General features: G+C 43.7%; 1 protein-coding gene across 2 annotated transcripts; it reads right to left on the bottom strand.

The window, feature by feature from the left end:
- Positions 1-29,451: 29,451 nt before the first annotated feature.
- LEO1 (LEO1 component of Paf1/RNA polymerase II complex) lies at positions 29,452-68,480 on the bottom strand. 2 transcript variants are annotated; one of them, XM_077472655.1, is made up of 12 exons: positions 68,335-68,480; positions 63,715-64,581; positions 60,909-61,013; positions 58,429-58,523; positions 57,475-57,620; positions 55,121-55,205; positions 51,536-51,630; positions 51,186-51,320; positions 49,380-49,515; positions 37,793-37,976; positions 33,542-33,642; positions 29,452-30,286 (listed from the first exon to the last, which is right to left on the bottom strand). In XM_077472655.1, the coding sequence occupies exons 1-12, from the start codon at positions 68,396-68,398 to the stop codon at positions 30,179-30,181; spliced, it is 2,121 nt and encodes a 706-aa protein (XP_077328781.1). In that variant the 5' UTR covers positions 68,399-68,480; the 3' UTR covers positions 29,452-30,178. The 2 variants fall into 2 exon arrangements, with proteins under 2 accessions (XP_077328781.1, XP_077328782.1); XM_077472656.1 differs by having other exon boundaries at positions 29,452-30,282.
- Between the last annotated feature and the right edge of the window lie 3,609 nt (positions 68,481-72,089).

Raw genomic sequence — 72,089 nt, 5'->3', positions numbered from 1 at the left:
TTCTTTATGGGTATACAGATTTTCCCACAGGGACAGTGACAATGAATAATATTTCAGGTATCCCAGATCATTTCAAATACATATCCATGCCTCATTTAAAGTCCCACAATCCACTTTCATTTTTCTTTTATCATTATAGGGATGGAGGCATGCTTATGTTGCATTGGGGTCCAAACAGGTCACGCGCTTTTTAGTATACATATACCAGGGTGGAAGACACCCATTCCCTTGTGACCTGCTATGGAAATACAAAAACCCAATATATCCAAATGATTGTATACCCTCAGTTTTTAGATTTCTGAGTTAATTTATATTTTTGGCATCTACCCCCACTAGTTTGTATCATCATTAGGATCTATATTAATATTTCTCTTTTCATTAATGGGTCATTATATGAAAGTCTCTTTTTATTAATGTTCTGATATTTCAGCTAATCAGCTTCCTCTTTTCATGCCCTTTGGCTCGTCCAGCCCACTGGATGGGTGGTCCTGTTTATTTTGGTCTTTCTCTCCTGGGGTTGCGAGGCATCCAGCTCCCTCTCCCCTGCCCATCCCTGTTAGATGATGGGGGCAGAGTGGGACCTTGATGCTTCGGCGTCATGCCAGCACGCTGCGTGCTCGGCATCTTGCTTGATGCCGGTTTGTGTGGCAGTGCTTTTTCCATCTAGCTAGGCTATATGGACGGGATGGACTACAGCTGTGGTCTCTGCACCACGGGTGGGTGTCCACTCTGTCCAATCGCATGACGTTGGCGGTGACACGCCCCATATCTGTGGATACAAAGGCAGGGTCAGGCCAGCAGCTCACTTCACACATTCCATCAGGAGGAGAGGTTCTATGGGCTCTGATCTACACTCTAGGTAATTAGGAGGTCCTATTTATGGATTAATCTAGACACATGCTTGCATAACACTTAGACCTTTTTGTATATATAGGCTATTTAACCCTTTTTTCTATCTCTTACTACTTAGTTTATTTCATTATATATACACTCACCTATTTGTAATGTTTATCACCTAGTCACTTCTTGATAGGTGTTTAAGCCTAGGTGGACAGTGTTGTTTTTTGCAATTCCTCTTACTTCACACACATTTTATAACACATTTTTTTTTTTCCTCCCTTTAAAACGTCATTATTCATCATAGCTTTTATCATCCTATTTTTATTTTATTTCACTATATTTATTTTTTCATTCATTTTATTTATTTATTTACTCTTTTAGATTGTGATCTGTGGCCCATATGTGCATACCTCATACTCTGGCATTGTGGTGTGGCTGTTCGCTTCTCCCGTTGGCCGCTGTTTCCCACTGCCCCTTCTCCATTCCTCCAGGTTCCTTGGAGAGCTATGGCTTAGGGTGAGGGGGATGTGTCCCCGCCTCAACCCCGGGGGAGACTGTTCATTCAGTGCCACCATCCTATTCCCTTTTTGGGTCTGCTGGGTGACTTATCTGAACGTGGCCAAAGGTAATGCATTCACATTCAACACCTGCTCTCTTTTAGAAAGCAATAATTTTTCATTTGAGACTGTGACCGACCAATTTACTCATTTATTTCATCTCTCTATTTAGCGATTTTTTGATGCATCCCACTCCTGATGATTGCCTGAAATCGCCATGAAACGCGTAGAGTCCATACTCAGGGATGCCAAGCCAAGTTTGCTACAATCATGAATTTCTTTTATTAATTTATTGTTATATTTATTAGGATAACCATGTTCACCTGTTCTGTATGTCCATTCAATTTTTTAATTGTGATTGCTTGTACCAATTATGTCTATCCATTATATACATTAAATATGTCAATATGATTATTACTACAATTAATTATGCTTCTTGTTGCATGATCCATGTATTATATATTATGATACATTATATATACCTACTATTCAGTATTTGTATTTAATTTATTGGATTGATTAGCAATTCTTTATGGGTATACAGATTTTCCCGCAGGGACAGTGACAATGAATAATATTTCAGGTATCCCAGAACATTTCAAATACATATCCATGCCTCATTTAAAGTCCCACAATCCACTTTCATTTTTCTTTTATCATTATAGGGATGGAGGCATGCTTATGTTGCATTGGGGTCCAAACAGGTCACGCGCTTTTTAGTATAAATTTAAATAATGTTACAGATACAACTGGCCCATTGAAGGCAACCATAATGCCCGATTAAATTGAGTTTGACACCCCTGTTCTTAAGTCTTTTGAACCAAATTAATTATGTTTCTCAACAGAGTTCCTTTTTGTTCATTGTAGATTCCAAGGAAAAAAAAGGAAACTGAATCAACAAGCTGAATACCCCTGACATTTGTGTATTGAATATTATTAATTTCTCAATTTTTTTCCTTTCAGATGTTTTTTGTTAAAAGAATGGCCTGTGTTAACTCCCTGCTGTTTTTGAGAGTATCATTTGTGGGGTCATACAGTTAAGAGGATTATCGGGTCATAACTTCAGCACATGAAGAGGCGCATTAAGTACTAAATCCTTAAGAGTACACATTAACTTTCAGCTGTTACTGAAGAAGTGAACAAAATTGACTCATAAACCACCCCGAGAGAGGGATCACTCTAGAAATATTTTATATGATAGAATAAATTACTAAAACAGCTATTTTAATTAACACTTCTAAATTTTACACTGGGTCAAGATAGTGTTACATTTTATTGAAATGATGCCAGTGAATGCTTCAAATGCCACTTTGCAAATGTTGCACCATGGAATTGACTCTGTCTGCTTATAAAAGCTTGGATTAAAATGTACCTTTTGACATGTTATGTTTCTATAGTCTGAGAACAGCACAGAGGGAAATCATTTCCCGTTCTGGATACCTAGTGTACACAAGTTGGGAGTTTAAAAACTAGCAATTAAGCAATTAACCAATTACTACAGTACAACCAATAAAGAGCTCCTTCTGCATCCCACGCTGTTTTATAACCAACACAATTGCTTTGAAGGATTTTATTTGGGTGGGGAAAATGTGCTGCTTTTAGACTAAAGGTACAGATTACGGAACATTTTGAAAGGATAATTTTACTATATTCTTACATTCTACCGTAGTACGTAGTACATAATGACATGATATGACAAGGGAGATAAACTAATGTCAAGGACTCTAAGTATCACTAAACTACAGTATCAATTGTAGAGGTCTTCAAAGCAAGAATTTCAGTATGACCAAATTGCTACTTGTTAAATGTCATCTAAAGATACAAAGGCAACGTCTGCACTGAAATGGTTGCTTTGTTTGCCTTAGCAACTTTTCTACTACCTGCCAAATGCAGAAAAAGATTGTGAGCCTTATGAAAACACTTAAGTCGGCCATACATGGATGGAAATCCTGCTGGTTCAGCAGGGACCGGCAAAAATGTGATTTATGTATGTGTAGCGCCCTCCTACGTAGGTGCCAGTGTTTTAGATATATTTAGTTTGTGACTTCCCTGTAGCAGGGGAGCAGTGATCATTTGCTTTTGCCTGTTCTGGGTTCATCTGGTGCAGGCTTAATTACTTTCCCCTGCATACCACTGAATTCTGGGATATAGTGGGTAGAAGAGTTTGACCCATCTCTTTTAAATATTGTTCATCTAGAATACTCAATATAAATCTCTTGACAATCATTGAGTTCTTGAGCCAGTTAAATAATTACTGCAACTGTGTAAAATCCAAAGCAAATGTTGACAACAGTTAAAGCGGAGTTCCACCCATAAATGGAACTTCCGCTGATCTGGTCCCCCCCCCCTGGTGTCACATTTGGCACTTTTCCGGGGGGGGGGGGGAGAGCAGATACTCGCCTAATCCAGCTATTTGCCCCCACTTCAGTATCCACGGCGATCTATGCAATGTCCGGCCCCTCCTTCCCCCCTCCCGCTGTCTTCTGGGAGATACAGAGGTCCCGGAAGACAGCAGGGACCATTCAGATTGTGCAGCACAACATGTGCAGTAGGGAACCTGGCTGTGAAGGCTTCACTTCCTGATTCCCTTACTGAAGATGCCAGTACTTCCACCCGGAGCCAAGGGACAGGTCGGCTTCGGGTGAGGACATTGTGGGTGCCTTGGACAGGTAAGTGTCCTTATTTTAAAAGTCAGCAGCTGCAATATTTGTAACTGCTGACTTAAACAAAAAAAATTCACACGGAACTCCGCTTTAAAATGAGTATCGTCTGATAGTGGTTGATCACATGATATATGAAATTGTGGCTTTAGCAAGTTTCATTAGAATTCATAAGCTGAAATGGGTAAGACATCTATAAATAGGAAAAGTACAGTTGCAATGGCAGGTATAAAAGGCAGAGAGACCACCAGCACATAATCGTTCCGTGGGAATAAAAAGAAAAAAAACACATAACAACGGATTTGACTAAAAAAGCAGTAACAGAGAACTGGAAATATTGAAATATTGTTCTTAGGATTCCTTATTCGTCCAATACCACACCCTGCAAAGTTTAGGTCAGACACAGGATAGGAAAACCACTATTCTGCCTGCTGGGTAACTGAAAAGCAAAAAAAAAAAATACATTGTGGGCACATAGGAGGACATTTTATTGATTGTACTGTTTAACTGATTTGCTGCTGGTTTCTAAATACCTATTTTGTACTTAAAACTGACAATTTTGAGCTTAAAGGAATCATTTGCACAGCTCCACCGATTAACCTGAAACAAAGAATAAATCGATTACCTTTTAGATTTGTAATAAAAGTGAGATGGATACTTTTTCTTTTGAGAAAAAGCAACTGTTACCTCCAGATCAAAAATGTATTTTAACCACAGACAGTTCCCTAACTAATTTAACTAACTTTGAAAAATATTTCATCTATACCCTCATGCTAGGGGCATAATCTCGACCTTATATGTTCAATTGTTAGCTAAACCTGAAACAGTAAAACCAGCTTATGTCCAGAAATGGGAGTTGGACTTAGAACAAACACTGGAAACCACACAATGGAATCAAGTCTGGTTAACAACCAAAACAGCCTCTCCAAATATATTAGCGGTAGAGGCGAATTATAAAGTACTAATAAGATGGTACCTTGTACCGGCTAGAATAGCGATATATGTGCATAACTACTCATCAGATTGTTACCGTTGGTGCGCTGAGTTAGGAACACATCCCTTAATGGCACTCATCAATCGAAAGCCAGACTTTCTAACACACCCAATTTAAATTAATTGTTAATTTATTAATCGCAGCAAAACAAACACTTGCAAGAGCCTGGAAATCCCCTTCATTGATTGTGGATGTGGTAGTGAATAGGATAAACAACACTATGATGCAAGCCAAAATGGCAGCTCTTGAAGCTGACATGCTTATCAAATTTGAAAAAGTATGGCATCCATGGATAAAAAATTATTTACCATCAAATTTTAACAAAGAAGTTCTATTACCATGGTAGCTGACCTGATGGGTAATTGATTACAGTATATGGATTCTGAGTGATATGGCGGCCCTCGACTCGACCCCGCGGACCTCTCTTCTTCCCTTCCTAGTTTCTTCTCTTCCTATCTTTTCTTTCTTCTCTATCTATTCCTATTATGATTTTGAAGCTCTTTCCTACTTAAGGAGCTAATTCATCTAATAAACCATACCATTAATATGCGTTATTGTTATAGTAGTAATTATAGTTGAATATATAATTTACATTGTATTGAATATATAACTCTGAGCTTCATTACTTCTGTTGTATATTATGTACTTAACTTATTGTCAAATATTCTATTGTATGTTCAATAAAATCTTTTTGACAAGGAGAAAAAGCAACTGTGCTTTATTATGCTGAAAAGCTGAATTATACAAGTTTACACAGGACTGGAATATGGGCTACAAATCTGTTTGGTATGGAAAAGAATTATAAATGCAAAGATAAACGTATTGCAGATATATATATATATATATATATATATATATATATATATATATATATATATATATATATATATAAAAATAAATAAAATAGAGACGCAAAGGTAAACGTAAAAAAATAAATAAAAAAATCTATATTTGTGTTTATCGATAACACTTGCCTGTTTTTGCTGCACATGGGAACCCATATTATTCCACTTCCATACTAGTAAATATCACCCATTTTGTATCATATAACCCAGTGTTTCTCAACTTTTTTCAGTCAAGGCACCCAGACTGTGATGGTGGCTCCCAGCACTTCCTGGTTTGCTTGGGTCCACTGGGCGGGCAAAGATAACATCACAACATCAAGGAGCATGCATGGGACAGCCTTCCAGGGATCTACAGTCAGCAGGATCAAACTGGAACCAGAGAGTGGTGCTTGTAGCTAGATGAGCACTGTCCTTGCAGTTGTGAATTGCTTACTTATTATGCTACACTTATTTTTTTATGCTACACTTATATGCAAGACACTGTGTGTTCCAATGCTAGCCATTGTACACCATTGTACCCCACAGTTGTCAATACAACATTCTCCACCTCTGGATATCTGCCACATAAAACTTCAAGGACCACCTCTTACATAGTGAACATTCTAATGTTGTGTCTTATTTCTTAATTCCTTTGATCAAAGATTGCCCAACAACACTTTTTTAAACGTCTGTCAAGTCATGATTTAAAGCCTAATTCCAGCCAATTGTTTTATTTTTAGTTTTGGACAGAGTAGGGAAAGAGATATAATTTCAGTCTATGACCCTACTGTGTGGATGTTCTTTAACCTAATGTGCCTGTGACATCTGTACAAAAATAGGGGTGCGATTTTCACTAGGATAAGGAGGCAAAGACAGCAATGAAAACATAACCATTCCTCATTCTATTAATAATGTAATTGCTTTTGTATGTGTCTCCAAAAAAATACAGAAGTTCTAACTTTTCCCCACTTCATCCAAAAATAAACAACAAGTTTTATATGCAATTGGCCTTTAGGTCATTAACATACAGTATATGGCTTTTAGTCCATATAGGCCAGACATAAAAGAATGCATTGGAGCCATACAGACAATTCACAAACGCTACAGCGAGCAGTTTGAAGAAAAGGAAATGGTACCGAAGCCTACTATCGGAAAAGATGAACTGCATGCTTAAAATCTTCCAACAAAGTGATCATAAAGTGTTACTAAACCCAGGACCCCGCATTCACTATACCTGGTCTCCCACAGTACACAGGACATGGCTAGGGATGAGGCGAACACCCCCCGGTTCGGTTCGCACCAGAACTTTCGAACGGACCCCAAATTCGAACGAACTTTAGAACCCCATTGAAGTCTATGGGACTCGAACGTTCAAAATTAAAAGTGCTAATTTTAACGGCTAATATACAAGATACTGTCCTAAAAAGAGTTTGGGGACCTGGCTCCTGTCTCAGGGGACATGGGTCAATGCCTAAAATGTTTTTTAAAATGGCCGTTTTGGCGGGAGCACTGATTTTAATGATGATTAAAATGAAAAAAAAGTGAAATATTCCTTTAAATATGGTGCCTGGGGGGTGTCTGTAGTATGCCTGTGAAGTGCCAGGTGTTTCCCGTGTTTAGAACAGTCCCTGCACAAAATGACATTAAACAGAAATAACATCATTGAAAACTGCTTTCGGTTTTAATGTTATATCTGGTTCCTGCAATATGGTTGAAAATCATTGAGAAAAATGGCATGGGTAGCCCTCCCTGCCCATTACCAGCCCCTTTGGGTCTTGTACGCATATTAAGGGGAACCCCGTACCCATATTAAAAAAAAGGAAATGCGTGTGGCCCCCAGGCCCTATATACTCAGAACAGCAGTATACAGGCGGTGCAAACAAGACAGGGACTGTGTGGGTTTGTTGTGTTAAGTTGAATCTGTTTGTAATGTAGTGTAGCTCCAGTCAAAAAAACTATTTTTAAGCTTTTTGGAAAACATAGGGAAGGGTTATCACCCCTGTATAATTTGTTTTGTCGTACATCTTTTTTCATCTCACTTGCTGTTGTCTCCTTCCGTTTGCAAGTAGGAGATGTTTGTAAGTTGGATGTTTGAAAGTAGGGGCCTGCCCTATATGCTCTGCAGAAATGGCAGAACAAGGTGTTGGTTTTGCCAGAACATTGTAAGCCCTCAAAGTGACTCTTGCTGGGAGCTGGAGCGCCCTGCTGTGAACGATTATATCAAGAATTGTAATTACATGCCATTGTTGAACAGTGGTAGAAAAATTGACCTTTGGTGGTTGTGGTGCTGGTGCCACAACACTATAAGTCCTCACAGTACTCTGGGTGGGCACAGAAATGGGCCCTCCTGTGAAATATTATATCAAGAATTGTAATTACATGTACCTGTTAAACAGGGGTAGAAAAATTGGGCCTTATGCACTGGTGCTGGTGCCACGACACTGCAACCTCTCCCATATACTCTAGTTTTATTGCAGGAATTAGCCCTGCTGCAAAGCATTGCATCAAAAATTGTACTTAAACGCCCCTGTTAAACAGGGGCAGAAAAATTGGGCCTTAGGCACTGGTGCTGGTGCCACCACACTGCAACCTCTCCCATATACTTTAGTTACAATTTGTGATGCAATGCTTTGCAGCAGGGCTAATTCCTGCAATAAAACTAAACGCCCCTGTTAAACAGGGGCAGAAAAATTGGGCTGATGGCATCACCCAGAACCAGAAATGTTCTTCCAACATATCAGCGGAGGAGGAAGAGGATAGACAATCAACATAACAGGACAGTCACTCAGCATCAGCATAGGCAGTCTTGAAGGGATGTGATATTTCAAAAAAAATTATTCGGTTACATCAGCTTCAGGTGCTTGGTAGCTGTGGGTGATCCAAGACTGATTCATCTTGATGAAGGTCAGTCGATCAACTGATTCTGTGGACAGGCGCACCCTGTGATCGGTAACAAAGCCACCAGCAGCACTGAAGGTACGTTCCGAAAGAACGCTGGATGCAGGACAGGCCAGTAGCTCAATTGCTTACTGTGCAAGCTCTGGCCAGTGATCCATCCTCAAGACCCAGTAAGCCAGAGGATTTTCGGTGGGAAAGGTGTCCAAGTCTGACCTTGCCCCTAGGTATTCCTGCACCATGTAAATCAGATGCTGGCGATGGTTGCTGGAACCGATCATACCTTGGGGCTGCGGACTAAAACATTGTCTGAAAGCATCAGTCAGATGGCCACCTTCTCCACCGCTCCTTCTGACCGATGCCTCAGCAACACGTTGTCCAGGACCAGGAGTTTGTAACCTCCCAGTCTCTGGGAACGCGTTGCACTGACCTTTCTGCAAGGCCTCCCGGAGATGTCTCATCCTCTGCTCCCTCTGCGATGGCAAGATAAGGTCGGCAACCTTACCCTTGTACCGTGGATCAAGGAGAGTGGCCAGCCAGTAATGGTCCCTTTCCTTGATCCGAAGAATACGAGGATCCTTCCGCAGGCTTTGCAGGATCAGGGAGGCCATGCAGCGTAGGTTAGCTGAGGCATTCGGTCCGGAGTCCTCTGGGTCACTAAGGACAACATGATCCGCAGCTACCTCCTCCCAGCCACGTACAAGTCCACGTGTTTCTTGGGACTGTAAATCATCCCTACAAGACTGCTGCTGCTGATGCTGAGTGCCAGCCTCCACCTCCATGCTGACACAATCATCCTCCTCCTCCTCCTCCTCCTCCTCCTCCTCCTCTTCCTCCTCCTCATCCTCTTCCTGTGTGATGGGTGGCACAGCAGGAACACTGTCTGGATAAAGGGGGCCTTGAGAGGCAAGGAAGTCCTCCTCTTCCTGCCTCTGTTCTGCCTCAAGTGCCCTGTCCATTATTCCACGCAGCGTATGCTCCAAGAGGTGGACAAGAGGTACAGTGTCACTGATGCATGCACTGTCACTGCTCACCATCCTTGTGGCCTCCTCAAACGGTGACAGGACAGTGCATGCATCCCTAATCATGCCCCACTGGCGTGGTGAGAAAAAACTGAGCTCCCCTGACCCTGTCCTGGTGCCGTAGTCACACAGGTACTCATTGATGGCCCTCTGCTGCGTGTGCAGCCGCTGCAGCATGGCCAACGTTGAGTTCCACCTGGTGGGCATGTCACATATAAGGCGGTTCTTGGGCAGGTTCAACTCCTTTTGGAGCTCAGCCAGCCGAGCACAGGCATTAAATGATCGGCGGAAATGCACACAGACTTTCCTGGCCTGCTTCAGGACATCCTGTAAGCCGGGGTACCTGCCCAAGAACCGCTGCACCACCAGGTTAAGGACATGAGCTACACAGGGCACATGGGTCAGTTGTCCCTGTCGGAGGGCGGAGAGGAGGTTGGTGCCATTGTCGCAAACCACCATTCCTGGCTTAAGCTGGCGTGGCGTCAACCACCGCTCGGCCTGCCCCTGCAGAGCTGACAAAACATCCGCCCCAGTGTGGCTCCTGTCCCCCAAACAAACCAGCGCAAGCACGGCATGGCATCGTTTTGCCTGCGTACTTGCGTAGCCCCTGGAACGCCTACGGAGCACCGCTGGTTCTGAGGACAGAGCACTGGAAGAGGCCATGGAGGAAGAAGAAGAGGAGGGGGTGGAGGGGAGAGGTGTGTCACAACCAATAGTAGCATTTTGGAGGCGTGGTGGCGGAACACCCTCCAACACTACTGCACCTTGTCCTGCATCCTTCCCAGCTGCCAGAAGAGTGACCCAATGGGCCGTGAAAGACAGGTAACGTCCCTGTCCATGCCTGCTGGACCATAAATCAGCGGTAATATGCACCTTACCGCTGACCGCCCTGTCCAGCGAGGCAAGGACATTGCCTTCCATATGCCGGTAGACAGCCGGAATCGCCTTCCGTGAGAAAAAGTGGCGTTTGGGGACCTGCCACTGAGGAACCGCACATTGTACAAACTCACGGAAGAGGGCCGAGTCTACCAACTGAAAAGGCAGCAGTTGAAGTGCTAGCAATTTAGCCAAGCTAGCATTCAACCGCTGGGCATGTGGATGGCTGGGAGTGAACTTCTCTCGCCGGTCCAGCAGCTGGGGCAGGGACATTTGCCTGCTATAATCGGACGTGGGTGTACTGCTAGCAGAGTTCCCGGAAGCACTTGGCTGTGACACACCTAATTCTACACCATCATTCCTCTCAGAGCACGTTTCAGAGAGGACTGAAGGTCTAGTGGGGTTGGAGATGCCAGCTGATGAGGAGCAAGGAGAGGTCCGCTTTGTTCTTTGGTGTGGGTCTTTGAGGTATGCTTGCCAACGAGCTGCATGGCAGGTCAACATATGTCTGGTCAAGCATGTGGTGCCCAAGCGGCTGATGTTTTGGCCACGCGAGATACGCTTGAGACATACGTTGCAAATAGCAGCGGTGCGATCTGACGCACTCGTCTCAAAAAAGGCCCACACCAAAGAACTTTTAGAATAACGCGCAGAGGCAGCGCCCTGCACAGGCGGAGCTCTGCGGTGTGATTCAGTCAGTGTGCTGCCCCTAAGCTGGCCCCCGGAGGACATCCTGCCTCGTTGGACATGTGCCTCCTCCTCCTCCTCTCTCCTACCAGGCACCCACGTGGAGTCAGGGCCCTCATCATCCCCTCCCTCTTCATCGCTGTAGCAAACCTGGCAATATGCTGCAGCTTGTGAAACATGACTGCCAGATTGCTGTCCTTCTTGAGCATCCCCTCTCTCTGCATTCACGCTACTGCCTTCCTCTAGCTGAGTGTCATCATCAGAGGCTACAAAACACTGGGCATCCTCCTGGAGCATGTACCCAACACTGTGCTCAAAGAGTTCAGGAGACTCCTCAGGAGGACGTGGTGGGTCTAGGGAAGGAGTCACTGATGATGACATTGAGACGAGGGAAGACGATGCGTTGGCAGCTGCTTTACTAGTACCCTGAGACTGGGTGAGAGAGGATGAGGAGGATGAAGAGGGCTTGGTCATCCACTCTACCAAGTCATTGGCATGTTGCGGTTCAACATGTCCAGCTGCCAAAAAGAAGGACAAGCGTGTCCCATGGCCACGTGCTGATGACAATGCACCGCGTCCACAACCAGCACTGTTGTCTCTAGACACAGAGCCTGCTTGCCCTCTTTTATCGGCTCGTGCCTGTCTGCCTCTCCTTGCTGGCCTTCCAGACATGGTAATGGCCTGAAGGGAGTTGGGTAAAACAGCAGTGTAATGGAGTCACACAACACCCACTAAGCCCTGCAGATGGCTCTATTAGAGAACAGCAATAAACGGTAGATACAGGTGTATATTGTGCTGGAGTCACACAACACCCACTAACTCCTGCAGATGCCTTTATTATAGAACACCAGAGATAAAGGGGTATACTGTAATTGAGTCACACAACACCCACTAAGCCCTGCAGATGGCTCTATTAGAGAACAGCAATAAAGGGTAGATACAGGTGTATATTGTGCTGGAGGCACAAAAAACCCACTAACTCCTGCAGATGCCTTTATTATAGAACACCAGAGATAAAGGGGTATATACAGATGTATACTATGCTCTGCTGGAGGCACACACAACTTCCAATAACTCCTGCAGATGGCAAGTGGGCTCAAATAGAGAAGAGCTATGTAGGTGGATATAGCGGTGTGTACTGGGTACAGAGCACGCAGACAGCACGCACAAGCTTCTAACACTACTGACTGCAAGCTCTATTATAAAAGATAGATCACTAGCTATATAGGTGAGGTGAATATAGCGGTGTATACTGCGGTCAGGGCAAGCAGACAACAACCACTACAGAAGAGCAAGATCGAAAATCGGCCAATAACGATCGGTGTGTGTACTGTGTTGAAGGTACACAGAACACCCACTAACTGCTTCAGACGCCAACACACTACACAAGGCCGCCGCGCTGGTGGCCTTATATAGTGTAGGGCGTGTACTACACAGCCTGAGCTATGATTGGCCACAGGCATCCTGCCTGTGGCCAATCATGGCTCTCCTCGCTGCTGGCGCTGTGATTCGCAAAGCATGCGGGGTCACAGTGCATGCTTGGCCAATCATGAGCCAGCAATGCACTGCGATGACGCAGTGCATTGTGGGCCGTGAGCGCCACACGAATTTGGCGCGAACGGCCCATAACGTTCGGAATTCGCCGAACGGGCGAACAGCCAATGTTCGAGTCGAACACGAAGCTCATCCCTAGACATGGCACTGCAGAATTTTTGTCAAATATAAACTGCTAAATACCTTTTCTCATCAGCAGTATATAGCAGTGTGGTTAAAGCTTGTATGAGTAGTTTTTATTCTCCGCCTGATTGTTCTATGAGGCTGTAGGGCCCCTGAAACACAGCTTACCTGTAAAATCCTTTTCTTTGAAGTAGTACATCACGGGACACAGAGCCATAGTAGTTACTATGTGGGTTATAGGCCACCTTCAGGTGATGGACACTGGCACACCCTAAGACAAAAAGTGCACTTCCTATATAACCCCTCCCACTACTGGGAGTACCACAGTTTTGTGGCAAAGCAATACAGTGATGTACTTCAAAGAAAAGGGTAAGCTGTTTTACATTTTCTATTTTATTATTGTACCTCACGGGACACAGAGCCATAGTAGTTACTATGTGGGATGTCCCATAGCAATGCGAACAGAAGGGAGGGAGACATATTGGGCAGCACAGTGGTTAGCACTCTCACCTAGCAGTAAAAAGGGTTGCTGGTTCGAATCCCAACCATGACACTATCTGCCTGGAGTTTGTATGTTCTTTGTGTGCCTGCGTGGGTTTCCTCCGGTTACTAGTTTTCTCCCACACTCCAAAGACATGCAGGTAGGTAGGTTAATTGGCTTCTGTCCAAAAATTGGCCCAAATATATATGTGGGGACCTTAGATTGTGGGCTCCTTGAGGGTAGGGACCAATGTGAGTGTGCAGTGTACAGGGATAGGGACAATTGTAGACACTCACTCAGGATGGACTGGTGTCTTTATTCAACCTTACCAACAAAAGTAGGGCACTAAGAGACTAGAGGACTTATACTGCAGCCTGCAGTATCCTGAGCACAAAGGCGATATTCTCATGACCTTTTACATCTACTTGATAGAATCTGGTAAACGTATGGACTGAAGAACAAGTTGCAGCCTTGCAGATCTGAGCCATGGCGGCTTGGTAATGCACTGCTCAGTCAGGAAGTGCTAACAGCCCTGGTGGAGTGTGCTTTAATATGAAAAGGTAGAATTTTCCTTTTTAAACCATAAGCTTGAACAATCACTTGATGAATCCATGGAGGCAGAATAATATCCTGGTTTAAATGAAAACCTGACACTATCTTTGGTGGGAAATTAGGATGGAGGCCGTAATACAACCTTATCCTTATGAATAATTAAATATGGCTCTTTACAAGAAAGAACAGCCAACTCTGATACTCTTCTTGCAGAAGATATGGCAACCAAAAAAACAAATTTCCTTGTCAAAAAGACCAATGGTATATCTCGTATCGGCTCAAAAGGCTGTTTCTGTAACGCCAACAGGACTAAATTCAAGTCCCAAGGGTTCAGGACCTAACTGGAGGATTAATCCGCGTTACCCCCTGAATAAAACTACAAACCAGAGAGTGTGAAGCAAGTGGTCATTGAAAAAACACAGATAAGGCCGACACCTGGCCTTTGATAGTACTCAAGGCCAGCTTAGTTTCTAATCCCATCTGCAGAAAATCAAGGATCCTACATATGACATATTTCCTGGTGTGACAACCCCTGGATTCACACCAGGAGACATATGCCTTCCAGACTCTATAGTATATGAATCTGGAGGCCAAACCATTAAATTTAGTGTTTGTAAGGTAGGATGGAATACCGGACCTTGCGAGAGAAGGTCTGGCCATGTTGGTAAGGTCCATGGGTCCCCTACCGACATATTTACGATCTCTGCATACCAAGATCTCTGGGGCCACAAGAATCACCTCCTTCCCTTCCTGCTTGATCCTGCGAAGAAGGTGTGGAAGCAGCAGAACAGGAGGGAATGCATAGATTGGTGAAAACTGATCCCATGGAAAAACCAAGGCATCTGTTCCACATGCCATCAAATCCCTTGTCCTAGACACAAAGTTGTTGAACTTTTTGTTGAACCTGGACACAAACAGATCCACATCCGGATTTCCCCATTTTTGACATAATGACAGAAAGATGTCGGGATGAAGAGACCATTCCCCCGGGAACAACTGTTGGTGATTCAAGTTGTCCGCCTGCCAATTCTCTATTCCTGGACTGAAGACTGCCAATAGACAAGGAATGTTGTCTTCTGCCCAAGATAGGATATGATTCACATCTCTCTAGGCCGCACAACCTCTCGTGCCCCCTTGGTGGTTGATATAGGCCACTGTTGTGGCATTGTTGGATTGGATTCCGATAGGAGAATTCCATAATCTGAGCATCCAGGCCTTCAGGGCCAGGCGTGCTCCCCAGATCTCTAGAATATTGATTGGCAAGGTAATTTCTGATTTCCGATTTCAACCATTTTCCGTGAACAGACGCTTCTTCCAGGACTGCTCCCCAGCCCAGCAGGCTGGCATCTGTTGTTACTGCCTTCCAGGTAACTGGTAGAAAGGATTTTCCTTTATGAAGATTCTTGGATATAAACCACCAACTGAGGCTTTGAGGCACTTTGGGAGATAAATGCATTGGGAAGTCCAGAGCTTGGACCTTCTTGTTCCAAGTTGACAGGATACCGTTTTGCAGCCGTCTCAAATACAACTGCGCATAAGTAACGGCATTGAATGAAGCCACCATCCTTCCCAACAATCTCATGCAAGTTGAATAGAAAGATTCTTCTTTGCTTTGACCAACTGAATCAGTTCCCTTATGGATTTGATCCTTGAGCCCTTAATCTGGCTAAAGGAGGAGCCAGGACCTTTGTAAACACTTGAGGTGCAGTAGCTAGACCGAAAGGCAGAGCTACAAACTGAAAATTAAGATTTTCTATCTCGAAGTGTAGATGTTTCTGGTGAGTGGAAAAATGGGCACATGGAGATAAGCATCCTTGACGTCGATTGACGCTAGCAGCTCTCCACCTTGTAGAATGGAGACAGATTTACTCCATGCGAAAAGAGTGAATATTCAAAAACAGGTTTAAATCTTTGAGATCTAAAATGGGTCTGACATTCCCATTTGGTTTTGGCACTGTGAAAAGGTTTGACTAAAACCCAAATATTCGCTCTTCCAAGGGGACCACCGATATCACTCTTTGAGACAAGAGATGATCCAAAGCTAAAAAGAGAGACTCATTTTTTACTTGATCTCTGGAAACTTTTGATCTGAGAAAAAAAGGAGATGGCAACTCTCGGAACTCTAGTTTGTAACCAAGAGATATTGAGGAAGCCACCCATCTGTCTCGACATTGTTCCAGCCAGATCCTTGAAATCTGCAGAAGTCTTCCTCCCACTCAAGCGAACAGGGGCGCCCCTTCATAAGGAGGTTTTAGTATTTTGTTTTGTGGGTTTCCTCCCCCAGAGCCTCTTTTCACCCTGGGACTGACCCTGAGGTTTACCTCTTGAACCTGATGGTGGAGTCCGTCATGACTGCCTGGAGACTGATGCTCCTGGCACTGGAGAAGAAGCTTGTTTAAAAGAAGAACGGGTAACTTCTTCTTAATTGGTAAAAGGGAACTTTTTCCATTAGAATTTCTTTGGATGTACTCATCCAGATTGTCCCCAAATAACCGTTCACCGTGAAATGGAAAACTGGGCAAGAGATTTTTGCATGGCTCTTCAGCTAGCCAATTTTTCAACCATAAAATTCTACGCACATGTACCAGCCCTGGCATAAGCCGTGAGGCCTGGAGAATAGAATCTCTCATAGCGTCTATTGAAAAACATAACGCCTCTGATATCCCAGCCAAATCTTGGGCCTGCTGATCAAGAATAACCTTGAGTACCTCTATAAACCGGTCCTTTAAGGACTGAGATACCCCGATCACTGCCAGCACAGGCTGAACCCGCCCCTAAAATATTGTTTTTTAAAAAGGAATTACAACTTTTTATCTGTTGGATCCTTCAGTATTTGAGGATTGTCTACTGGACAAGTCAGGTTTTTGTTCACTGAGGATATAGCAGCGACAACTGCTGGAATCCCACATTTCTTATTAAACTCTTCCTCCATAGGATAAAGTGTTGAAAACTTTTTTGGAGGAAATTTTTTTTTATCTGGGTGCTCCCACTCCGAATACATAAGCTTTTTTAGTAATGAATGAATAGAAAATGCATGAATAGTTTGGGGAGGCTTTAGCGAACCCAAACCAGAAGTGGGCTCATCAGCTGATTCTGCCTTCTCTCTTTTAAAAATCGACTGACCCCCCTCCCCTCTTTTAAAAATGAGTTTTGTCGTGCGAGCCTCTGATCCTATGGGATCATATAGTGAGGGGGGAAAAAATGGTGATGAGGGAGCCTGGAAGGCGCCGAGTAGGGCCGGGTGCCATTCATTTTTTTTTCTCTCTCCTGCGCTTCTTTGAAGAGGGGGAGAAAATGGCACAGGTGGGGGGCGTCTGGTGGGGAGGAAAAACCCCCCCAGACTTACCAGAGGTCTGCTGCCTTTACGAACAAGCATGAGAAGGTATGTGCTCTATACAGTCCCCAGCGGTGACACAGGCATGACAACATTCACTAATTAAAGGAGAAATTCTTAGAAAAACTCCACTTACCTTTCCCGCCGTCGGGTCTGTGGGTTTTCCCACAGAAAACCCTATCTTCACTCTTCATGGTGGGTTCCGTTAACAAACCTTCGGGAGCTGGGGACCCTCAGGGGAACCCACAATCCTGGGCCTGTAATAGCACCTCTGCCAGTAAAACTTTATGGCCTTAATACCAAAAGTACTGGATTCCGGGGGGTCCAGCTCTCTAAAAAGAGAAGCGTTTACAGACAAATTCTCGTTCCTTCGGACACAAGGCCTGGGGTACCATTCAATTCGGCCAAAAGACACTTTGAATGGGTCCAGCTTCATGGCTAGCTCCAGCAAGGATTGCTCTAGTTGAGCTCAGCACAGCACATCTTTACTCGTGACCAACACTTCAGACACTGGTGAAAAAACTGGGGTATTCCCAGTAGGGGTTATATAGGGAGTGGACTTTTTGTCTTAGGGCATACCAGTGTCCATCACCTGAAGGTGGCCTATAACCCACATGGTAACTACTATGGCTCGGTGTTCCGTGATGTACGATAAAAAAAAAGAAAAAACTCTAGCACCACACACCAAACTGAGCATGCGCAGCTTGCTCCAAAGACTCTGTTCTATCAAGAGATGGATTGGGCACTGTGGAAGAAGGGGAGCATCAGAAAAGCAGCATCAAACAGCCTTTTTAAATAATGCCAGAGTGACTTCCGGGTCTCACGGCTCAGTCGCCATGATTGGCCGTCACTCTGGCACATGCGCATGGGAGCCGTCCGTGATGGCATGTTCGCCTTCACTTGCGGCGTGCCCGGTGGCCTTTTTTTTTTGTAAAATATCTCCTTAAACGTATAGGTCAAGGGGATATTTCTTGGACCTACAGGTAAGCCTTAATCTAGGCTTACCTGTAGGTCAAAGTGGTCTGTAAGGGTTTACAACCACTTTAAGGTTCTCCTTACCCCTGTCCACTTTGGTGCATTGGGTTAGCATAGGCATATTAACGTGTATTGTGTTAAGGCAGCCTATGGATTTAAATGAGCTGCCAAACCATCAGAACACACAAAAATACATGCCCCTACATGTGTTTGGATGCAGCACGTCACAAGTAATGGTAGTGCATTATCGTACATTACAGTGTGGTGGGTTAAAAAGTGTAAGACCCCAATGCACCAACACATATAAGGTGCTTTACCCAATACCCCGCACATTAGTTGTCATTGTAATGCACAAGAAAAATATTTTTTATAACTTGTAAACTTTTTTATTTTATTTATACAAACTATATTTACATGCACTGCTGACCCCCAGTGAATAATATCTATTACATGGTGTTACATGAAAGGTTTGTAGTGTTTTGATACTTGGCCACTATAACATCATTCCCTTGGTATGTGGAATATGTTGCTAATAATCCTTTCACTTATCACACATTTAAGGAAGAATGTTTAGCGGAGTTTGCACCAACAGGCAAAATATTTCTTAGTAAACTGTTTTATATAATTACAAAAAAAAATGTTTATCTTATTTTAGAAAAAAAAAAAAAAAACTTGTGTCTCCACACTACACTGTATGCAGAGCTGGGCTTATTACTAGCAAAGCCCAGCATAGGTCTAAAGTCACTGCACTGCAATATACAAGCCATCCCTGGAATACCAAACTTACACTGCCTGTCTGCTGGTTGCAACGGGCAATAATTAAATATTTGTAAAGTTTCATATTTACCTCTCCAAGCAATATTAATTTATTTTTATTTCAGTCCTAAACATAATTGATAAACAATATATAGAAGAATGCTCTAACCCCCTTTAGATATGGTCATCTGTAATAAATTAATTTATTTTTATTTCAGTCCTAAACATAATTGATAAACAATATATAGAAGAATGCTCTAACCCCCTTTAGATATGGTCATCTGTATTAAATATCATACCAACATTGTGTAGACAAGAGGTGTGGAATTAAAATTCACAGAGGTCTTGTCAGAAACATTTTCTTACAGCAGAGGTACGAATCGCATATCTGTGAAGATCCTTTGCATCAATGCCCCCTCTCCTCTTATATCTCAATCCTATTCTTATATCAGTATCCTCAGTCCCCCCTCCTCTCCCTTTACATCACAGTCCCTCACTTCACATCACAGTTTCAACTTAACAATAGTGTTCTCAGCCCCCTTCACATCACCCCCTCCCCCATCCCCTTCCCCTACACAGTAGCCTTCTAAACTCCCCTTCACAAATCCCCACCCCTTCATTCACAGCAGTGATCTTAACCCCCATTTACATCAATGCCCCCCTTCTCCCCCCACGTCAATGTCCTCATCTGTCCCCTTTCAGTTCCCCACAGTAGCGTCCGCTTCTCCCCTTCACATCACCCCCCACATCAGTGTCCTCCTCTTCTCCCCTTCACATCATCTGCATCAGTGTCCTCCTCTCCCCTTTTCACCCCCTCCCCACACATCAGTGTCCGTCCTCCTTCAGTGTCCTCCTCTTCTCCCCTTTACAGCACCTGCATCAGTGTCCTCCTCTTCTCCCCTTCACATCACCCACATTATTGTCCTCCCCTGCCTCCTTAACCCCCCCCCCCGACATCAGTGTCCTCCACTGCCCCCTTTACCCCCCCCACACACACACACACACAACTCTCTGCATTAGTGTCCTCCTCCCCGCCTTCACACACCCACACCAGTGTCCTCCTCTGCCCCTTCACCCCCCCCCCCCCCCTCCACACTAGTGTCCTCCTCTGCCCCCTTCACCCCCCCCATCACTATCTTTCTAAGCCCACTTCACATTTCCCCCCATCCTTCCCAGCTGTGTCCTAGCCTCTTAACTCTCCTACCTCACAGGGGCACACAGCAGAGTGGTGGGCTGGAAAGAGAGAATCTAGAGCTAAGTTTTCATGTTAATAAGCTGGTGGTTGGTTTCTAAGACAGCCCTGCTTCCTAGCAACCAATCACCTGACATTTAACTTGAAAAGTTAATTTGGGCATCTCCGGCCTCTGCCATCCATCCCGTGCTGCTTTGCCTCTTGCCCTCAGCTCTGCTGTGAAAATGACAGTAGCGGAGGGTGGGGGAAAGAGCCAGCTCCTAAGTGGTGACTACAGCGGTCCAGATGCGACAGTGACTCCGTCCGGATCCTTCGATCCAGGAGGCTTCAGTGGAATTCATCTCCAAGTTCGGGCTTGACAAATTCCAAACAAGATTTCGTGTACCCTTGAAAAATCAAACCTGGGTAGATTCGCTCATCACTAATCCTTTTTTTTCTTTTTTTAAATAGTTTCTTGTTTTATAAATGTCCTCAGATGTTGCATTTGTGGATGAACTAATAAGTTAGTACAGACTGTGATTTCAGAACTTCTGTGTGGTAGCCATGGTCCTAACCTCTACAGTATGTGTCATAACACTCAGTCAACAATGATTCATCAGGGTGATGAAACAGAGCAGATGAATGACTGTAGATTACATATTGAACTCAGTGACAGAGGTAATGTTCAGTTACATTGGCTCTAAATTCTAGGAGACTTGCACAATAGGATTTTGGCCACACTTTGAAGCAGTGGTCCCCTTCATGGTCCACACACTGGGGGAGATGTACTTAAAACTGGAGCAATCTGATACAGCTGTACATGGTAGCTAATCAGCTTCTAACTCCAGCTTGTTCAATTAAGCTTGGAAAATAAAACCTGGAAGCAGATTGGTTTCTATTCAGAGATTCACCAGATTATGGCACTCTCCAGTTTTAGTAAATTACACCCACTGTTTTCAATGGTGTTGAAAATCTTCTATTGTCTCCCATAAAATGATTTGTCAGGGTTGTCAAAATAGGTTCCCACAAAACCAACTTTTTATGCTCCAAAATACATAGCAGATAAATTAGTTTTAAGATTAGAGAACAGATGGTAGTAGCATGTGGGCGAGCCCAGGTAATCAAGGAAGTTGTAGAAGTTCAAACCCACATTCATGGATAGCAGCTGCTGGTGGTGAGTGGTTTGGAACATTATCTTAGTTAAAACACCCTTTTGGAATGATTGGGCTCTGCACAATATAACCCATCCCAGAAAACAGTTGCAATGTTCTTTTCAGCAAAAGCAGATGATCTTGTTATTGTCTCAGTGGGTGAGCCAGCATGCTTTCATTGCTTTGGCTCGAAATAGCAGTGCCTTCGTTTTATCCTTTTTTTTTTTTTATTCTGCAGGATCGTTTTGTGGAGCAAGGCCACACTTACTCAACTAATCACCTGCCTCATTAAAGGTCATCTTCAACACTCGTTCCCATAAGCTGAAGTCCATCTTGCACAATTGTACAGGGTCCTCTCCTGTACTGAAAATGCTTACTCCGATTTTACTACACACTATAAGCGCCTCACAGTGTACATTAGAAACTTCAGCAAGTCACCTCAATTTCTGGGACATGCAGCACAATCTAGCTTTTTCCTCCACAGCCTTCTTGTCCCTGGCTCATCCCTTATATTTATTGAATTACAGTTCTTACATACAGTATCTCACAAAAGTGAGTACACCCCTCACATTTTTGTAAATATTTTCTTCTATCTTTTCATGTGACAACACTGAAGAAATGAGACTTTGCTACAATGTAAAATAGTGAATGTACAGCTTGTATAACAGTGTAAATTTGCTGTCCCCTCAAAATAACTCAACACACAGCCATTAATGTCTAAACCGCTGGCAACAAAAGTGAGTACACCCCTAAGTGAACATGTCCAAATTGGGCCCAAAGTGTCAATATTTTGCGTAACCACCATTATTTTCCAGCACTGCCTTAACCCTCTTGGGCATGGAGTTCACCAGAGCTTCACAGGTTGCCACTGAAGTCCTCTTCCACGACGACATCATGGAGCTGGTGGATGTTAAAGACCTTGTGCTCCTCCACCTTCCATTTGAGGAGACATGCTTGGCCAGTACATCACCTTTACCCTCCGCTTCGTTAGCAAGGCAGTGGTCATCTTGGAGGGGTGTTTGGGGTAGTTATGTTGGAATACTGCCCTGCGGCCCAGTCTCTGAAGGGAGGGGATCATGCTCTGCTTCAGTATGTCACAGTACATGTTGGCATCCATGGTTTCCTCAATGAACTGTAGCTTCCCAGTGCCGGCAGCATTTATGCATTGATCCAGACCATGATGCTCCCACCACCATGCTTGACTGTTAGCAAGACACACTTGTCTTTGTACTCCTCACCTGGTTGCCGCTACACACGCTTGACACCATCTGACCCAAATAAGTTTATCTTGGTTTCATCAGACAACAGGATATGCTTCCAGTAATCCATGTCCTTAGTCTGCTTGTCTTCGGCAAACTGTTTGCGGGCTTTCTTGTGCATAATCTTTAGAAGAGGCTTCCTTCTGGGATGACAGCCATACAGACCAATTTGATGCGGTGTATGGTCTGAGCACTGACAAGCTGACCCCCCACCCCTTCAAACTCTGCAGCAATGCTGGCAGCACTCATATGTCTATTTCCCAAAGACAACCTCTGCATATGTCTCTGAGCATGTGCACTCAACTTTGGTCGACCATGGCTAGGTTGTTCAGAGTGGAACCTGTCTGGTTAAACCACTGTATTGTCTTGGCCACCGTGCTCCAGGGAAGTTTCAGGGTCTTGGCAAACTTCTAATAGCCTAGGCCATCTTTATGTAGAGCAACAATTCTTTTATTCAGATCCTTAGAGAGTTCTTTATCATGAGGTGTCATGTTGAACTTCCAGTGACTAGTATGAGAGAGTGAGAGCAATAACACCAAATTTAACACACCTGCTCCTCATTCACACCTGAGACCATGCAACACTAACGGGTCACTTGACACTGGGAGGGAAAATGGCTACTTGGGCCCAATTTGGATACTTTCTCTTAGGTGGATATATTCACTTTTGTTGCCAGCGGTTTAGACATTAATGGCTGTGTGTTGAGTTATTTTGAGGGGACAGCAAATTTACACTGTTATACAAGCTGTACACTCACTACTTTACATTGTAGCAAAGTGTAATTTCTTCAATGTTATCACACGAAAAGCTATAATAAAATATTTACAAAACTCTGGAGGGGTGTACTCACTTTTGAGAGATACTGGACATGGAGGCTCAGCATCGATTGTGACCATTATAAGTTTCCTGTTTTCAGGAAGTTATGTACAGCATCGTGCCTGCCCTTCCACCAGCAATGACAGCGATAATGTCACTGGGTTGAATTAAAAAAAGTATATAAGAATAACAGAAAGGGTCTACTTAATGATTTAATTAGCATGTTGATGAGGTGGAAGGGAAGAAGCAGGGAAGCAAAATATAAACAGATTAAATGAGGATTTTTTTTAACCACTTGACCACTGGGCACTTAAACACCCTTAATAACCAGACCAATTTTCAGCTTTCGGTGCTCTCACATTTTGAATGACAATTACTCAGTCATGCAACACTGGACCTATATGAAATTTTTGTCCTTTTTTTCACACAAATGGAGCTTTCCTTTGGTGGTATTTAATCACCGCTCGGTTTTTTATTTTTTATGCTATAAAAGAAAAAAAATACAGAAAATTCTGTAAAAAAATGAATTTTTCTTTGTTTCTGTTATAAAATTTAGCAGATTAGTAATTTTTTCTTCATAAATTTTGGCCAAAATGTATACTACTACGTATCTTTGGTAAAAATAAGTACAAATTGGTGGATATTATTTGGTCTTTGTGAAAGTTATAGAGTCCACAAGCTATGGTGCCAATATCTGAAAATTGATCACACCTAAATTACTGATGGCCTATTTCAATTCTTGAGACCCTAACATGCCAGAAAAGTACAAAAAAAAAAAACACAGTAAAGTTAGCCCAATTTTTGCATAATGTGAAAGATAAAGTTACACCGAGTAAATAGATACCTAACATGTCACTCTTCAAAATTGCACAGGCTCGTGGAATGGCGCCAAACGTCGCTACTTAAAAAACCCCATAGGCGACGATTTAATTTTTTTTTACTGGTTACATGTTTTGAGTTACAGAGGTCTAGGGCTAGAATTATTGCTCTCGCTCTAACGTTCGCAGCGATACCTCACATGTGTGGTTTGAACACCGTTTTCATATGTGGGCGGGACTTGCGTATGCGTTCGCTTCTGCATGTGAGCACATGGGGACAGGGGCGCTTTAAAAAAAAAAAAAAATTTTATTGTTCATTTTACTTTATTTTAGTTTGACATTTTTTTCCCCAAAAATAAAAATTTTTGATCACTTTTATTCCTATTACAAGGAATGTAAACATCCCTTGTAATAGGAATATGGCATGACAGGTCCTCTTTACAGTGAGATATGGGGTCAATAAGACCCCGCATCGCTCCTCTAAGCTGGGAAGCCTGAAAAAAAAAAAAAAAAAAAAAAAAAAAAAAGATTCTGGATTTGATCGTATTGGCGAGTCGGTAGAAGCACCGGAGGGCGGCGGGAGGGGGGGGGGTGTCTATGGCTGGGTATTGCAGGGTGTCGCAGAGCATGGCGTCGCAGAGCATGGCGTCGCAGAGCATGGCGTCGCAGAGCATGGCGTCGCAGAGCATGACGTCGCAGAGCATGACGTCGCAGAGCATTGCAGGATATTGGCGGGTGTTGCAGGGCGTTGCAAGGCATTGCAGAGCGTTGCAGGGCGTTGCAGAGCGTTGAGGGGTTAATTTTTTGGTGAGCAGCGATGTGGACACTGCAGATGCAGCCCACATCGCTGCTGACACCGATCTCTTCCCCCTCCGCTGTTCCGATCGGTACAGAGAGGGGGAGGGAGGAACCAGCGTCATAACATGACGGCGGTTTGTTTACAAGTGATCACTCCGTCATTTGATGGAGCGATCACGTCGTAAACGGCCGCTATGAGCCCCAGGGGGCGCGCGAGAGCGTGATTCTGGGAGGACGTCATATGACGGCCTCCCAGAGTTAAGAAACCGCCCTGTAGCCGTCATTCGGCTATAGGGCGGTTGTTAAGTGGTTAAGCTAGGTTGATGCAGCATCAGTCCACCGCTGGCTCCAAGACTGAAAACTGAGCAAACATCGCCAATCACTCAATTCTCAGAGCTCCCTGAGCAGTGACCGCTGTCTGCTCACTGGAGCACTGGGCTGTGGAGGGGGTGAGAGTGGCTGGCTCAGTCATGTGGGTAGAGCCCGACCATATGGTCACAATCTTTCCTCAGCCTGGATCGGCTCAGCGATGTCAGCTGACAGTGGCTTCAGCCCATTGTCTTTCTGAAAACAGGTCACAGGAGTGTAGAACAAACTACACTCCTGTGATACACAGAAGTACAGCCAAACGAGCTTTGGCTGTACTTCTCCTTTAAACTTCAGCTTCAAATTCTGCACAGTACTATGTGACAACCTTCCCCAATACTGCCACCATGTCTTCATGAACTAGCCTGTAATATGTCTTCATTATCAGGTAATATTTCAGTTTTCACAACTCTGCCATTTGTAAACGTACGGGGTAATGAAGTGGTTAATGATGCCAGTGTCATCCAATCCCGCTCTGTGAGCCAAGGAACCATGGACACACCTTGGCCTCATCATCACACTGCCTGGGCTTACAATGCACTGTTCACAGAATGATACCCACTATGCGCAAGTGCCTCTGAAACCTGCCTATAGTCTCATGTTGGAGACAACGAAGAATAGCTTAATGTAACCATATGCAATACACCAAGAATTAACCACTTGAGATCCGCGCTATAGATAAATGACGGCTACAGCGCGGATCTCCTTTTCCGGGACGACGTCAATAGACGTAGTCCCGTGTACGAGCGGCCTGCGCGCCCCCTGAGGGGGGCGCTCTGTGATTGGCGAGTCCATGAGACTCGCCTGATCACCGATTCGTGCAAGGGGTCGATCCCGACCCCTTATCACGTGATCAGCTGTCAGCCAATGACAGCTGATCATGTGATATAACGGAGCCGGTAATCGGCTATTATTCCTCCTCGCGCTGACAGCGCGAGGAGAAAAAAAAAGCCGATCACCGGCGGCCGTGATCGGGACATCAGTCCCGATCACGGCCAGCCCTGCTAGCGCCTACCTGCCCACCTGCCCCCTGCAGTGCCACACTTATTAAAAGTGCCCACAGTGCCACCCACAATCTGCCTCAAAGGTGCTGCACCCCAGTGCCACATATCCGTGCCCATCAGTGTCATCTACCAGTGCCCAGCAGTGCCACCTATCAGTGCCCATCCATGCCACCCATCCTTGCCATTTTATCTGTGCCTATTAGTGCCGCCTTAACTATGCCCATCAGTGCCCACCAATGCAGCCCATCAGTGCCCACCAATGCAGCCCATCAGTGCCCACCAATGCAGCCCATCAGTGCCCACCAATGCAGCCCATCAGTGCCCACCAATGCAGCCCATCAGTGCTGCCTAATCAGCGCACTTCAATGAAGGAGAAAAATGACCCGTTTGCAAAATTTTATAACAAACTATTAAAACATGATATATTTTTTTTTGCATCTTTTTTTGTTTGTTTAGCAAAAAATAAAACTCCGAGCTGTAACTAAATACCACCAAAAGAAAGCTCTATTTGTGGGAAAAAAAATGATAAAAATTTCATTTGGGTACAGTGTTGTATGACCGCGTAATTGTCATTCAAAGTGCATCAGCGCTGAAAGCTGAAAATTGGTCTGGGACTGAGGGGGGTTTAAGTGCCCAGTAAGCAAGTGGTTAAAGTATTTATATAGTAAAGTAAGATATGGGGGGTGCAGAGAGTGGGAGAGAAAGGGGCCTTTTGGGGGGGGGGGGGGGGCCTGAAATGGACCAAGGTGCACAGGACCGTCTCCATTAGATAGCCGGTCAAATTCTCCTGCTATTGCAAATTCAATTCACAATAGTGTGAACCCAGCCTGAAAAGAACAGAATGTTAACAATTGGAATGTGACAATTAACTTTTATCTAATACTAATTCTGAAATATTGTTTTGAACAAACGATGCTAAATAAACCTAGTCACTAAGTTAACATATACAACATTTCTGTTTCAATAAGTTTTTAAAAAGTTTAAACAAAAGTAAATATCTATACAGTGTGATCATATACACAGGGGTGTTGCTAATATTGTGAAAGACCTGAGTCTCCCTGAGCACAAATGATGCAGTTGTGGCATATGAACGGTGTGACCTAACTTTGCTGACAGGGGGAGGGGCTTAAAGGGGCATATTTAAATAGATCCTGTAGCTACTTGTATAGACAAAACACATATGCCAGAGTCGTTGTAAATAAAAAAAAAAAATATGTTTTTATCATTGTGCCAAAGCGGGAGTCTCACAGACACATGTAAACCTCAGCACAATATTTCAAAATTTAAAAAAAAAAAATCTTTCATTACATATATTTTTCTGCACGCAGAATATAGGCATCGAGTTAACAATCGTCTGAGCCTACCTTCAGGAAGAACGTAATTAAAATAGTCAGGGACTACTTAGCAACCAGCAACCATTGAGACTATGAATGCTTTGGTTAGCAGTGTGCAACTTCAATACAACATATAGAATACAGGATTTGAGAGTTTATAATGTACAGAGTGCAGTGGTCAGAACACCCCAGTGTACAGATTGCAGTGGTCAGGGATATTTCATATACAGAAGCCATAAACCTGTAGGATACAAGTAAAAAGTATGTATCACACAGCACAGAATATGAAGTATGATCAGGAGTATGTAAATGTACACATTACTGTAAATAAACCCCTGTATACTGTGCTAATTTCCCTTTTGGGATTAATAAAAATATTCTGAATTTTAGTATACATTGTAGAATATTACATAATCCTAACCACTGCACTCTAGTCTGTTGTGCATATTACATGACTCCAGAGCTGTGTGGTGTATTTCAAACAAATCTGACTGCTACACTCTCAGCCTACAGAGTACACTGAAATGTAACATACATCTCAGTGTACAGAACGCAGTGGTCAGAAGTATGTAATATATATCACAGCGTGCGAATGCAGTGGCCAAGAGCATGCAATGTGCAACACAACATTTAGATTGCACGTCTCAGGAACATGTAAAAAACACCTCATTTACAGAGTGCAAAATTCAGAAGTACAGTTCAGCAGACGTTAAAGGATAAGTTTACCTTTAAGAAAATAAAAAATACAATGTGCATATTTATGTAGGAAAAAAAATGCATTTATTTTTTATTTCCACAGGTGCCTGCTAAGCATTGCCCCTATGATCAATGGATTATGGGTGCAATGCTCTGCAAACTTTCTCCAGCATTGTGCCCCAAATGCTGTACGGGGGGGGGGGGGGGGGGGGGGGGGCTTTCAATTAGAGAGCTGGAGGAAGTAGACTACAAGTGTGCTAATTATCATACTCATGCTCCATTGAGAACTGCAAGTCTATCTGCCATGGTAGCATCCACAAATCTCCATTACTAGTAAAAAAAAAAAAAAAATTATTAATAAAAATGCTATAAAACTATCCCTATTTTGTAAACGCTATAACTTTTGCGCAAACCAATCGCTTATGGAGATTATTTTTACCAAAAATATGTAGAAGAATACGTATCGGCCTAAACTGAGGGAAAAAAATGTTTTTTTTATATATTTTTGGGGGATATTTATTATAACAAAAAGTAAAAAATAATGCGTTTTTTTGTTTATAGCGCAAAAAATAAAAACCGCAGGGGTGATCAAATACCACCAAAAGAAAGCTCTATTTGTGGAAAAAAAAGGACGTCAATATTGTTTGGGAGCCACGTCGCACGACCGCGCAATTGTCAGTTAAAGCGACGCAGTGCCGAATCGCAAAAAGTGGTCTGGTCTTTGGCCAGCAAATTGGTCCGGTCTGAAAGTGGTTAAAAAAAAAAAAAGTGTGTCTGCAAAAGCTTTGGAGGTCTCATTATAGAGAGCTTCAGGGTGTTTGTGAAACTCCTTTAGAATTCTCAGTGTTACTCGCAAGACCTGTTTTCCCAGCGCTAACATGTATTGGTTTAAAGGTAATATCAGAGCATTTGAGTGGTTTGGCAAGAACCAAATCAGGTTTATTTCCATGAATGAGGCATCTATTGCAGGTCTCATCATAGTGTTCTCCTTTATCAAATTAACACAGGTTTTATTGCTTAGACCTCAACTAGTTCAGATTTGGTGTTAGGGATTGAGTTACATTTGAACTAGGCCATAATTGTGTGGAGCATTAAAACAACATTTCACAAATTCAATAAACTAGTGTTGCAGGTATTACAAAAGGGTAACCAAGAAAACACTAGACGTTAGCCACATTCAACTGGACTTGTTCTGAAATCCTGAAGAAGTTTTGCACCTCACCCAAGCCACTTCTTCAGTTCTAATGAGAGTCGGGAAGAAACCCATAGTTTATATCCACACAGTCCCCTTAATCCAATCACCATGGAATGCACCAAGTCAGATGCCGATTGTCCAAGAACAGGATGGGCGGTGTGAAAGTTGTGGAACCAATCTGTTCCATTTATATAAACCCATCCACTAGTCTTGCATAAGTATTAATCCTTAGAATCAGAAATATCTGAAGGTACACATTGGCCAACGAATACATTACTAAAATGTATTTATTTATTGGGATCCAAAAAAAAAAAAAAGAAGGGGAGACCGTTACAGGATTGACAAATCCAAAAATATTACCTACAATCAGTGTACAACTTCATCTTAAAAAAAAAAAAAAAAAAAAAAAAAAAAAAGAAGTATATACACATTACAAATTCTCACAAATCCTCATCCTCTTCCTCTTCATCACTAATTACATATTTCTTAGGTTTCTTATTTGCTTTATCTTCATCTTCTGCTTTTCTTTTAGTTGACGGTTCACCTTCCTGAATAAGAGAAAAACAAAAAAAAAATTCCAAGTATGAGACCTGGGCTGTTAACAGAAATGAACGTTAACGTTTACCTAGTGTTGTGTGCTTATCTGTCAGATAAATCCAAAATACTATATATCCAGCATACTCAAGTTTTTTTTTTTTTGTAAATTCCATCCTCTAGTGGTCAGAAGCAGCATTGCCTTGGTTTGGAATAGCAGATGCTATATAGCAGCATGATGGAAGAATATTTAGTTCTTTCACCATCCTTTTTGTGTGTTGCATGTGTCAAAGAAATTCAGTGTTCAGCCATCATTTTATGGGCATCTTTAATAAAACCTTTGCCATGGTATTAGCTGTACTACAAAGCTCCTATGAAAAATGCAAAATTAATAACATTTTGTCCTTTTCTCAAAGGGATTGTCTTGAATTTCATTGAGGGAGTTCAGATATAGTTATTATCCAGGATTTATGTAGCACCAACAGTTTGAGCAGCGCTTTACAATATGAGGGTAGACAGTACACTTACAATACAAATCAAATACAGGAGGGATCAGAGGGCCCTGCTCGTTAGAGCTTAGTTATGTAATACTTTTGCCTATAAGGGGGTTTGATCACCGGCAGACAGAAAAATTTAAAAGCCAGCCCCTGTATAACTAAGAATGCTTAAGTTTGCCTAAAACGCAAAAGCAAAACAAAAACCGGGGAAAAGACCTGTGTCTCTCAATTAATTTTAACAAAGAAATTATACAGCAACTACAAAAGTATTTTCTATTTGCTACTCAGGGACATAGGAATTCAGATCCAGATGGGGCGCATGTGAAACAAGCCAACTAAAGGGTGGGTAACATCCGCTGACAGGCCCAAAGGTGAGGTCTGTTTGCAACTCATAAAAAAACACCGGCAACATGTGTAATATAAGAAACCCCAGGACCAAACCCCAAAAGGAACATCAAAGGAAGGACCAAGTTTTAAACACTCAACCCTTAAAATTCTGGTAAAGCAAATTTCCAATCTGGCTAAAACAGGATGTGCAAAGAATGTGGAAATCATCACAGCATGACACCACATAGGAGTTGCAAAGTGATCTTTGGTAACTCAAGGGTAACAAACCCATGAAGTCAGCTGGAGAAAGGAGGGAATGGTGCCTAAGGTAGTCAGAGATAAACAGTATACTGCAAACCTAGGCTGGTGAAAGGGGAACCAGAAGAAAGGAGGATGAACAAGGAAAATGATCCACTTAAAACCATGCAACATCTCTGAGGTCTGTTAGAAGAACTTTATAGGAACTGTTCAACCTTAAAGTGGTTGTAAACCCTTACAAACCACTTTGACCTACAGGTAAGCCTAGATTAAGGCTTACCTGTAGGGCCAAGAAATATCTCCTAAACCTACACTGTTTAGGAGACATTTACAAAAAGACAGTCACGCTCAGGCGCACTAGGCATGCCGCTAACGGCGATATGCTGTTAGTGGCGGCCCCCGTGCGCATGCGTGGGAGTGACGTCATCGCTGCTCCGGTGCTGTGAGTGGCTGGAGCAGTGATACCCGGAAGATGGATGCTCCATGCTGCAGGGGACAGCGGTGACATCGCTGGCTCCTGTGTCAGGTAAGTGACACATAATGGGCTACTATGCGATGCATAGTAGTCCATTATGCTTTACCTTTGCAGGGAGACAAAGAGGAAGTAAACCCATCAGGGTTTACTTCCTCTTTAAGAAGAAAACATGGTTCTAGTAGTCTTATGACCCTCTTGGCTAAGCAAACCATCTGTAGCCATGGAGCAGGATGCTTAGCTGTATCACTAAGCACATTCATCTGATTAGGATTAGAACAAGGGAAAGTATCTGGGGAACTTTCCGCACAAGGCTGTGGATCAGCCACATAAGGAAAGAAAAAAGGACCCGGGAGGAGCCCTAGACAATCAGGTCTAGGCAATTAGATCCTAGGAAGTCTTTCAGATACAAATCATTTCCAACAGGGGATACCTACACCCATGGTGTTCCATCTGCTGACGGTCTAGGGTGGTATGAAGCCCTCCAGCAATGGTTGCTGACTACCAAACATCAAATAAAGAGCACCCAGCTGCACAGACCTCTCACTATTGTATGGAGACTTGGATGAGTAGAGGTAGATGCCAAAACTTTGTGCTTAGGGAAGACATTTTTGCTGGGAGTAGTATGCTCTTAAAATTCCAAAAAGAGGCCAGACCAATGAACTGAGAGTCAAGAAACAACGTGGTTTGTTCAGCAGGACAATGCAAAACAGCCAGTGCATTTCGGGGACTCAGAAATAAATATCCCCCCCTTCAGGGCTCAGATACTACATAGACTTGGGAAGACTTGAAATGGCAGAATCATCCCAATTCATTTGTTTGAAAAATGAAACAAAGTGATAAAGTGTCCAGTAGCAAAATAGCAGCAGGTGCTGCATTGGCCATTTTTAAAATGGTGCTCGTTTAGCAGGACAATACAAAAAGTTTTTTGGTCTGGCGATCTCTTTGGACTCTATATGCAACTCTCAAAATTAAGGTCCCTGGGTTTGGGGGGTACCCTGTTCTGTGTTTGAGAGGGGCCTCACTGGAGCCACTGTGCCTCAAATTAATTTATTTGATCTCCTCAAACCATGATCCACTGAGACATTGCATCCACTACCTCAGCTACACATTTCAGAGAGTGGCACTCTTGGCATCATACAGCACAGACAGGTAACATGGACAGCAAGCCGGAAGTGATGTCATCAACATGCATCGCATGTTGATGGCATCACTCCTTGCTTGCTGTCCACGCTGGTTGCTGGTCCCTTCCTGCTGACGTCACTTCCTGGATTTGGCTTCCACGCTGTCTGACAGCCTAGCTGTCTTCCCAGTATCCAGGAGAGTTGTGGCTTCCATCAGTCAGCCACTTCAGAATATGCTGCCATAGAATCACACCTGCAGATATCACTGAGACTCCTTGGGACTACCAGAATGCCGGACCACCTGCCTTATTATTAATATGATGTGCTTCTACCCATCCACCCTTTTATGTTTTTTTTTAACCCCTTTGGGAAATATAAAGTTTTACTTTAGTACTTAGAGGTGCCTTTTTTTATTTTCATCTTAATCCGAATAACCTTCCACTGGAAGGGAGATCTGTGTCAAGGGTTCCTCATCTGCATAAGCTGGTGTAGATGTGTTCACTCAACTGCATTCACCAAGTACAAATATACTGCTGGGAGCATCTAGATGGGTAGAGGATGTAGGAGAAAGATTCAGATGCAAGCTCTCACCTCCTCATCACTGTTAAGTTTCTTTGCCTTGAGTAACCTCTGAGCTTTATCCTCATCTGAGCCTTCATCACTGTCCGATGAATAGATGCGGGCACGCTCCTCTGCGGAAATGAAAATAAATAATTTGAAAGTTCATCACAAAGAAAGAGAAAGAAAGAATTTCAAAATCAAATGCCGAAACAATAAAATCTGATCAAGTGAGATTAAAGTGATTGTAAAACAATTTTTTATTTACCTCTTCTGTGCTACGGTTTTGCACAGAGCAGGCCCAATCTTACTCTTCTGGGGACCCCTGTGCAAGCTTGATGCTGAGCCAGGCTCTGCGTGTCTGCAGACACACACGGTGTAGCTCAACCCACCCCCTGCTCTCTCCTCACAGGCTGTGATTAACAGCAGCAGGAGCGAATGGTTCACGCCACCATGGCCGGGGGGGGAGCGAGAGGGGCGAGCGTGCGAGAGAGCGAGAGAGAGAGAGCGAGAGCGAGAGCGAGAGAGCAAGAGAGAGAGAGCGAGAGAGAGAGAGCGAGAGAGAGAGCGAGAGAGAGAGCGAGAGAGCGAGCGAGAGAGAGCGAGAGAGCGAGCGAGAGAGAGCGAGAGAGAGAGCGAGCGAGAGAGCGAGAGCGCGAGAGAGAGAGCGCGAGAGAGCGAGAGCGCGAGAGAGCGAGAGCGCGAGAGAGCGAGAGCGAGAGCGCGAGAGAGCGAGAGAGAGAGAGCGAGAGAGAGAGAGCGAGAGAGCGAGAGCGAGAGAGCGAGAGCGAGAGAGAGAGAGCGAGAGAGAGAGAGAGAGAGCGAGAGAGAGAGAGCGAGAGAGAGCGAGAGCGAGAGCGAGAGAGAGCAGAGAGAGAGCAGAGAGAGAGCAGAGAGAGAGCAGAGAGAGAGCAGAGAGAGAGCAGAGAGAGAGCAGAGAGAGAGCAGAGAGAGAGCAGAGAGAGAGCAGAGAGAGAGCAGAGAGAGAGCAGAGAGAGAGCGAGAGAGAGAGAGCAGAGAGAGCGAGTGCGAGTAAAATCAGCACCATGCACTTATTAGGCACAGTTAACCCCTTGATTGCCCTCCTGATCATCCCTGTCACCCAGCCAGTACCATTTGTACAGTGTCAGTGTACAGTATTATCCCTGATCACTGTATTAGTGTCTCTCCCAGCCAGTCAATTAGCACCAGATTGTTGCACTATAAGTCGCAGATCAACGCCATTGCTAGTATAGGGTCTGTACAGATCAACATCCCATTTACGATCATAAATATACTAGTATCCCCAAAATTGCAGCGTTGGCAGGATCAGCCCCAATTACTGCCAGCACCGGCGACATGTAACAATATATTTTGGCCTAAAATTAGAAGAAATTTGATTTTTTTTTTTTAAACCGAAAGTACAAAATATTGTTTTGTTCTTTTTTTTTTCTTCAAAATTTTGGGCCTTTTCTTGTTTATACAATAAAAAATAAAATAAAAAATAGCGGTAATCAAATACCAACTATTTGTGTGAATTCCATTTGCCTACAGTGTTGCATGACTGAGCAATTGCCAGTTAAAAGTAGCACAGTGCTGAAGAGCAAAAAATGCCCTGGTCATAAAGGGGTTAAAACCTTCCTGGGGTCAAGTAGTTAAAGTTACCTTTACTATTCTGAACCACAAAATAATACCTTTCTCAATAAACAAAAAATTACTATGAGCATTTATCAAAATCTTTTTCTACAAAAGAGCATACAGCAAGCTACAGAGCCATTACACAACCTGGTAGGCGTGAAAAACAAAAACGATGCCTCTACTTAATAAGGCAAACGCGCAACACCTTAAGGCTGGGTTCACACTATTGCAAGTTGGATGCGGATTTTGCCGCATTCAAGTCACATGTCAGGAGATTGTGACCGGCTCTCTATGGAGCCAATTGTACACATCTACGGAGCGGATCTAGAGTGAACTGCACAGGAGTCCTGTGCGTCTTCTGGTCCGTTTCAGGTACGAATTCAGCAAAAAAATTCGGACTGAAGATCGGTCCTGAAACGGTGAACAGGGACTCAACAAAACCCCTGCTATGAGCCGCTCTGCACGGCAGTGTGAACCTGGCCTAAAGCACAAAGTACTTAGTTACCACTTGTGATGGCGGTTGCCTCCTCCGGTGTCATCTTGGCACAGAGCTCTCCTCTATCATTGGCTATGCATGTACGGTAACTCCAGATGGACTTAAATTGGTCCATATACCAAGCTGCTAGGTGTACAACTACATTCAAGGCTATTGAAAGTTATTGCCTAGGTGCTGCTCATGTTGGCAAAAACTTTTGAGCCTAGGGTGTAAACACTGGAGGAGTCCACTGCCATCAACAATAGGCAAGTACCTGGGTTGGTGGGGTGGGCTCTATCAAAGATTGGATTAGGGCGCTAGGCAAGTGTGCTGATTGTCCTTCAAGTGTACTAAGCTGAACTCAGATGACTTCAGTCCACACCATCACACCACTCAGTGCACAATAAAAGCGGACCAGTGTTCTTTTTATCCAACAGAAATAGTTATATAGTGCAAAAGCCTATCAGCTTGGATACAAAATTGCAAAGATTGTTCAGGTAGATCCCATTTATAACAAATCTAAAGAAGATTGTACAATCTGATTGCAATGTGTCTGTCCATCCCAACATCGGTTTGTCTAAAAGAAGGACTTTATATTTAACCTGGTCAGAACCCAGTTGAACATATCAAATAACTAGCAAATAAACTTGAGTCTGCACATAGAAAAAATAAAATTGCTCAAGAATTTAAAAATAGGAAGAAAAAATTAATAAATAAATAAAAAAAAAATAAAAGTGAGTTTGTGACAGGCCTGACATACATTTGTGTAAATAGAAAACCAAAATCTAAATTGAGTGCTGACAGAAACCGATGTTGGGATTTAGTAACATAACTGGGATTTTCCCAAGTGGAAACAAATTTATATATTTATATATATATATATATATATATATATTTATATATTATTTTAATAATCGATTAGTTGGCCAATTATTGTTTAGATTAATCTATTAATAACCTTAAAAAAAAAATTTGTGGTGTATAAATTTAGTTAATATGTAAAGTTTAAAAAAAAAAGTAAAATTATTCTTAAATATCTCTATACAGTGGTAAATATAAATAACCAACTATATGGTTAGGGAGCAAAATATCTAATCCACTCTGAGAATAACAGACAGAAGAGATATACTGTATATACTATTAGAGGAGATATACTGTACATACTATTAAAGGGTGAATCCAGTAAATATCACACTCACATCAATTTTTTTTTAATTTAAAATGTCTTTCTTCAAAAAAATTAAATTTTCTAATCGTTAGTGGGGTCAAACCGACATTCATTTTCAACCACAGTGAAAATGTGGAAATAGAAAACTTCTTGGTCAAAGGAATTTTCAGACAGTGTGTGGTTTTCATTCAGAAATTACATTCATTTTAAAAACAAAATGTTAAAAACAAGTGAAAATTTCAAACATTCTTTCAGTCAGCGAATGTACAAAGTGGGCTGCATAAGGCTCTGTACACACCTATGCAATTTGCTTTTCATCTGTTTCTGCAGTGCTTTTTGCTGTGACTTTTGAATTTTGCACACGTGATTTTCCTGCAATTTGCGTTTTTGCTTTTTTTTTTGGGCCAATATGTTGGGCAGATTAACACAAATTGCTGCAAAAACGCATTACATGCTTTTCTGCAGCTTTTCCATTGAACCCAAAAAAAAAAAAAAACGCTGTTTTGCGTATAAATAATAAAATAGTCCCTGGCCCTTTACATATACGCAGCGGCTGAAAAAAGCATGGATGTGAAAGTGTCCCATAGGAAACCATCTAACAACTGTAGTGCGTTTCTGCAAAAAACACATAGGTGTGAACCAGGTCTAAGACGTTTAGTAACACAATGGGGTTTAAAAAAAAAAAAAAAAAAAAAACACACACACACACACACACACACACACACACACACACAACTATAATTAGCCCTTTTATACTACTAAAAAAATAAAATAAAAGCAGATAAACCACTTGTAAGGGGGTTCATTTTTTTTACTGTCTAACTGTGAAAGTAATATTTACAGTAGCGATTTGCTTTTTTTTACTATAAAGGGCTAATTTTAGGTTTTTTAACCCCATTATGTTACTAGCGATTAATCGATTATGAAAATGGTAATCGATTAATTTCATAATCGATCGATTAGTTGTTTCAGCCCTAATACACACACACATCACAACTGTATGCCTTAGAAATACTAAATTTACCTCTTCCTCCCTTGTATCTATTTTTAATGGCTGCCAAGCTTATAGACTCCTCCCCTTCCTCCTCATCATCATAGCGATCAGGCTCCAGGTAGTTAGCACTCAGTCCTCGCTGGTGCTGCTTCTCCTTTATTCTGCGCTGTTGAGACTCTCTGCGGATTGAGGCCCTCAATCTCTCTTCTTCTTTCTGCCATTAAAAATATAGTGATAATGAATTGCACCGCAACACAAACCTATAAAATGATGTATAATGGGGAAGTGCACCAACATTCTGAGGTTCTGCAATCAAATAGCAAATTTCACCTTCAGACTCAGTTAACATATGGGTTATACATTAAAGAAGGTTAAGGGCATTTGTAGTTTTTACTTTTTTTTTTTTAATAAGATATAAAAAAAGTGCTAAAAAAAAATCAAGTCAATTTGAAACATTGCACATATAGCAGCAGCTCCACGCAAGTTGTGATAAACAGAGATCTGACCGACACAGAAGAGGGACTCCCCCCCCCCCCCCCCCCCTCCAAACAAACACTGCTAGGAAACAGCAACTTCTTAACTAGTGTATTATAGGCCAAGTTCAACTTTTGCTGCATGTTACACATGCCTCCCCTCTCATTATCAAATAGACCACCCCACCGCTGTGACAGCAGGCAGGGATTCTTATCCCTTCGCAGCTGTTCTGCTTGCACTGCTGCGTCATCATTTTCGTGGCTCTATGAGTTATTATTAATCCTGCAAAAACATGTACTTTTAATTATTTTTTTGTTCAAAAGCTGAGCCTAGCCTTTAACAACCTGCCATAAATCTCTGAAGAATAAGTTCACCTTTGGAAACATATTGCACATTCCACCTATTTTTAGGGTGGAACATGTAACATGTTCCCACTGCTGCAGTCTCTCGCCGCTGCCTTCTCTTTCTGTGACAGCAGTGTGGGGAGAAGTTCCGTGTACTAGCGGTCACTTTTTGAAAACAGCGCGGCTCAGCCCACGCGACCGCGTCATTCATACACAAAGTCCTGTGTATGAAAGAACTACAAGTCCCGGCATCCAATGTGGCTATCGGCTTGTAGTTTTCAATGAACTACCACAGCGCTTTTGAGTTCGAGTCTTCCTGTCAGTGTGAAACTACAGACCACTCACATTGACAGTCTGCAGGAGACTTGCATGGCACCAGTGATCTGATGATCACTGGTGCAATGCTTTCCAGGCTCCAAAAAAAAAAAAAAAAATTATAATAAATATTATAACAACGTAAATGCACATTTTTTTTACCCAAGAAAATAAAAAGCTATTTTGTTTTGCAAACGTGATCTTTTAAAAGTTAGTGAGTGATAGATCATCATAGGAAGCCCAGCATGCTTTGCAAATTTTGTAATGTATATGTAATGTTTACACCTGTAATATACATTTGTGAATAACAGGATTTTTATAACAGCTTACCTATAAAATACTTTTCTTTGAAGCACATCACGGGACACAGAGCCATAGTAATTATGATGTGGGTTATATGCCACCTTCAGGTGATGGACACTGGCACACAATAAGAAAGTCAACTCCCTATATAACCCCTCCCACTACTGGGAGTACCTCAGTTTTGTAGCAAAGCAATACACGTGTATACCAGAAAGAGGGGAGGGACCTCTGTGTCCTGTGATGTACTTCAAAAGAAAAGGATTTTACAGGCAAGCTGTTATAAACACCCTATTTTCTTAAATCGTACATCACGGGACACAGAGCCACAGTAATTGCGGGATGTCCCAGAGCAATATCAACTGAGGGGAGGGAGATGCAACAGAATTAGGGCAACATGAGACTAGAGGATTTATACTGCTGCCTGCAGCACACTGCACCCAAAAGGTGATATCCTCATGCCTTTTTACATTCACCTGACAAAATCTGGTAAATGTATGGACTGAAGACCAAGTTGAGGCCTTGCAGATTTGAACCATGGAAGTTTGGTGATGCACTCTCACGAAGCAATAACAGCCCTAGTGGAGTGCGCTTTTGATTTGAGAGGGTGGAATCCTCCTTTTTAAACCTTAAGCCTTAACAGTTACTTGCTGAATCCATTTAGAAATAGTAGATTTCGATGCTGCCTTCCCTTTTTATAGGACCTTCGGGCAACACAACAAAACATCCGTTTTTCAAATCTGAGCAGTCGACTTTCAAGTAGACCTTGAGTGCTCACATCAATAGAATGTAGTCATTTTCCTTCTGCAGAACAGGGTTCTGGAAAAAACGAAGGTAGAACTATATCCTAGTTTGGATAAAACTAGACACTACCTTCGGTAGAAAGTTAGGATGAGGACGCAATACTACCTTATCCTTGTGAATAATCAAATATGGCTCCTACAAGTAAGAGCAGCCAACACCGATACCCTTTCTTGCAGAAGATATGGCTACCAGAAAATTAGATTCCTTGTCAAAAAGGACCAAGGGAATATGCTAGATCGGCTCAAAAAGGCAGTTTCAGCAATGCCGACAGAACTAAATTCAAGTCCCAAGGGTTCAGGGGTGAATTAACCAGAGGACTAAGTCACGTTACCCCCTGAATAAGCTACGAACCAAAGAATGCAAAGCAAGTGGTTGTTGAAATAATACTGACAAGGCCAGCTTTATTTCTAACCCCATCTACAGAAAGTCAAGAATTCTACCTATGGCATACTTCCTGGGGCGGGGGGGGGGGGGGGGAGAGACACACACACACACACACACATACGCTTTATAGACTACTACCACTAGAGAGAAGGATTTTGGTGGGGGGATAAGCGAGTCCCCAGATAGCAAAATAAAAGGGAAGGGTCAACCACAGCTTATGGTACAAAAAAAATGCATAATAGGCTTTATTGGAAAATAGGGTGGGGGTAAATACATACACAAAGTTAAAGTATTTGCGAGAAAAACAATGTATCCTAATTAAACACAAATTTATCTCACTATACTCAGCAATTGAATAAAAATATACTGCCGCAATTAATGGATAAAAGTGCAGAGCGTTCCTGCCCTATAGTTTTCTGGTTTATTAGTATAAAGCCAAGTATTGTCATGTATTAGTGAATATCAGCATTAATAATGCAGCAAGATAGCCGAATGTAGCCACAGCAGGAATAGTCCTCATACAGCTAGATCAGTTAAGATTTCAGGATCCACAAACATAAATAAAAGGGACCTCAGCAAACCATTGAAAACCTCAATGCACTAAGCATATTGATTAGCCAACTGACCAAATTAGAAAAACGGTGTTTCAAGTAATACATTCAAGTCATAGATGAACACTGCTGCGTCTAGCTCCTTGTGGACTATGAAATGGAAGTTTTCCAAAAGTGAACTGAGCCTATGTGATGACTGGGACCAATGGAAATAAATTCCCAATTCACCAGTACTTCATGTGTCAATCAAGCCTCCATAAAGGGAGGAAAAATGGCAGCAGGAGACCAGAGTTAGATAGCGAAAAAGCCACCCAGCTTGGCTCTCACCACTTGGGCCACTAAAGAACTTCTTCTTCAATCTCTGTAGCCTCTCTGCTTAGCATGGAGCGGCTCAAAAGCATCTTGAGGCAACACTCAGTATGTGGTGGCAGCACACCGCTCCGCTCTGTGATGGAGACTTCAGGAAGTGGTTCCTCGTAGTGTATGGTCACATGACCTGTCAGGTGTTTCAGATAGAGGTTCGGGATGCTGCATTCAGTTGGCTGTACGAGAGTAGGCTGAGGAATACAGTGCCAAAAAAACCTTAAGTCACAGGAAAAGAACCCTTATATAGCTGGCTTGAAAGGCATGTTTAAAAAGCCTGCTGTCTGGCCCTGCACAGGCTACGTTGACGTTTTTTGCACTTCTTCAGAACAATTCAGCGTTGGCTAAAGAACAATGTCCAATCAGATCAGCCTGCGCCAAATGTTTGTTTTTATGCCATCTTGTGGTCATAATAAGCAATGCAGTCTATTTAAAAGGTGCCTAATATATGCTCAAGGAGTCCTTTATAGGAAAGGGAAACAATTACCTAATTCACTTTACATTAAACCTTAAAAGCGGGAGTCCGCCGGGACTCCGCGTTTTTTTTTTTTTTTTTAAAGCCAGCAGCTACAAATACTGCAGCTGCTGACTTTTAAAATAGTGACACTTACCTGTCCAGCGCGCCCGCGATGTCGGCACCCGAAGCTGATCTGTAGATCGTATCTCGGGTCCTGCCGCCGCCATCTTGGGTATGGGAATCAGGAAATGGAGCCTTTCGGCTTAATTTCCCGGTTCCCTACTGCGCATGCGCGAGTCGCGCTGTGCAATAAGGATGGTCCCCGCTGCCTCTGGGATCTGTGCGTTTCCCAGCAGGCAGCGGGGCACTTGCGGAAAGGGGCGGGCACTTGCGGAAAGGGGCGTAATCTACGCCCCTTTCCGCAGAGAGCTATCCCGGAAGTGGGTGCAGTTACCTGGATTATCCAGGTAACTGCACCCCCCTCCCCCCTGAAAGGTGCCAATTGTGGCGCCGGAGGGGGGGAGAATTCCGATGAGCGGAAGGTCCACTTTAAGCACAATATTCATATTTATACATTGTTTCACACGGTAAATTGGCCCTCATCCTCCTATTCTGATTCCAAACCCCACACCCAGGGGGATCCAAGGTATGATCTCAAGTAGTCCCGGAGAAGGGAGGGTGGAAAGAAAATGGAAAAGGGATGGCATGAGGAGAGGGGGGAAAGAGAAGGGGCGGGGATAGAGTCTAAGTGGTATGGTGGGATTTAGGTCTAGACACTATGCTCTAAGGTTCAAGAAAAACATTTAGGCTCAGTTCATGGTTCAAGCCTAAAGGCTGAAGAGTCCCGTGCCTTAAAATCCAGGTTCTCTCTTTGCACAACAGCACCGTGTCAAAATCACCTCTACTGTCTGTCAGAGAAAGGCAATAAAAACCTTTCACTGTCAGAACTAAGGTTTTGCCCTGAATATCCCCTGATTCAGAATATGGGATTCAACAGCCAAACCATTAAATTTAGCGTTTGTAAGGTAGGATGGAATACCGGACTAGGTGGTAAGGTCCATAGGTCCCCTACCGCCATCCTTATAATCTCTGCATACCAAGATCTTCTGGGCCACAAGAATCACTGATCTCCCTTCCTGCTTGATCCTCCAAAGCAGTCGTGGAAAAAGCAGAATAGGAGGAAATGCATAAATCAGTGAGAACTGATTCCACAGGCACACCAAGGCATCTGTTCCGCATGCTAGCAGATCCCTTGTTCTTGACACAACAGTAGTTGATTTTCTTGTTGAACCTGGATGCAAACAGATCTATATCTGGGATCCCTCATCCTTGGCATATTGCCAGGTAGCTATCGGGGTGAAGGGAACATTCTCCCTGGAACAACTGCTGGCGACTCAAGTAGTCTGCCTGCCAATTTTCTATTCCTGGAATGAAGACTGCCGATAGGCAAAGTACACCGTTTTCTGCCCAAGTTAAGATATAATTCACTTCTCTCTGGGCCGCATTACTTGTCTTGCCCCCTTGGTGATTGATATAGCCCACTGCTGTGGTATTGTCGGATTGGATCCTGACAGGATAATTTTGTAACCTGAACATCCAGGCCCTCAGAGCCAAGCGCGCTGCCCAGATCTCTGGAATGTTGATGGGCATTTTTGATCTGGACTATCACCCTTGGAAACTCCCAGACTGCTCCCCAACTCAGAAGGCTGGCATCTGCTGTTACCATCTTCCAGGTAGCTGGAAGGAGAGATTTTTCCTTCTGCAGATTCTCGGTTATCAACCACCAACTGAGGCTCCGGTTCACTCTGGAGACAGACACATTGGTAAATCTAGAGCTTGGACCTACTTGTTCCAAGCCAAGAAGATACCGTTTTGCAGCAGCCTCAAATGAAACTGAGTATAACAGCCTTGAATGAAGCCACCATCTTTCCCAAAAACCTCATGCAAAGTCGAATAGAAGGATTCTGATTTGCCATGAGCATCTGAATCAGTTCCTTTATGGCAATGATCTTCGCCTGGGGCAAGAATATCTTTTCCTGGGCTGTATCAATAATCAGACCCAAGTATTCCAATCTCCTTTATAGTTTTTTAAGGAGGATTTCTCTAGGTTGAGAATCCCACCTTGGTATTCCAGGTAGATGACTGTAGATCATACTTTGGTCTAAGCGGGCTACCGACTGGTCTATCAAGAGCAGATAGTCAAGGCCCCAAGGTATAACCATTATAGCGTACCTAAATCTGGCTACAGGAGGGGCCAGACCTTTGCAAATACTTGAGGTGCAGTAGCTATACCAAAAAGGCAGAGCTACAAACTGAAAAAGAAGATTTTCTACCTTGAAATGTAGATATTTCTGGTGAGTGGGAAATATAGGTACATGGAGATATGCATCCCTGATGTCTATTGATGCCAGAAGTTCTCCACCTTGTAGGATGGAGACCACTGACCGGATTGACTCCATGCGGAAAGAGCGGATATTCAGAACCGGTTTAGATATTTGAGATCTAGAATGGGTCTGACATACTCATTTGGTTTTGGTACAGTTTAAATAAAACCCCAATCCCTGCTCTTGCCTGTGAACCACTAAAATCAATCTTTTGAGTCAAAAGATGGACAAAAGATGGTCCAATGCTTTCCCTCTGGAGTCTGAGAAAATGAAGAGACAGGGATCTTCCTCAATAACTCTAGGGTACAAACTTGAGTTCCGAAGTCTCCCATCTGCAGCCTACGGCACCTGGTATTCCTGTCAGACTCTGGGAACTGTGAAAGTCTTCCCCCCCTCAAGTGAGTAGGGGTGCCCCCTCATAAGGAGGCTTTCCGTTTCCTTCTTGAACTTGGCGGTGGAGGGCGTCGTGACTGCCTGGAGGCAGATGCTCCTGGCACTGGAGAAGCAGCTTGTTTAAATGAAATACCTTTACTCCTCTTCCAAACTAGCAAAAAGATACTTTTTGCACCAACATTTTTTGGGATGTATTTATCCTAATCATCCCTAAATAGCCGTTCACTGTGAAAAGGAAAACTAGCCAGGAGCTTTGCATGACGCTTCGGCTGACCAATTTTTCAACCATAAGATTCTATGCTTATGCACCAGCCAAGCATAAGGTGCGAGGCTTGAAGAATAGAACCTCTCATGGCGTCTATTGCCAAAACATGCCGCTGGTAACTTGGCTAAATCCTGGCCTGCTGATTAGGAATAACCTTGAGCACCTGTTCAGACTGGTCTCTCAAGGATTGACATACACCAACTGCTGCTAGCGCAGGTTGAGATATCAGAAAAAAAGTGTTTTTTTTAAAGAGGAATTACCAACTTTTTATCTATTGGATCCCTAAGCATTTGAGCATTGTCCATCGGACAAGTCCCATTTTCATTCACAGAGGATGTAGCAGCGACAATTTCTGGCATCTCCCACATTTAGAGAATTTTTCCTATAATAGGAAAAAGTGTTAAACTTTATAGGAGGAAAAAAATATTTATCTGGGTGAACCCACTCAGAATATATATGCCTTTACAGCAATGAGTGGACAGGAAAGGTATGCACAGCTTGAGGAGGCTTTAGTGAACCCAAACAAAAAAGTGGCCATATCGATGAAGAGTAGCAAAAAAAGTGGAGCACCATCAATCTTTCAGATTGTGAAGCTGATCTCTCCGCATTTGACCCCTCAGAAGAGGAGTCATCAGCCTTAACACTGTCCCCTGAGGGAAATGACATTTTATACCATTCTGGAATGTGATTAAAGCCGCTAGCCAATCCCATCATGGCTTGAGGAAAACCCTCTTCAGTAATATAGACAAGGGCTGCAGTGTTGAAAACAATTGCAATATTTGATAGCCCTGATCACTTACTCTGACTGGTCACCCCAGAACTCTCAGGGGAAGAGTTCCCTTTTAAGCCCCTTTTGGGGTGTTTCTACCCCCCCTTCTGACCATAGCCCGATGCACAAATGCAGAGGGACTACCAGAAGAAATCGCATCCACTGCTTGAGCAAATGGTCCAGCAACTGCCGCTGCCATTTAATGCTCAGCCTGATGCTTTTAGTTAGGCTGCTTTCACACTGCAGCGGGAGCGGCGTCGGCGGTAAAGTGCCGCTATTTTTAGCGGCGCTTTACCGTCGTTTTAGCGGCGGTGTGCGGGCACTAGCGGGGTGGTTTTAACCCCCACTAGCGGCCGAAAAGGGGTTAAACCCGCCCGCAAAGCACCGCTGCAGCGGCGCTTTGCCGGCGGTATTGCCGCGGTGTCCCATTGATTTCAATGGGTAGGAGCGGTTTAGGAGCAGTGAATACACCGCTCCTTCACCGCTGCAAAGATGCGGCTAGCAGGACTTTTTTCACCGTCCTGCCAGCGCATCGCTCCAGTGTGAAAGCCCTCCGGCTTTCACACTGGAGTTAAAGGGGCCGGTTTTTTTCAGGCGTTACACAGGCGCTATTTTTAGCGCTGTAACGCCTGAATACCGACCCAGTGTGAAAGCAGCCTTAATGTTCCAAAGGAATAACTGTGTTACCACTTACATGCCCCTCTTTAGCGCGCGCGCGTGCGTGTGTGTGTGTGTGTGTGTGTGTGGTGGGGGGGGCAGCGAGGAGGGCGGCTGTGGCAAACCGCTGTACAGAGGCAGTGGCGAACGGAGCGGCATCTGCCGATTGTTCCGCTTCTCCCTCTACTCAGGGAGAGCTTTTGTCCGGGTGGGGGGGGGGGGGGGTGTTTTCTTTAAGAGAAAAATCTCCTCCCAACATCTTACCAGAGTCCTGTGACTGCTAGCCAGAGAGAGTTCTGTCAGCGGCTGCCGACACAGCATGATCCGTGAGCATGACAAGGTACGTGCTCTATACAGCCCCCAGTGGTGACTTTTAGGCATGACAGCATTTACTTTTTAAAAGGAGACAATTCATAAGAAACTTTAAAATTCTTTAGAAGTCTACACTTACCTTTCCCGCTGCAGGGTTTTCTGTGGTAAAACCAACAGACCCAATCTTCACCTCTCTCACGGTGGGCTCTGTTTAAAAAACCTTCAGGAACTGGGACCCTCTTTTTAAATCGGGGGAGCTGCACTCCTGAACCCGTAAAAATACCCCTGCCGAAAAAAACTTAAGGCTAAAAAAAAAAAATAAAAAAAAAAAAAAAAAGCACTGGATCCTGGGGTCCAGCTCTCTAGAAAGAGAAGCGTTACGGACAAAACGTAGTTTCTTCCGGCAAGAGGCCTGGGTACCATTCAATTCTGCCTAAAAAGACATTTTGAATGGATCCAGCTGCATAGCTGGCCCCAGAAAGGATTGCTCCAGTGGAGCTCAGCACCGCACATCTTTACTCGTGGCCAACACCTTAGACACTGGTGAAAAAACTGAGGTACTCCCAGTAGTGGGAGGGGTTATATAGGGAGTGCACTTCCCGTCTTAGGGTGTGCCAGTGCCCATCACCTGAAGGTGGCCTATAACCCACATAGTAAATTACTATGGCTCTGTGTCCCGTGATGTACAATTAAGAAAATGATTTATACAAGAAATGATATGTATTACACTTATTTGGCACTCTTATTCCGCTGTCCCAGATCCAGGAAAATATTAGCCGTGTGTCCTCAATGATGCCACACAGCTAATTAAAACATTTTAGGGAAGGAGAGCCCTGGTGGACTCCACGTTGCCACTCTATAAACTCACGTATATGAATCTTAAATGGCCCAAAAAATTTGAAAAGAACTGGGGGGGCATGGGCTAAGCAATAAAGATCCGGCTGCCATGATGGGGAGCCCATGCCATACGGAAACAGGGAGACAGTCACAGTGCCATACTGACCCACCCCCTCCTCTGTAGATTCATTAATACTCCTCCTCCCAATCTCAATTCCATCCCCCGTTAGTTCCCCCCTCCATCCTCCCGGTACCCCCCCCCCCCCCCTCTGCCCCACAACTGGATTTGCTTGATATCTGCTAGCATTCTGGTACAACCCACACGTTACAGTACTAGAGAGTAGAGGTCGACCGATATATCGGCCGATATTTGCCGTTTTTTAAATAATCGGCATCGGCCGATTTGTGCTGATAAAAAGCCGATTTAGAACTACAGCGGGACTTTGAAATGACTTCTGTATAGAATGGTCTAAGTTGACTGAGTCGTCATAGCAACCCTTTCCTCCACTCTGGGCAGGCTGCCAAGAAAAGAACAGAAAGATACAATGTTTACACTTCAATGAATGAAGTCATCTCTGTGTGTAGAAGTTCTCAGTTTAACCATTTAAAGACTAAATCTTTTCTGACACTTGTTGCTTACAAGTAAAAAATCCTGTATTTTCTGCCAGAAAATCACTTAGACCCCCCCAAAAAGGATATATATTTTTTTAGCAGAGATCCTAGGGAATAAAATAGCGGTTGTTGCAATATTTTATGTCACACGGCATTTGCACAGAGGTCTTTTAAATGCATTTTTTTGGGAAAAAAAATACACCATTTAAAAAATAAAAATAAAATAAAAACAGTAAAGTTAGCCCATTTTTTTTTTTGTCCAAAAGTTTTGACTACCTGTTTTTATTTAATATATATATATATTTTTTTTTTTTTTTTTTTTATCTAAATCATACATACAAGTAAACTGATTGGAGGTTTGTTTTGTTTAATAAATGTTTAAGTGTAAGAAATTTTCTGTATCGCGTATGAAGGCCGCTTTCACACTGGAGCGGGCAGGCGTTGATGGTAAAACGCAAGTTTTAGCGGCTCTTTACCATCATTTTAGCGGTGCTATTTGGCTGCTAGTGGGGCACATATAACCCAGCTAGCGGCCAAGGAAGAGGTTAAATGCGCCCATGAAGCACCGCTGCCAAATCGCATTGCATGCGCTTCGGCAGTGGTGCCCTTCATATAAATGGGCAGGAGTGGTGGAGGAGCGGTATACACCACTCCAAACGTGCTGCTTGCAGGACTTTTTTTTAAGATCCTGCCAGTGCATCGCCTCAGTGTGAAAGCACTCTGTCTTTCACACAGACTGCAGGGGAGCCATTTTACAGGCACTTTACAGGCGCTATTTTTAGCCCAAAAGCGCCTTAAAACGCCCCAGTGGGAAAGGTGTGTTAGATCAAGGGGGATTAAAAATAAATAAATAAATAAAATCGGCCTAACATATCGGCCCAAAAAAATCGGCATCATATATCGGCTATCGGCCGCCATGATTTCTAAATATCGGCATCGGCATCGGCCAGAGAAAAACCCATATCGGTCGACCTCTACTAGAGAGTAAATAATAATATTCCAGACCATATCAACTGCTGTAAAGTATATTTGTATAGTGATCCATGCACGATCCTATACTGAATATTAGACTCCTTTATGTATGACACCCAGCTTGTATATATGCATTGTACAGCCGCACTATATTTTGTATGTATATTTCCCTTTCGGAGACCAAATAAGAAAAAAAAAAAAAAAAACAACTTTACTGTTATAAAAATTAAAACCCATTACGCTGCAACATTGCTCTGTACAGATTTTCAAGGGAAAACCATTGGTTGAAAAAATAAAGTTAAAAAAATCAACTAAAAAAATATATAAATAATAAAATAAATCTATAGATTTTCCCCTCAAAGTCATAGATTCAATTTATTGAAACATATGCTGCCCCTGTTTGCCAATAGATCTTCACTATTACCTTAATCATTTCATTTCTTTGAGACTCAGGATCACGTCCTGCCATTGGAAGTATTCTGATCTTCTGAGTCTTAGAGCACCTGTCTGCCAGAGACAGTGTCATCTTCCTGTGAGTGGCACTGTCTGTTGAATGAGGCCTAAAAGAAGGAAAAATGTGATCATGCAGACAATATTTAGATTTGGAGAGAAAATTTCAAGAGAATGCATAGTAAATTAATGTCCTACATTGACTGCTTAAACTGAATATACAGTACAGTGCTTTATTTAGGTTCTAAGCCCATGCATCATGTCCTGGACTAAAAATTAAAACACGTTTTTTTAAAATGATTTTTAGTTAGGTAAATATATGAAATAATATTAATAAATGTTTAAAAGACAAGTATAGTTTTTTTCCCCCTAGCATTGATGCGATGCTGCATCTGTCCGCTGCCGGCTCCAAGACTGAGAACCGAGCGATCAAGACCGCCGATCACTCAGTTCTCAGGGCTCCGTGAGCAGAGATCTGGTGACTGTCAGTCACTGCTGCCTGCTCTCCCCTCCCTCAAAACTAACTTTGTCTGTACTTCGCCTTTAAAACAGAACTAAAAAAGACAAAAAAAAAAAAAAAACACTTTAGTTTTGGACAGAGTGGAGAGGAATTAGAACACCCGACATGTTTTTAGTGCTACCTCTGCCTGTTGGGGAGATTCAGTTGTCTGTCTCCATTTGTCCCGTTTACTGTTATCAAAAGTGAAAGTAGAAGAAAATCAAATTCTGAGTTGTCGCCAAAACAGTAAGAGGGGAAATCTTCTAATCGGAACACTAGTTCTGGTGACCTGGAGGAGGCCCCACTGGATTGCAGGAAAATGGGACAGATGAAAAAAACAACACACACCCCCGAAACTAGTGGAACCCTGCCAAACAGTGAGAAAAAAAAAAAGTTTTGCCTATAGTTATACTTTAAAACTTGTTCCTTGCAGCCAGTGTAGCCAGAGTTTCATAGGGCCGGCTAACTGTTGTACAAGTGTGTTTAGCACAATCTCAGATTACAAATACCCAGCTAAATGACACCCTCCCTCCCGATCCCCTCTAGATAGGGAGGGTGCTCAATAGATGTTTAGTCAGCCAGCTACTTCTGGGCTTTCTTATTAGAGCATACTATGTGCTTGCTGTAGCAAAAAAAAAAAAAAACACCTTGTATTAAAGTGGTAGTAAACTCTACCTTCTATCTTGTACCTACAAGTATGTCTATAAAAAGGCGGCTTTCCTGTAGGTATAGTGAATATCTCCTAAAGGTGTACTGTTTAGGAGATCTTTACATGTGTAGCAGCCAGTGACGTCACAGGCGCACTGTGCTCTCAATGGGTGGCATGCCTTCCATTGAGAGACATGTACCATAGCCGTGACTCTTGCACAGGAGTGACATCGTGGCTCGGCCATTCAAATGGCTGGAGCCTGCAACCTGGAAGGAAGACCAAGTTGAAGATGGATTCCCCGTCAGCGGTGACAGTGCTTTTTATTTTTTATTTTTTTAAAGGCAAGTCATGATAACGTGTAGGCGGTGCGGTGCATACTAGCACATTGTGACATGAGGCTGCAGAGGGACCAAGTTTTTTTTTTTTTTTTTTTTTTGCTAAATAAGGATTTTAAATACATAAAATAAGTTATACAACATAGCATTGTTTTTTTTTTTTTTGTTAACATTTAAAAACACTGACCAAGAACCACTATAAATTTCCTATAAGAGAAAGCCTTATAAATGACTCAATACCCAATTTTATATACATACACTTTACAATTTTTCCCCAGTTTTGAAAGAAACACAAACCTGAATGTAAGCTTGGTCTTGAATACAGCCTGCCCCTGTAAACCTGTTCCTTGTCTGATAAAGAGATGGTTGTGGTCCCCTTGCAGTGGGGCTTTGTATACATCAAAAACTTCATTTCCCAAGTGTAATGACATGCTGCCAGAAACAGAACAGAGAATTACACATCTATACAGATTGCGAGGAGACTTGCATATATGTTTACAGAACTGAAGGGCAATAATTAGAACATCACTATTTTACTGCTAATCTGAAAAAAATAAAATAAAAATCTAGTGACAAAGATTACGGATGCAGCAATAGATATGGGAAGAGAAAGAAAGGAAATTTAGTACAACAACCCACAAGCTTACCTGCCATCCGACCATTTAACAATACGGGCATTACTCTCTCTGACATCATTCCCCTCTTCATCCCGTCGTGTTCTCCATCGGATTGTGTTTTCAACCTGTTTAAAAAGGACAAGAAAATCAAACAAAACTGAGTACATTTTAGTGTTTAGTGAGACAGAAAATGGAAGCTGCAGCACCACCATAGCTGCACGTTATAAAATGTGCTCAGTCTGAAGCCGTGCAGAGTAGATGTACAGCTTTGTTTAGATCAATAAAATGCATACAACTGCCAAGGGATTCAACATATATAACATACGACTCTTACTCTGCATTCATGAATGAGGTCTAAGGAAACATAGAATGAGAATACAGAATGAAAAGATGTAACCTGTTGAAATTTCACACTAAACCCTGCACTAACAGGAAAACCTCATGCTGTATATAATCGGGGGGGTCTACAAACACGAGAAGAGACTTAAGAGAAGCTGTGCATAGTAACCAGATTCTAACCTCAACCTCAGCTTGTTCAATTAAAAAGGTGAAGTTCATCTTTTGCAAAAAAATAAAATAAAAAAGCAAGCATTGATCAGGGGTGCAATTGTAGGTTCCTGCAGACAAGCCCTGCAGCTTTTAGCCCATACGGGGTGGCTGCAGGGCTTGCTGGCTGGTTGCATACAGCTGGCTGTGTCCCAGCTGCAGGGCTTGTGAATGAACCGCGAGGCTACTCATCAGTGTCCTTGCAGTCCATTCAGAACTACAAGCTGTCAGCCACTATGGATGACGGTACTTGTAGTTCAAGTCATGCACAGGAAGCTATGAATGAAGCAGGCGTGTGGGCATGACCACTTTATTTTCAAATAGTGACAGCAGGCGTCAGAAGATCCCCCCTCCCTATGAGTTTTGCAGAATTCATGGTTAAGCTTCACCAACTTCAAATGCCTGTCTAAAAGGCCAGTCCCTATTTGGACCATGAATTAGCAGTTACTGGTACTTTTTTATGAATCCGAACAAGAAAGGCCCCAAGTAGAGAGCGTACCAGCAGAATTTTGACTATTTTAGGTTATATTTACTTGTTTTAACTTTTTTTTTTTTTTTTTTACATTTCTTAGGTTGATTCCTGGTTTCTGGCCTAGGCCAAAATGAAGTCACAGTATCTCACAAAAGTGAGTACACCCCTCACGTTTTTGTACATATGAATAAAAAGAACATACTACACTGTATGAAATGGGAGCATTGTCTGTTTCCAGATGCCAGGCTCTCCTTCATAAACCGTAAATATCAATCTCGGCAAGTAAAACGCTAACCCAGGTCTATCTGCAGTACAATACAGATGATACAAGAGCAATCAAAGGTCTTATTTCTTGGACATGGCCTTCTTATCTTCATGATCTCAGACCATATTCAGCCTGAGTTTTCCGAGCTGTAAGTGAACAAGTAGAATTGCTGCAGTGGCTGGGCATCACTGATGCTTAACCACTTGCCTACCAGGTACTTACACCTCCTTCCTGCCCAGGCCATTTTTCAGCTTTCAGTGCTGTCGCACTTTGAATGACAATTGCACGGTCATGCTACACTGTACCAAACACCATTTTTTTATAATTTTCTTCACACAAATAGAGCTTTCTTTTGGTGGTAATCACTGCTGTTTTTTTTTTTTGTAAAAAAAAAAAAAAAAAAAAAAAAAAAAAAAGGGTTTACTTTTCCTGTCAGTAAATTTTGTAACCAAGTCATTTTTCACCTTCACTGATGTGCTGAACTGGTGGGCATTGAGGTGCCACTTATGGGCACTGATGAGGAGGCACTAATATGCTGCACTTACGGGCACGGATAGGTGGCACTGATAGGCAGGACTGACAGCAGTGATGGGCATTGATAGGTGGCACTGATTACCAGCACTGGCATTGCTAATGGGCACCGATTGGTGGCACTTGTGGGCACTGATAGCTGGTACTGGTGGGCACTGATTGGTAACACTATTTCTTTATTGTAATCAGGGCACTGATGATCGTTGCCCTGATTACATTCCTACATGTCCCCCTGTGACGAGATTCCGCCGATTGGCTCTCTTCTCCTCACACTGTCAACGCGACACATGTGACCAGCTCTTTACAGAGATCGGGGTCGTGCCGTGTCCTAGCAACATGGCGTGGCCGCGATCGCTGTGCGCCCCCCACGGGAATGAGAGCTGCACCACTCCACTGTCATTTGACTGTGGGCGGGCAGCAAGCAGTTAAAGGAGTTGTAAATGTCATGGTGCTTCAGCTGCCCCCCCCCCCCCCCCCTTTCTTACCTGAACCCAATTGTTCCAGCTACTCCTCATTGGATAGATTGATAACAGCAGGAGCCATTGGCTACCGCTGCTGTCAATCACATCCTATAAACACGGGAGTGGGGAGAGTCCTACTGTCTGTGTCAATGGACGCAGCAGCAGGACTCGTGAGTGCGCCTGCACAGGTGCCCCCAAGGAAAGCAACTCTTCGTGGCGGCAACCAATGAAGAGGAGCCAGGTGCGCCACTGGGGCACACCAGCAAAGGATCGGGACTGCTCTGTTCAAAACCCTTACACAGAGCAGGCAAGTATGACATGTTTGTTATTTAAAAAAAAAAAAAGCTTTACAATCACATTTGACAAAAAAAATTACAGCTGCTGTTACTTTAAGGTCAGGATCTACCCAGATGCCTGAACGGCAGCTAGCCAGCCTCTCAATGCACCAAGCCAGCTGCACCCACCCCCTCTACAGCCCAGCGCTCCAGTGAGTGCTGGATGGGCAGAGCAGAGAATCAGTGACTGACACTGATGCAGCATTGGACCAGTGCTGCAGCCATTTAGGTCAGTATGCAGGTTTGTTTTTGCTATCCCACACTTCTCCTTTAATAAAAAAAAAAAAAAAAAAAAAAAAAAAGTGAGCAATCACTGAAATTAAAGTGGTTTTAAAGGTCAGAAGGTTTTCTATCTTAATGCATTCTATGCATTAAAACAAAACACCTGTGTGCAGCAGCCCTCCTCAACCCCCTAATACTTACTTAAGCCCCCACCCGATCCAGAGAGGTTGTCAGCTGCCTGGGACTCTCCCTCCTCCCTGGCTAAGACAGCAGCAGAGGCGCCATTGACTCCCGCTGCTGTGAAAGTCAGTGAGCCAATGAGGAGAGAAAGGGGGTGGGGATGAGCCACACCTCCATGTCTAAATGGACACACAGAGCATTGGCTTGCTGTGGGGGCACTCAGCAGGAGCCAGGAGTGCTGGCGAGGGGGGAAGAAGAAAGGAGGAAAGAAGAAAGGAGGAAAGAAGAAAGGAAGAAAGGAGGAAAGGAAGAAAGGAGGAAAGGAGGAAAGGAGGAAAGGAGGAAAGGAGGAAAGGAGGAAAGGAAGAAAGGAAGAAAGGAAGAAAGGAGGAAAGAAGAAAGGAGGAAAGAAGAGGCAATGCAAAAAAGCAGCACTTATTGGCCAGCTGCCCATAGAAAACAGAATCCTTATTTCATTCATTCACAGATATACCACAAAAGCTAAACTATGCCCCATCTTTCTAAAGTCAGCTCTAACATGTAGAAAGGTCTGCAATATCATCTTCTAAGACTATATATATAAAAATAAAAAATAAAACATACCTTCAATTTCAGCCTAGTTCTACCCTCTTCATCTAACATTTCTTCATCCTCAAATTCATCTTCATAATATTGAGGGTCAAAAGGTCTACAATACAAAATGGTTTGGGTTGCACCGTAGTAAAAAGGAAAAAGGCTTTAATCTTTATAATTAAAACCAAAACAAGGATAGAAAAAGCCATTTTTTGCCAGACACCCAAAGTCCAAAAGTATTTGATCCCCCACCAATTTTCTACGTTTGCCCACTGACAAAGAAATAATCAGTCTATAATTTTAATGGTAGGTTTATTTTAACAGAGACAGAACTACAAAAATATCCAGAAAAACACATTAAAAAAATAAAATAAAATAATAATAATAATAATAATTTGCATTTTAATGAGTGAAATAAGTATTTGAACCCCTATCAAATCAGCAAGATTTTGGGCTCCCATGTGTCTTCTATACAGGTAATGAACTGAGATTAGGAGCACCCTCTTAAAGGGAGTGCTCCTAATCTCAGCTTGTAACCTGTATAAAAAGACCACTGTCCACAGAAGCAATCAGATTTCAATCTCTCCATCATGGCCAAGACCAAAGAGCTGCCCAAGGATGTTTGGGACAAGATTGTAGACCTACACAAGGCTGGAATGAGCTACAAGACCATCACCAAGCAGCTTGGTAAGAGGGTGACAATAGTGGGTGGTGTCATTCGCAACTGTAAATCTCCCTCGGTTTGGGGCTCCACGCAAGATCTCACCTTGTGGAGTTTCAATGATCATGAGAACGGTGAGGAATCAGCCCAGAGCTACCCAAAACACATGACCAAGGCAACAACGGAGTGGCTCAAGAAGAAGCACATTAAGGCCCTGGAGTGGCCTAGCCAGTCTCCAGACCTTAATCCCATAGAAAATACATGGAGGAGCTGAAGGTTCACGTTACCAAACGTCAGCCTCGAAACCTTAAAGATTTGGAGAGGATCTGCAAAGCGGAATGGGAAAAAATTCCTCCTGAGATGTGTGCAAACCTGGTGACCAACTACAACAAACGTCTTATCTCTGATTGCCAACAAAGGTTTTGCCACTAAGTACCAAGTCATGTTTTGCTAAGGGGTCAAATACTAAATTTCACTCATTAAAATGACAATCAATTAAATAACTTTTTTGAAATTAGTTTTTCTGGATATTTGTTATTCTGTCTCACGGTTAAAATAAACCTACCATTAAATTCATAGACTGATCATTTCTTTGTCAGTGGGTAAACGTACAAAATTAGCAGGGGATCAAATACTTTTTTCCCTCACTGTAAAATACAGAGGTGAATTTATCAAGATTGGAGCAGATAGAATCTGGAGCAGCTTATATCAACCAATCAGCTTTAACTTTCAAAGCTTAAAAGTGGAACTACAATTTAGTTGAGAAAAAAAAATAAACCCCCTGTGGATGATTAATGTACATTGCACAGATTTTAACAAACTTTGGAGCAGAGTTCCCCCGTGGCCCAGTGCGTCATTCTCCTCCTGCTCCCCCGCTGCCTTCTGGGACCAGTGTGTCTCAGAAGACGGGGCCATTCAGAAAGCACTGTGTGACTCACGCCTGAAGGCTCCACTGCCGGTTTTGCCTGAGGTAGAATGGCAGCGCCTGCACCCAATCCGGTGGACGGATCGGCCTCAGGTGGCAGGCATCGTGGGCTCCCTGGACAGGTAAGTGTCTGCATTAAAAGTCAGCACCTACAGTGTTTGCAGCTGCTGACTTAAAAAAAAATGTAAACAAATTTGAAGCTGGAACACCGCTTTAATAAAAAGCTGTATGTTCTACTATGTCCTTGGAAGTCTGGTTCCTGAATGGGAGTTTCTATGTTCAATATATACAGTTGATGCACTTCTAGATGTCTTCTAATGATGAAAGTTGTAGTGCTAGTATACCTTTAGAAGTAATTACCCCTTTGAAAGTATTTCACCAAAAATAGAATTCCTATTGCAGCAGTTGCCTAAAATCTGACTTGTATCTTAGTGCAAACTTCTGGGGAAAAATCAGTGAGCCAAATAGCACAAGCAGTCAATGATATTTCTGGGGATGTATCATACGCCAACTGTGTGCAGATGGCCTGTGGGTTGCCATATTGCATAGCATTTTACAGCTGCAGATTGAAGAAGAAAGGTACTTTTTAATAAAATTCAATTACAATATTGCTTGTAAATGCTGTTATATATTTTTGTATCTGCTTTTTTTTTTTTTTTTTTTTATTCACAAAAGTGGAGTTACCCTTTAAAAGAATAAGTTGACTATAGAAGCTAATTGGTTGCTATGCACAGCTCCAGATTCTGTCTGCTGTAGTGTCTATAAATTCCCCCCATCATACACAGGACAATACTTTACCTGGGCTCCACACTAAGAAAGTTGGGAAGTTTGACAAAATACAAGTCATTCCCGAGATCTGTGTTCACTTTGGGGATCTCTACTTCTATTCTGGTTTCAGGAGCAGGTTCTTCCTCTGGCTGGTCTTGATCTAGTCCATCCTCATCCTGGAAGAATTATACAAACAGTGCAATTAACAACAAGACCACAAAAGAATAAGGGTTAAACTGAAATCAAAATCCTCCTGGTAAATAGAAAACGAATACATATATCTAATGGTTTCTTGTAATTGTTACAACAGAACTAAACCCTCCTTAGCTTTACAGCCAAGGTAGCTGCCATCTTTGCTGCTGTTTGATCTGCAGTTGCCATGGTACTGCACATGTGATCAGCTGTGACCCCAGCCATTTGATGGCCCGACAGTTTGGTTGTGACAGTCATCATGCAACGCATGCCTTGAATGCAAAAAGCATTAAATTGGTGGGTTTAGTTAGGCTTTAATGCAGATGCGAATATATAGTACACATAGTTACATAGTTAGTAAGGTTGAAGAAAAACACCGGTCCATCCAGTTCAATTTGAGTGTGGGTGCGTGTCCACAATTGTCCCTATCCCTGCACATTGCATCTCATCAAGATGCTCCTCCATTATATATTTATTTTTTAGGGTTTGGAGTGTGGGAGGAAACCGGAGTACCCGGAGGAAACCCACACAGGCACAGGGAAAACATGCAAACTCCTGGCAGGTAGTGTCATGGTTGGGATTCAAACCAGCGACCCTTTTTACTGCTATGCGAGAGTGCTAACCACTACACCACTGTGCTGCCCCGATACCTTTACATTTCAAAAGAATTTTCAGAGTAGGTCTTGTCACCAAGCAAGGGCCTTGACTGATGACATGCCTCATAAGATGGCAGAAAGCAAAACACAATGAGAAAAGCTATGCCTGGAATAACGTGTGCTTAGGGTCACTTACCATGGGCTGTCCAGGCGTGGGAGGCTTTCCTTCTCCATCACTAGAAGAAATGTCATCTGCATCACCAAAAAGATCAGCAGCTTCTTTTTTCTCCCCTATTAAAAGAGAACATTAACTGATAAAAGGGGAATGAGCTAGAATTGTGTAAGGCCTATGTCAGCTGACTTTTATTCATGCAAGAACTGCTTTCTTCCTCATAAAATGTTGAAGGAATATTCCAGGCATGGCTCTATTACACATAGTTGCCTTGCTCCAGCTTGGATCAATGTAGTTATGTATATGTAATCCGATTGGACAAGCAGAAAGGTGAGGTGGTAATGTCACACTCTCCACCTCATCCAAGTAGAGAACACTTTGCTTTCATTCAGAAAATGCAAAGCATTCTCTGGATGGTACCTGTGCCGAGTGGTTGACCTCCTGCATTCAGATTGCATCAGGCCTGCCACTCGGCAAAGGACCCAGAAGCAAGTGGAGATCACTGGAGTAGCAGTGTCTTATTCCAGGGGCATCGGCCAAGTATGGTATATGCCAGGGCTCAACTTATCTGGCACCAGGCGTCAACAACTCCCACCGCCCCAGACATGCAGCTTCGGGCGTCAGCCAGACAATTCAGCTTCCACCAGTGGTGCAACTACTAGGGTCACACTTGTGACCGGGCCCTGGAGTTCTGCCATTGTGGAGGGAGGGGAGGGGATAGCACCAGCAAGAGAGCTGTACCACCTTTCGAGACTGGGCACCGCTCCTGTCAGCTGCACGCGCCTTCCTGTGCTCTCTGCTTTCTCCCCCTTCTCCCCTGCCAGTGATATTTACACAGTAATCAGTGCATTTGTATAGCACTGATCACTGTATAAATGTCGATGGTCCCAAAAATGTGTCAAAAGCATCCGATCTGTCAGCCGCAATGTTGCAGTACCGCTAAAAATCACGATCACTGCCATTACTAGCAAAAAAAAAAAATAAAAAAATTATAAAAAATATTATATACCATAAATCTATCATAGTTTGTAGACATTAACTTTTGCGCAAGCCAATCAATATACACTTATATTTTTAACCGAAAATATGTAGAATAATATATACCTAAACAGAATATTTTTTTCAAAATTGTGATAATGTTTTTGTAGCGCAAAAAAAAAAAAAAAAGCCGCAGAGCTGATCAAATACCACCAAAATAAAGCTCTATTTGTGGGGGGAAAAGTATGCAAATTTTCTTTGTGTACAGCAATGCATGACCGAGCAATTGTCAGTTAAAGCGGCGCAGTCAGGAAGAGGGTGAACTCTTCCGGGGCTGAAGTGGTTAAAAAAAAAGGCCAATTTCCTGACACCTATGGCAATTTAGAACTTCAGGACTTTTAGGCCGCGTACACACGCGGACTGTTCGCCCAACCTTGTCCGCTGAACAGTGTTTGGGCGGACAGTCCGCTCGTGTGTGGGGCTTCAGCGGACAGTTTCAGCGGACAGTTGGCCGAACAAGGTCTTACGGAAATTCCGAAAAACTGTCCGCTGAAACAAGGTTTCAGCGGACTGTTCGCTCGTGTGTAGGCTTGTTCGGCCAACTAAGTCTCGCGCATGCTCAGAAAGGATTTCCACGTCGGAAGGTTGCATTGCAGTGTATAGGACGTCGTATTTTTCGTCCCGTCGTACGTGCCGTTCACGTCATCGCGCACGGTTTCAGCAAACTGTTCGTCCGTCGTGTGTGGCCATGTCCGTCCATGCTAAGTTTGAGCGGACTGTTCGCTCAAACTGTTGGACGGACAAAGTTGGGCCAACAGTCCGCGCGTGTGTACGCGGCCTTAGAGTTACTGGCGTGTAGCATGCATGCAACCAGCGAGGGTGAAAGACCTGACTTGCTTTTTGTCATTGACACAGGACGGAGGCATAAGGTCTGCATGACAGTAAGCCAACTATTATGTTTTTATATCATATTAGTGATTGTTCCCAGTTATCTCTGTGAACTACATAACACCTCCCATTATTATAGAGAAGAGCAAGAGGTGTTCTGTAATCTGGTCTAAAGGTGACAACACTGTTCCTCTACAGTGTCGTAAGTGAACATTGTCCTCTTAGGACAGGAAGCATGAAAAAGTATTAAAAAAAAGCCCCTCTAGAGCAGTGGGTTCTCAAGTACCCCCAACAGGTCACATTAACATAATTTCCCTCACCTTGCACAGGTGCTTTAAATTATCATCAATGGTTTGGTATTTATGACAGTTATTCTATAAGGGAAATTCTTAAAACGTGGCCTGTTGGGGGTACTTGAGAAAAAAAAAGTTGGAAAACCCTGCCCTGTGGCTTGGTCATGCTTTTTAGCTTGCTAAATACATTTCATTAGCTCAATGCTGAATGTTTTATACTGCCACAACTGCAATAACAGTATAAAATGGATATATTACACCAGTAGATCATTTCAAAACAAAATGCCAAGATTTGATCTGAAGCTTATCACCACAACCGGTTTTACAAAAAGAATAAGGATATACCTTTACCGCCTTCTGCATCACTATCCTCATCAGAGTCCGACGCGATTGCCTTCTTATGCCTCTTTTGAACAATCTCCTCTTCACTATCACTTCCTTTTCCAGACACTGCAAAAGACACCAAAAAAAACAAACACATCAGCAAATATAGCTGAATGATCTCAAAGAGTTTTACAAACACCGAGACATATGTTTTGGTCACAATTAGAAGAGAAAGAACAACGGTACATTCCGGCAGTTAAAACAGAATTCCAAGGTAAACCCAACATAAAGTAGCTCCCTCCCCTCTCCTAACACCTATGTTGACTAACCTGTGTAAGAAAGAGATATACACACAGGTGTATCTCCAAAAACGTGAATAGAGGTCGACCGATATGGGTGTCTCTCTGGCCGATGCCGATATTTAGAAATTGTGGCAGCCGATGGCAGATATATGATGCTGATTTTTTTGGGCCGATATGTTAGGCCGATTTTTTTCTCCCCCCCTTCATATCATAAAATCTAACAGTTAAGACACCTTTCACACTGGGGCATTTTTCAGGCCCTTTTGGGCTAAAAATAGCACCTGTAAAGCACCTGCAAAACGGCTCCCCTGCAGTCTGTGTGGAAGCCTGAGTGCTTTCACACTGAGGCGATGCGCTGCAAGACATTAAAAAAATAAAAATAAATAAAAAAGTCCTGCAAGCAGCATCTTTGGAGCAGTGTATACTGCTCCTCCACCACTCCTGCCCATTGAAATTAATGGGCACCGCTGCCAAAGCGCCTGCAATGCGATTTGGCAGCGGCGCTTCATGGGCGCATTTAACCCCTTCCTCGGCCACTAGCTGGGTTATAAGTGCCCCGCTAGCAGACGAATAGCGCCGCTAAAATGACGGTAAAGTGCCGCTAAAACTAGGAGTGTTTTACCATCAACTCCTGCTCGCTCCAGTGTGAAAGAAGCCTTAAGTAGTAAGTGATACAGAAATTTTTTTACATTTAAACATTTATTAAACAAAACAAACCACCAATCAGTTCACTTGTATGTATAATTTAGATTAAAAAAAAAAGAAAAAAATTATTAAATATAATATATATATATATATATATATATATATATATATATATATATATATATACACACACACACACAAAAACAGGTAATCAAAAAAAATAAATAAATAAAAAAGGCTAACTTTACTGTTTTATTTTTTTAAATCAGTGTATTTTTTTCCCCAAAAAAATTGCGTTTGAAAGACCTCTGTGCAAATACCATGTGACATAAAATATTGCAACAACTGCTATTTTATTCCCTAGGGTCTCTGATAAAAATAAAATTATATATATATATATATATATATATATATATATATATATATATATATATATATATATATATATATATATATATATATATATATATATATATAATTTTTGGGGGTTCCAAGTGAGAAAATAGCAGAAAATACAGGATTTATACTTGTACGCAACAAGTGTCAGAAAAGATTTAGTCTTTAAATGGTTAAACTGAGAACTCCTACACAGGAGTTCAGTTCATTGATGAGTATAAACATTGTATCTTTGCTCTTTTCTTGGCAGACTGCCCAGAGAGGAGACAAGTCCTTCCATGGAAGACTTCAGGCCACTTGCATTGACTTCTATTACAGAAGTCATTTGCAAGTCGCATCGGCCTTTTTTAAACAGCACAATCCGCCGGTGCCAATTAATTAAAACAGGACAAATATCGGCCGATATATCGGCCGACCTCTAAATGTGAATATCAAAAAGTTAATTTCAGTAATTCAATTCAAAAAGTGAAAATCATATTTTATATAGATGCGTTACACACAGAGTGATATATTTCAAGCATTTCTTTATTTTAAAGTTGTTGTAACCCCTTTTTGTTGACTTTTACCTATAAGTAAGGCTAGAATAAGGCTTACCTATTAGGTAGTGGAAATATCTCCTAAACGTGTGCCGTTTAGGAGACATTTCACTTGTAGTACAAGGGGTGTCATCATCGGCGCATGCGCTGTGAAGAATCAGACCACCGTGCTGTTTCTTCCCCCAGCGTGCGCTGTGACTAACGCAGGAGTGACGTCACACGACTCTGGCCAGTCACAGAGCCGGAGTCTGTGGCCCCAGAAGGAAGAGGGGCGAAGATGGTCGCAGCTTGCTCAGGGGACAGCATGGGCTTCGTTTGCAGGCAAGTGTCATATAAGGGGCTTGTATGCGATTCATACTAGCCCATTATGCTTTTCATTTGCAGGCCTTACAGGGAGCAAAAGAGGCAGTAAAAACCATCGGGTTTTACTTTCTCTTTAATGATTACGGCTTACAGCTAGTGAAGACCCAAAATTCAATATCTCAGAAAATTAGATTACATAAGACCAATTAAAAAAAATAATAATAATTTTTAGTACAGAAATGTTGGCTTACTGAAAAGTATGCCCATGTACAGTATAGTATGCACCCAATACTTGGTCATGGCTTGATCATATACAGTAAAGCATGCACCATGCCATGCTGCACTGAAGCAGTAATTCATTCAAAAGAAGCCCCGCCCAAGTATTGAGTGCATACTATCCTGTACATGGACATACTTTTCACTAAGCCAACATTTCTGAAATAAAAATTATTTTTGTTTTTATTGGTCTTATGTAATATTCTAATTTTCTGATACTGGATTTAGGGTTTTCACTAGCTGCAAGCCATAATCCTCAAAAAAAAAAAAAAAAAAAAAAAAGAAGAAAAGCTTGAAGTATATCGCTCTGTGTGTAATACATCTATATAAAATATCCGAGTTTCACTTTTTAAGCTCAATACAACTAACCCGATTTGTGCTCTTGTTCTTCACCATCAGAATGCTGTGGCTCATCATCTGATCGATGGCGCTCAATTTCTTCATCATCTGAATGTTGACGTTGTTCATCGTCTGACTGTCTGTGCTCCTGATCTTCATCATCAGAGTGCTGCCGCTCGTCATCTGATCTCTGTCGCTCCATTTCATCATCTGAATGTTGAATCTTTAGCTCCTCTTCATCATCTGATCGCTGATGGTCATGGTCGTCTCCATCAGAGTGCTGCCTCTCATAATCAGAATGTCTGTGTTCATTGTCATCATCTGAGTTCTGCCTGTGATCTTCACCATCAGAGTGGTGGCTTTCACGGTCTTCTCCATCAGACTGCCTGTGCATCTCATCATCTGATCGAAGGTTACCGTCCTCGTCAGAATGTTGGACCTCATCATCGGAGTTCTGCATTTTTTCCTCTTCGTCTGATTGATCACTTTTATCATCCCTGGCCCACTTTTCATCCTCAGAATGAGCTTCTTTTTCTGAGCCTTCAGCATCTGAGTGACGACTACTGTGATCGGATTTGTGTCCCCCATCTTCGTCGTTGTCTTCATCATGATAATTTTCAGAACCGCTATGCTGTTCAGCATCTGACTGATCGTTTTCCTGATCGGAGTGAACGTTACCTTCGGATGGATTATCTGATCTCTCTGAACGATTGTAACTACCGCTGTGCTGAGAGCCAGCTTCGTCCTCACTGTCATCACCAAACAATTCTTTATTGCTGGGTTTCACAGCAGAATGTCCATCGTCATCATCATCCCGTTCACTGTCACTTCCAGAAGGATTACTAACCGAGCCAACATTCCTTGGTTCTGAATCAGAGGCGGACCCAGAATCAGAATCTATAATAGAAAAAATATATATAATTCGAATTTTCTAATAAAAACATGTCATATAAACGGTGAGCTATGAACTCTCAATGCAGCCGTTCATGCATAAGTCCAATACAGCACACTTTTTGATTATCCCTAATGGCAATCACACAGCTGTACATAATATACATCTCTCTTCTTTGTATTGATCTTTTCCAAATAAAAGTGTTCTGTGCAAAATTCATTTCTAGGGGCCTCCTCAATCTTATACCATGACAGAAGGAAACAGTGCAGGGACCTTCTCTTTCCACATTGTAATGCATCGCAGTGATCAGAACAGCCAATACAGGGGTTGTAAATGTGCATACATACCTAAAACAAAGTACTGTATCACTTACTGGTGGCTGTTCTTCCTTCACCAGTTTAAAGGGTTAGTTTACCTTTTAAGGACAGTGGAACTTCCGCTCATTGGAACCCTCCCCCCCTCTGGTGCCACAATTGCCACCTTTCGGGGGGGGGGGGTACAGATAGCTGGTACCTGCACCCACTTCCGGGCATAGATAGCCGCAGAATCTGCGGGTATTTATGCCACTTCCAGTGGGGCCCCCTCTGTCTGCTGGGAAACACAGGGATCCCAGAGACACCAAGGAACCGTCCTTATTGCGCAGCACGACTCACGCATGCGCAATAGGGAACTGGGAAGTGAAACTGCAAAACCTTCACTTCCCGATTCCCAGACCGAAGATGGCGGCGGCAGCACCCAAGAGCGGACTGACAGATCGGCTTCGGGTGCCGACATCTCGGGCACGCTGGAGGGGTAAGTGTCCATATTTTAAAAGCCAGCAGCTGCAGTATTTGTAGCTGCTGACTTTTAAAAAAAATGTATAAAACGGCGGGAACTCCTGCTTTAAGAGGTAAATTACCACCTCACACACTTGGTGTACTTACGAGGGGTGCACCGAATGGAAATTTTGGTGCTGCAACTGAAAATAAGTTTAAAAAAAATAAAAAATAAAATAATTTTTATATTATATATATATATATATATATATATATATAGAGATATATATAGATATAGATATATATATATATATATAGATATAGATATATATATATAGATATATATAGATATAGATATATATAGATAGATATATAGATATATAGATATATAGATATATATATAGATATATAGATATATATATATATATATATATATATATATATATATATATATATATATATATATATATATATATATATATAGAGATATATAGAGATATATAGAGATATATAGAGATATATAGAGATATATAGAGATATATAGAGATATATATATATATGACTTTTTAATTAATATCAATTTAAAATATTAATTTAATGTTAGCCATTACTGGCACCTTAATGCAAGAAAAGCTCAAGGAAAATGCACTCCCCAGTCCCTAACCATCTCTTGTATCAGGTCCGCAATCTCTTAAACACACTGCTATAGTATTAGCAAAATTTCTATTTGGTGCACCTATAGCAGACATGATACATGAGATGGTCACAGACTGCAGACATGATGCAAAAGATCAATGCAGCCTGCCAGGAAGATCGGACAGGACCTTGAGCTGCCAGGATGACACCCTGCAATAGGCGGCTACTGCACATGTGCAATTATCGGCAATATGCCGAAAACACAATTTTCAGACAATACGTTTCAGCCGCCGAAAGTTTGGTGCATCCTAGTACTTAACTTTGTGGGTGAAGAGCTGAGAGTGCCCACACAGCTGGTGTAGTGGTTCGGGGATTTGAAATCTTTGCTGCTTTTCCTCTTATTTCTGTAGGGCTTCCAGGTACAGATCAGAATGATTCCAAATGGCCAAAGCAGATATGACTGTTCTGATCAGTCCCAGAATCTCTACAGAAAGAAGAAGAGGGGGATTTCAAATCCCCCGGACTAAATGTGTGATGACAGGTAATCAACCCATGGAAGCAAGTACAGCAGGGTATTAGTTCACCTTTTCTTTATTTCTGAAAAGGTGAACTTATCCTTTAAACCCAACTCCAAGAAATGAAAAAAAAAAGAATTTACCCCTGCAGTGAGCCCTACCCACTCTGCAAGGGTTAAAGGCTCAGCTCCCAGAAGCTCCTGTGAGTGGTCTCTGGGCGTCATGTATAATGGAGGACTATTATTTACTATGCATTGTAAATGGAGGTGAGAAAGCGACCACAGCCATCAGTGACCTACAAAGGAAATTGCTGCTGACTGCTGGAAGGACCCTGCTGGTGTACAGAATAAGGTAAGTCTTTAAGCACTGCTAGACGCGAGCATAACATTGCAAAGTAGATATTTTCTAATTCCTGGAGTTGGGGGTTAAAGAGGAACGTCACTCCTTTTGTTTTGTTTTTTTATTCCTTGGTAATTGTTCCTGTGTGCAAATATAAAAAAGAAAAAAAAAAAAAAAAAGAAAAAACAACATACTAGATCATGGATCGAGTGTTGTCCTCCTTGCAGCTCAGTGTTCTTTTTGTCAATGTGCTCCCACACCACCATCTTGGCACAGCACCTTGCACGTCTCTGCCAGGTCTATAGGCACTCTCCCTCAGCATTCTCACATCCAATATGAGCTCTGCACTGTACTTGATGTCAGTGGGCATCCCACCGCCCCAAACGTAGGGGGGAGAAGAGGCTGCGGAGACCAGGCCCAAGATGGCCACAGATGGATCAAAATTAGGCAGGTTCAGCAGAGACAGGCTGCATTTTGAGCCATGTGTGGCCACTGCAGTTAGTTTACTTCTGTTCAGCCAAAACATAAGATAAAAGCTGCTCGATCAGCGGCTCCAGTGCTGATCTGTATTCTCTCTCATCTCCCCATTGTCAGACTACAATAGTGCAGTGGGAAGGGTTCCCCCATCCACATTGAGTGTGCGGATGAGGAAATCTGTTCAGTTCCCATCAGTGACCCCCCCCCCACCTCCCCGATCCCATCAGTGACCCCCCCCACCTCCCCGATCCCATCAGTGACCCCCCCAATCCCATCAGTGACCCCCCCCACCTCCCCGATCCCATCAGTGACCCCCCCACCTCCCCGATCCCATCAGTGACCCCCCCACCTCCCCGATCCCATCAGTGACCCCCCCACCTCCCCGATCCCATCAGTGACCCCCCACCTCCCCGATCCCATCAGTGGCCCCCCCCCAATCCCATCAGTGACCCCCCACCTCCCCGATCCCATCAGTGGCCCCCCCCCAATCCCATCAGTGACCCCCCCCACCTCCCCGATCCCATCAGTGACCCCCCCCCCCCACCTCCCCGATCCCATCAGTGACTCCCCCCCCACCTCCCCGATCTCATCAGTGACCCCCCCCCCCCAATCCCATCAGTGACCCCCCCCCCACCTCCCCGATCCCATCAGTGACCCCCCCCCACCTCCCCGATCCCATCAGTGACCCCCCCCCCACCTCCCCGATCCCATCAGTGACCCCCCTTCCACCTCCCCGATCCCATCAGTGACCCCCCCCACCTCCCCGATCCCATCAGTGACCCCCCCCACCAGGCTTTCTGTCCAGCTGGATAAGGATTGGGGTTCCCCTGTCATTTTTCTGTAAATATAAATGGAGGGCACAGCATGCTGGGAGTTGGAGGTCCATGATGGGTAGAGAGTCCCGTGTTCCCTCTGCAGGGTGATCACAGATGGGGGGGGGGGGGGGCTCTATGAATTCTTCTGTACTCCACATAGGAGCCTCAGACCGACCACACCGCCATAGAGATGTATGAGAGCCCTTCACCCCACCACTCACCATCCGCTTTCTGCTCGGGCTCAGACTCGGCATCACTACCGAACAGACCCTCCAACGCGTCCATAGCTGGAACCAGCAGCGGCTGCCGCAAAGCGAAGGAAGCGTCGTGAAAGCGGAAGTAGTAGAGGCGGAAGTGTGGATGACACTCCAGAGCAGAGGATGTGTGTTATGTGTGCACCAATCAGCGACCAGTGCTCGTGTGTCCGGGATCATTTCTACATCACATGTTGTGCTCATAGATCAACACACTGCCCGATTATAGAGGAGAAGAGAGGGTGACATGAGCGTGATTGGTTCTCTTCAGTGTCCTCACCTTCCCCCGAGATCCCAACCAGGAACCAAATCCCTCATCCCTCCGTCCTTCATCCATCTGTCCTTCCGTCCTTCATCCATCTGTCCTTCCATCCCTCCGTCCTTCATCCATCTGTCCTTCCGTCCTTCATCCATCTGTCCTTCCATCCTTCTGTCCTTCATCCATCTGTCCTTCATCCCTCCGTCCTTCCATCCCTCCGTCCTTCATCCATCTGTCCTTCCATCCCTCCGTCCTTCATCCATCTGTCCTTCCATCCCTCCGTCCTTCATCCATCTGTCCTTCCATCCCTCCGTCCTTCCATCCCTCCGTCCTTCATCCATCTGTCCTTCCATCCCTCCATCCTTCATCCCTCCGTCCTTCCATCCCTCCGTCCTTCCATCTCTCAGTCCTTCCGTCCTTCATCCCTCCATCCTTCCATCCCTCTGTCCTCGCCTTCCCCCGAGATCCCAACCAGGAACCAAATCCCTCATCCGCCTGTCCTTCCATCCCTCATCCATCCGTCCTTCCATCCCTCCGTCCTTCCATCCCTCATCCCTCCGTCCTTCATCCATCTGTCCTTCCATCCTTCATCCCTTCGTCCTTCCATCCATCCATCCATCCCTCTGTCCTCACCTTCCTCTGAGATCCCAACCAGGAACCAAATCCCTCATCCACCTGTCCTTCCATCCCTCATCCATCCGTCCTTCCATCCCTCATCCCTCCGTCCTTCATTCCTCCATCCCTCATCCCTCCGTCCTTCATCCATCTGTCCTTCCATCCCTCATCCTTCATCCCTCCGTCCTTCATCCATCTGTCCTTCCATCCCTCAGTCCTTCCGTCCTTCATCCCTCCATCCTTCCATCCCTCTGTCCTCACCTTCCCACGAGATCCCAACCAGGAACCAAATCCCTCATCCATCCGTCCTTCCATCCCTCATCCATCTGTCCTTCCATCCCTCATCCCTCCGTCCTTCCATCCCTCATCCTCCGTCCTTCCATCCTCACCTTCCCCCGGCATCCCAACCAGGAACCAAATCCCTCATCCGTCTGTCCTTCCATCCCTCCGTCCTTCCATCCCTCCATCCTTCATACCTCCGTCCTTTATCCTTCTGTCCTCACCTTCCCCTGGCATCCCAACCAGGAACCAAATCCCTCATCCTTCCATCCTTTATCCATCTGTCCTTCCATCCCTCCATCCTTCATCCATCTGTCCTTCATTCCTCCGTCCTTCCATTCCTCTGTCCTTCCATCCCTCCGTCCTTCATCCATCTGTCCTTCCATCCCTCCGTCCTTCATCCATCTGTCCTTCCATCCCTCCATCCTCCATCCCTCCGTCCTTCCATCCCTCCGTCCTTCCATCTCTCAGTCCTTCCGTCCTTCATCCCTCCATCCTTCCATCCCTCTGTCCTCGCCTTCCCCCGAGATCCCAACCAGGAACCAAATCCCTCATCCGCCTGTCCTTCCATCCCTCATCCATCCGTCCTTCCATCCCTCCGTCCTTCCATCCCTCATCCCTCCGTCCTTCATCCATCTGTCCTTCCATCCTTCATCCCTTCGTCCTTCCATCCATCCATCCATCCCTCTGTCCTCACCTTCCTCCGAGATCCCAACCAGGAACCAAATCCCTCATCCACCTGTCCTTCCATCCCTCATCCATCCGTCCTTCCATCCCTCATCCCTCCGTCCTTCATTCCTCCATCCCTCATCCCTCCGTCCTTCATCCATCTGTCCTTCCATCCCTCATCCTTCATCCCTCCGTCCTTCATCCATCTGTCCTTCCATCCCTCAGTCCTTCCGTCCTTCATCCCTCCATCCTTCCATCCCTCTGTCCTCACCTTCCCACGAGATCCCAACCAGGAACCAAATCCCTCATCCATCCGTCCTTCCATCCCTCATCCATCTGTCCTTCCATCCCTCATCCCTCCGTCCTTCCATCCCTCATCCTCCGTCCTTCCATCCTCACCTTCCCCCGGCATCCCAACCAGGAACCAAATCCCTCATCCGTCTGTCCTTCCATCCCTCCGTCCTTCCATCCCTCCATCCTTCATCCCTCCGTCCTTTATCCTTCTGTCCTCACCTTCCCCTGGCATCCCAACCAGGAACCAAATCCCTCATCCTTCCATCCTTTATCCATCTGTCCTTCCATCCCTCCATCCTTCATCCATCTGTCCTTCATTCCTCCGTCCTTCCATTCCTCTGTCCTTCCATCCCTCCGTCCTTCATCCATCTGTCCTTCCATCCCTCAGTCCTTCCGTCCTTCATCCTTCCATCCCTCTGTCCTCGCTTTCCCCCGAGATCCCAACCAGGAACCAAATCCCTCATCCGCCTGTCCTTCCATCCCTCATCCATCCGTCCTTCCATCCCTCATCCCTCCGTCCTTCCATCCCTCCGTCCTTCCATCCCTTATCCCTCCGTCCTTCATCCATCTGTCCTTCCATCCCTCAGTCCTTCCATCCTTCATCCCTCCGTCCTTCCATCCATCATGCCTCTGTCCTCGCCTTCCCCCGAGATCCCAACCAGGAACCAAATCCCTCATCCTTCCATCCCTCATCCCTCCATCCTTCCATCCCTCATCCCTTCGTCCTTCATCCATCTGTCCTTCCATCCCTCAGTCCTTCCATCCTTCATCCCTCCATCCTTCCATCCCTCTGTCCTCGCCTTCCCCCGAGATCCCAACCAGGAACCAAATCCCTCATCCGCCTGTCCTTCCATCCCTCATCCGCCTGTCCTTCCATCCCTCATCCGCCTGTCCTTCCATCCCTCATCCATCCGTCCTTCCATCCCTCCGTCCTTCCATCCCTCATCCCTTCCGTCCTTCATCCATCTGTCCTTCCATCCCTCAGTCCTTCCATCCTTCATCCCTCCGTCCTTCCATCCTTCATCCCTCCGTCCTTCCATCCTTCATCCCTCCGTCCTTCCATCCATCATCCCTCCATCCCTCTGTCCTCGCCTTCCCCCGAGATCCCAACCAGGAACCAAATCCCTCATCCACCTGTCCTTCCATCCCTCATCCCTCCGTCCTTCCATCCCTCATCCCTCCGTCCTTCCATCCCTCATCCCTCCGTCCTTCCATCCCTCATCCCTCCGTCCTTCCATCCCTCATCCCTCTGTCCTTCCATCCCTCATCCCTCCATCCTTCCATCCCTCATCCCTTCGTCCTTCATCCATCTGTCCTTCCATCCCTCAGTCCTTCATCCCTCCATCCTTCCATCCCTCTGTCCTCGCCTTCCCCCGAGATCCCAACCAGGAACCAAATCCCTCATCCGCCTGTCCTTCCATCCCTCATCCGCCTGTCCTTCCATCCCTCATCCGCCTGTCCTTCCATCCCTCATCCATCCGTCCTTCCATCCCTCCGTCCTTCCATCCCTCATCCCTTCCGTCCTTCCATCCCTCATCCCTCCGTCCTTCCATCCCTCATCCCTCCGTCCTTCCATCCCTCATCCCTCCGTCCTTCCATCCCTCAT

Source organism: Lithobates pipiens, unplaced genomic scaffold (assembly GCF_037356315.1).
Source record: "Lithobates pipiens isolate NorthernLeopardFrog02 unplaced genomic scaffold, aLitPip1_a1.2 Scaffold_8, whole genome shotgun sequence".
Classification (NCBI taxonomy): Eukaryota; Metazoa; Chordata; class Amphibia; order Anura; family Ranidae; genus Lithobates; species Lithobates pipiens.
This window is presented reverse-complemented; position numbering and strand designations above follow the sequence as displayed.

Coding starts and splice junctions, on each gene's coding strand:
- LEO1 (XM_077472655.1), bottom strand. CDS start 68,398: ATGGACGCGTTGGAGGGTCTGTTCGGTAGTGATGCCGAGTCTGAGCCC. Junction 51,631..55,120: donor GAACTAGGCTGAAATTGAAG/GTATGTTTTATT, acceptor CTTTTTAAACAG/GTTGAAAACACAATCCGATG. Junction 30,287..33,541: donor AACTTAACAGTGATGAGGAG/GTGAGAGCTTGC, acceptor TCTCTTATTCAG/GAAGGTGAACCGTCAACTAA.